Source organism: Prionailurus viverrinus, chromosome D2 (assembly GCF_022837055.1).
Source record: "Prionailurus viverrinus isolate Anna chromosome D2, UM_Priviv_1.0, whole genome shotgun sequence".
In the NCBI taxonomy this organism is placed as follows: domain Eukaryota; kingdom Metazoa; phylum Chordata; class Mammalia; order Carnivora; family Felidae; genus Prionailurus; species Prionailurus viverrinus.
The window spans coordinates 69,164,494-69,225,441 of NC_062571.1; the positions used below are offsets into that span (position 1 = coordinate 69,164,494).

The 60,948-nt window shown below is 43.0% G+C and overlaps 1 long non-coding RNA gene across 1 annotated transcript; it reads left to right on the plus strand.

Moving 5' to 3' along the window:
* Positions 1–32,861: 32,861 nt before the first annotated feature.
* LOC125148078 (uncharacterized) lies at positions 32,862–49,161 on the plus strand. The gene is made up of 3 exons (XR_007145411.1): positions 32,862–33,166; positions 46,949–47,024; positions 49,007–49,161. It is a non-coding gene; the product is annotated as an uncharacterized LOC125148078 (long non-coding RNA).
* Positions 49,162–60,948: the final 11,787 nt, after the last annotated feature.

Sequence of the window (60,948 nt, forward strand, 5' to 3'; positions counted from 1 at the left end):
TAACCTGTCATTTGAGGTAGGCAGCAGTAAGTGATGGAAAGGTAGGAGTTGGAGGTTTGGTGAAATCAGAGAGACCCAGTTCCTGTCTTGGATCCACCACACATAATTTTAGAACATCAGGCATGCTACTTGGTTTCTTTGGCCCTCGGTTTTACCATCTGTGAAATGGGGATTATGACACTGCGTTCATGGGACTATTTTAAAGAATGAAATTATGTATGTTGAGCACCTTGGACAGTGCTTGGCATCAGGGGTACTAAATTACTAAATGGTGGTTAATAATAATACCAGTTGTAAATAAACTTCCACTGCAAGAAAGCCAGAAGTTAAATAAAGCACACCAGCTTTGCGACCTGCTAAACTGTGATGTAGTCTTATCTGAGGGCAGAAAAACAGCTTGATAGAAGCTGGAATTTGGGGGATGTATTTGGGAAGCAGAAGCATGGGTGTTAACACTGAGTTGTCAATGGCTATCAGAAGCCAGGTCAGGGAAGAGAAAAATTTGTTCTTGAGAAGGCACCAGACAGAGAGTTGTCTTTAGTCTCTGTAGGGACTCACTAAATCTGATAACCTGGCCCAAACCTAGATGATTGTTGCCATAGAAACCAGCACGTGGGCACAGCAGGAGTTCCTTTCTCAAAGCTTTTAACCCATGCCAACAGAGCATGGCTCCAGAGGTGAGAGAACTGGTCTTCATCCCTGAGTAGAGGTCCTGGCACCTGGCAGAGAGTTGAATCAGCTCAATTTGTGAAGCCCCAGGAGCCCCATCCCAGAGGAGAGACTGGGCCAACCAATCCTGCCATGAGAGCATTCGCATCTTTATTTAAAAATTTTTTTTTCTTCAACGTTTTTTATTTATTTTTTGGGACAGAGAGAGACAGAGCATGAACGGGGGAGGGTCAGAGAGAGAGGGAGACACAGAATCGGAAACAGGCTTCAGGCTCCGAGCCATCAGCCCAGAGCCTGATGAGGGGCTCGAACTCACGGACCGCGAGATCATGACCTGGCTGAAGTCGGACGCTTAACCGACTGCGCCACCCAGGCGCCCCAACATTCGCATCTTTAAAATGGTCAACATGCAACTGAAAAAATAAGTCCACACATCACCATCTCAGATCAGTTGACAACCTATAAGACATAACTTTCCAAAGAAAGGAAGTGGCCTGCACTTTTCTACACCACGTTGTGCCTTGCTCTGAAACATTTTCTCTAGTCTCCTTTTTTCTGGGAAATGTCGATGCAGCTCTGGGAACACCCTGCTCTGTTCTTGGCTCTTTGGCTTCTGTCTTCTTCCTGGGGATCCAGGAGACCATCAGAGTTCCTCTTATAAATGGCAAGTGGCTTTTCACAGTAAGACATGATAAAAATTGTATGAAATTCAATATATTTTTTTGTCTTCCCCACAAATTAAAAAAAATGGCTAAATCTTCACTAAAGCAAGCTTCATTTCCCTGGGTGCTGGCTTATATGTCACATTTTTTTCAACTTGGGGAACATTTTAAAAGCCAAGCCTCAACGTCTCTCTGACAAAGGAAGAACGAGAAATGCTTTTGATCAAAGTGCTTCCTGACCAGTTTTGACATCACATGGGATAGTGGCAGGCTGGGACGGCAGGGAATGGAGACATTTACCAATGAGAAGATTGGGGCCTATGTAGAGAAATGAATTGTTTTAAACATTTTATTTTATATTTTGAGAGAGACAGAGTGTGAGCAGGGGAGGGGCAGAGAGAGAGGGAGACACAGAATCTGAAGCAGGCTCCAGGCTCCGAGCTTTCAGTACAGAGCCCAACGTGGAGCTTGAACCCACTGACTGCCAGATCATGACCTGAACGAAAGCCGGATGCTTAACTGACTGGGCACCCAGTCACCTGAGAAATGAATTTTTGAGTCAAAAAATGTCTTACGCTATTATTCCATGGTTTGCTGGAATTTCAGTTGTGCATCCATAGAAGATCTAATGAAAGGTTACTCTGTGCTGATGCATGGATGCTGGGACTCACTGAGAAACTTCCTTGGCAGAGGGTACCAGGCTGTAAATCCTTGAAACTTTGAGTAATAGTTCATGAATTGACACTTTTCCTTTTCCTTATTAGCTCCCCCACCACATAGCCAGCAGAATGAGTAGAGATGAGTTAGCCCTAAAAAATGCTATTTGTAAGATACTTCTAACTTAAGGCCAAATAATTTACTTTTCTGGACATTCTGATCTTCTTCTTCATGTGCCTGAAGCTGGCAGGTGCACATAGTCAGTGGTTCTGGCGTTGAGAAAACTTCAGCTCACCATTTCCCTGAAGAGAGAGGCCGAAAATGGTTGAGAGAAAGGCTCTCTGGGCCAATCACTCAAGAACCTCCTGTAGGACCTGGGAGAACATCCATAGAGCCAGGTGTGTGGTGTTCCCTGCACTTCTACTCTCCCCCAGTGCCTGCTATCTTTCCAGGCAGTGGACCTCGTACTTTGCCTCTAGGACAGAAGCTCTCAAACTTGAATATTGGAGTGGGGGTGGGAAAGGCACGTTACCATGCAGATTTCCAGGCCCCTAGAAGTTTTGATTCAGTATATCTGAGGTGGAACACCGGGATCTGCATTTTAACCAGCTCCCTTGGTGATTCATAGGTCACACCTAGTGTTCTTGGAAGATTTCTCCCACTGAAAAAATTGCATCGTTCCCCACATGGACTAACTGTGCCAGAATAGGGTCAATTTCCCAAGGTAATTACCTAGTTGTACTCTTGGTCACTTGCGCCTTGTCCTGTCGGTACTTTCACATACCCAGAAATGGCCTCCTCTTCATCACACACTCTACAAGATGAGCCTGGAATGTGGGCTACTTCAGTAGAGTCTAAGCGCTCACGTCTTAGGATTTGTGAGTCCCTGGCCTTAGTTTTCACACCTATACACAAAGGGTTGACAACACCCTGGCCTGTCTGGGGTTTACAGGAAATGGCGTGTGCCAACGTCTGTAGCACATCGAGGGGCTCACCTGACACGTTCTAGGTGTTCGGGCATCATCCCAGACTACCTCCTGTGGGATCTGTCCTGAGTGGCTGAGTTTCACCGAGGTGCCTGGGTTTCCTCTGAACGTTTTTCCCAGCCTCATCAAGTTGTGTGTGGAAATAGTAGATTAAGGAAGAAGAGGGAGTAGAGTGCTTCCTGGCAGAAATGCCTGAGGGGTGTAAATTAAAGCAGTCATTGTTTACTCCAATGCATCAAACTTAAATATTTGGAACTTGTGTGCTCAGAGGAGAGGAGGGGGAAAGAGAGGGAGAGACAGGAGAGGAAGCAAAGAACCTTAAAAAAGTAAAGGTGATTTTTGTGAATCTAATCTGTCTTGTTGCATGTCAACCCAACTCAATCCAACTCCCGTGTTGACCGAGAGTGATGAATTGAGTGTCTCCTAGAGCCAAAAGATAATTATGTCTCTGGACCAGGTTTTAGAATGCCTTTTCCTCTGGAGCAATGAGGCCTGACAGATAGGTGGGATGTTTCCTCAAATGGTTAATGCCATTGAATGAATGGCCCCATGTGTCAGGTCACAGAGTCCTCATTCATCCAGCTAACATGTTCCAATGGACACCTTCTCTGTGCTAGGCTTGTGCTGAACACTGAGTCCTCAGGGATGAGGAACAAGTGGGCCCCAGCCCTCAAGTGACTCCCAAACTAAAGGGAGAGACAGACAAATAGATGAGAACAGTGTGGTAATGGCTGTGATGTGACCAAGAGCCCTGATGTGACTGAGATCTTTGCCTGGCCCCTGAGAAATTGTGGGACGTGGGTAAATTACCGAACCTCTCTGAGCTTTAGGACTTAATTTATATATTTGGGATTATAATTATGATTATTTCATGGAGTTATTAAGATGATTAAAGAAAATGAGTATAATTTTTGGTACATTATAACCATAATAATAATAATAATAATAATAATAACAGTAGCTAAGACTTACTATTGTTATTATTACTAGCATTGGTAGTAGAAGTCCTATTAGTGGTGGTTGTAGTAGCAGATATGATTGCATTAGACAGATGTTGCCCCAAGTTCATAGAACGCCTCTCGGGGAACTAACAATATATATGTTAGGGAACGCAATTAACTGGTGTTTTTGTTGCTGCTCTTGCTGCTGGTGGAGGCAGCCCAAGGGAGTGCTTATTAGGGTGGAGGCATAGCCAAGGATGTCTGGAAAGCTCTCATGCAAAACTCAGAGCTTCAGCTTTTCTGGATGCTGGGCTAGGGCAAGGATACTAAAAAATGAAACATAAGTTAGGGTGTGTTCTATACCTGCAATGAAGTAAGAACTGCACTTACCCAGTGGGGCTGACAATGTCTGGCTAAGTATGGCAGCTGCTATATTAGGGAAGAAGCAGGAGATGAACAGGGGAAATTTCTACCAAACAGTATTCCCAAAAAGGAGGGACCTTAAGGGATAGAGTTCACCTGCACAGTGGGGGAGGGATAGTGATGTCTGTTGGCATCATTTTTTTGTTGTTGTTGTTCATTCAACAATCAAGAAACATTTTAGAATTCACACATTTCACCAGTATTAATTGAATATCTATGTGCAAGACACTTATCTTCCCCAAGGTCACATAGTTAATAAAAAGGTCTTGGGATTGAGAGATGTTCAGCTTTGGTCACCAGAGGGTCCTTGGTACAAATTGTTCCTCTGATAAAGATCATCAGCCCTGGAGAGGGGCTGTTTGTTGGAGCTTCTCTACATTTATTCACTAATTCAATTCATTGATTTATTGATTATGTGTTTATCCATTCAACAGACCATGTTAGAATGTATTCAATCCAGAAATGCTGAGTACCTACGAATGGCAAGGTGTCTGCTATGTGTGTCCTGGTGCAGTGATTACCCCACACGAGAGTAGGGGAACATTGGGGTATTTCAAGTACAAGGTGACTCATTCAACATGGCGCAGCTGGTAAGTGATAGTGCTGGGATTTGCACATCACTTGGATATAGCCTGGTGTTTTATATTTAGCTGGTGGTCACTTGAGATAGTTCAGGTCAAGAACATTATTACTTCTCTACTCCATCTAAGTGTCTAGCCTTGGGTTCTCCTCCTGCTAATGTAGGAATAGTGAGTGCTCTGGTGCATTGTTGTCAATGCAGTGGCCACCATTCCAGCCCTCCTTGGATGCACAAGCCACTCCTTACATAGAGGGATGGGACCTTTCTACTCCCTTTGTATTGGGACTGGCCTTGTGACTTGCTTTGACCAAGAGCATGCGATGGACTTCTGCAGTGCCCATTTCCAGCCTGGTCCATAAGAGACCTGGCAGCTTCTGCTTTTGTTTCCTTGAAAGCCGTACAAAGGAGTCTGAGTAGTCAGGAGGGTGAAACTATGAAGAAAGAGGGAGAGTCAAGTGGCCCCATGCCATTCCAGCCTTTCCCAGATTAGATGCCAGATGGGTGGGTGAAGCCGCCTTTGATTCTCTGGCACAAAAGAGCCATCCAGCTGACACTATGCAGAGGAAAGACAAGCCATCCATGCTGAGCCTTGCCCAAGTTGCAAAATCATGAGCAAATAAATGACTATTGTGTTAAGTCACTAACTTTTGGGGTGGTTTGTTACACAGTAACAGATTAATGAAGGCAATTATACTATGTATTACTGTATTTACTGCTCATGACAACCTTTGTAGGATCCAGCCCCCCTGGGTAAGTATGGTAAATTTACCCTTTTTTCCATAACCTGGCCCAACATCTAGAAAGCTAAGAGCTTTACAGGTGAGGAAAAAAATTCAGGGAGGCTGGGTGACTTACCTAAGGTCACATATCTATCAGGGGTGGAGGTGGGTTTCAAACCCAGGCAGTCTGGTTCCAGTGTCCATGCCTGAACTAACCACTATGCTCTACTACTCAGATTCTCCTATATCCTTTGGATGTGACTGCTTTTTCTGCCCTGACAGAGATTCCTAGAGCTTATAGTATCATGGTCCTGGGTTTGATTGGGTGTGGCCAGAACCAAGCCTATACTTTGCTCACCCTGGCCAGCCATCCCATAGGTGTTGTGTTTCAGGGCAGAGGAGAAACAGGTAGGAGTGAGTGTGTCTCATGTGAACAAACCCCACCACTGGGCAGACCATTCAGAAACCGTGCCTGGCAGGGTGTGGCCTTCTTACACCCGAAGGGCTGTGTGCTTCAGACCTTTTTCCAGGTGTGAGAGAAGCTGTATCTCATCCCCATACATGGAGGTCTCCTGAGACCCTACTTGACACTTCAGGGGAGTTGCAAGGTCACCAGGGCTTGTTTTTAATGTATTTGGATGTTGGGAGCTCAGAGCCCATACTGGCTACAGCCTGGTGTGGACCATGCATGAGGTATTGCCTTATATCCTTTGGTTCCTGCAAGGTGAGCTGGGAATCAGCAGTAGCATTTTGCTAATGAGGAAATGAACAAGGAAATGTTAAACATCCCCACATGCTCAACATCTACTGTACTCCAGCTGCTGCTCAAGAGAAGCCCCATGAAAGCCACCATCTGATGGGGGCTGTCAATGAGAAGGCGGTGGACGTCCTCCAGGGTTCTCAGTGTGCTTGTGTTTGTTCATTAATTCAGTCCTTCACCCCACAGATCAAGTGCCCATCTGTGCTGGGGACATGGTGGTGAATGAAGTAGAAAGACAAGGTTTCTATTCCTAAGGAGTTTACATTCTACTGGCAGAACATGTCTTCCCCAAATGAAGGGATGGAAGAAAGACACCCCCTTCACTGTTTACTGTGACCCTCAAAATAGGCAAGGCATCAGACTCCAGCTTTTACAGGAATCCACTGTTGACCTTTAATGAGCTATTTATTCAGTCGCCTGTCAGTGAAAGGGCTGCTTCCTTCACTTTGCATGTACATATATAAATACATGCCCTGGGCTGAAAACAGGTCTTCTTGCTGTCCCAGATCTGGGATAAAGAGGCTCGGTGAAAAAGCAACCATGTTTTTCTCCAGCAGGTGGAGTTCCAGAAAGTTAAAGGGAGAGTTCTGCATACAGGGAGCCTGTGGATATGAGCCAAAACAGCTGAGCTCAGTAGAGAGAAGCTAATTCATTGCTTTTGTTCATTTGTTCATTTCATATCTATTTGGTGCTCAGAACTTCCCAAGAGTGTGTTGGTGATACCAGAGTAGTAGTAATAATAAAGTTCAATTGTTCAAGGCCTCAGAGCATTCAGGATCCAGTTAAGTGGGACATGGCCGTTGAATGAAGCATTGAATGATGACACAAAGCGGTGGCAAAGCAGAACTCTGACAATCTGCACAGTGAGAGCCACAGCAGGTCCCAGCAGGGCCTGACGTCTGTGCAAGGTGGCATTTGGGGATTTTCGAGTTGGTGTGAACTTGCTAGCATTCAAAGGATGGGTTGTTCTCAAGGTGGGAGGGGCAAGTAGGGAAAGGTCATTTGAGTGAGTGGTAGTGTGATTTCGCGACAAGGAAGGAGAGCGAGAGCAGTGGAAGCTGGAGGAAGTGGAGGTCCGTGGGAAGTCACGTACCTTCTTGGAGTGTGGAGAGGAGGAGGTCAGTTGGCATAATCCTCTCACTAGACACTGGAGCAGGGTGAGGTTCCCAGGGACTGCCCCAGGCGGGGGGACCTGGACCAGGACTGGAGCCTCAGCATCCTCAGTGATGGGGTACTGGCTCAGGAGTTGGTGAACAGTTGGAGCCAACCTGGAGTGGGAAGGCCTTGGAGAGCAGGCTGAGGCTTTCTGTATCCTGGAAGCAACAGGAATCCACTGAGGGTTTCGGATCAGGGAGCCATGTTATAATATTGATATTTTATTCAAAATAATGGGCAAGGCGGTGTTGAAAATTCCCCATTAGACATTTTCTGTGTCCAGCCTACTCATGGTTACACTGTCACCTGGGGCTTCCTTTTTTTCCCTCCTTCCTTATTGCCAAGCAGCATCAACTATCTCTCCTCCCCACTTCTCCAGGATTTCTCCCAGAAAGTCAAGTTTCCCACTCCTTTCTTACACAGAGTAGTTTCTTCATCACCTCCTGTCTTGGGCTTGCTCTGGGAGTCTTACCTTGACCTGAAGCAGTTTCACAAGCAATGTCTTCAGAGTAAATGCAGTGTTGACTCCAAAGGGATTTTTTGGTGAATGGAATTTTCTCCATCTTTCTTTGTGTATCATATGCAGTAGCAAACATTATGCCTGAATTGTTTTATTATTTGTAAAATCTTTAATTGGAAAAAGACTCCTGCCCCAGGACTGGTTTTCCTTCATTATTTACCCAAGGGAAGACCCCAGTCTATAATTTTGCCCATGGCTTTTACACTTATAAATCTGTGCCCACAGAAATCAGAAATGACTTGATGGGGAATGGGAAATTGTCATGGATATAAATGCAGATCCTTATTGTGGGACTCCACAACACTTATTAAATGGTGGGTTGGATGTTGGTTAGGTTTGGGGTGCAAATTGTTGGATGGCATAAAAATATGGGATAGCATGTGGAGGAGGGGGCTGAGTGTGCCAGGTGTATATATGTGTTTGTGTGTGTGTGTACACGTTTTTGAATCGCTGTGTGTATGCGGCACAAATCTTCCAGGTTTTCCAGTCAGCAAGTGACTGCAAAAGCAAAAAGGAGCTTGAATCTTGCTTAGCAATCAGAAGACAAAAATCCTTACAGAGAAGTCTTGGCCTTGTCGCCTCTCTGTCTATATTGGAAAGAACATTGATTCTGGCAAAATTCTGCTCAATCTGCAGAAGTGTTAGTTCAATAACCTACCTCCAAGATTCCTGCCAAAGCCAAGAAGTTGAGTTTCACTGCTATTTAGTGGAGTTTCAAGATAGTATTTAAAAAAAAAAAAAGATTTGTCTGTATTGGTGGATGAGGAAGGCTTGCTTATTTTTCCTCTGCATTTATTTATTTTATTTTTTGCACATAGACACTGATTATAAAAGATAGCTCCAAGGTTGATAAAAACCAGCCTTCCTCAGCCTTCCTCGGCCCGCTCAGAGAGTTGCCCTTATTTCCAATTATCCAACTCACTGGCTGCTAAAGTATTGCTCTTTCAGTGCTACAGACAAGAGGAATTAGTTACGGAGGCAAATTGCTTCGTTGTGTTTCTCTCCTCACCCATAATTCATGTGGAGGGATGTCCAGCATCGCGCTCAGATCCTTATTCAAAATGCAAGTGTGCACGAAAGCTCTCTCCCGGCTCTGGTCCCGCTGGGTGAACTGCCCATCTATCACCCAAACTAGCGCCAGCAAAAACACTATTTCCATCATCCCTCTTTGGGCCAGGTGCCCTCACGTTTTGATGAACCACCACAGCATCTAATTATCTAATGTTCCAAATTACATAGTGCCCCAAATGCATTTAGAGCCAGGAGCGCCTTGGAGGATGCAATGCTCCATGGGATCGGAATATTTAAAACCGACAGTGAATATTTGCAAGAGAAGCGTTTTCGCTGTCACTCAGATCTGGGTTTGAGTCCTGCCTCTGCAACGTGTCAATTCTGTCGAATCTCTGTTTTCTCCTCTGCCAAAGGGGGATGATATTTACCCTATGGGTGATACAAAGGTTGGCTGAAATAACAAAAAAAAATCCCATCAGTTGGTCTGGTACCTAAAAGGCCCTCAACTGCTTTCCTTTCTTGATTTAGGTAGATTTTGCTCAATTCATGCCTGTTTATTGAGTGTCTACTACATGCCAGACACTGAGTGGGATCCTGGGAATACAGCAACAGGGAAGATGTGGCCCCTGCTCTCTGGAGACTTGCAGCACTGATAAAACAAACAAACAGTAGTGTATGCAGTAAAATTGTAGCCAAACTTCCACCTCTCCTGAGCAGTTCAGCCCTGTATGGAACCTGATTACTGGAGAAGCAAGGTACTGTTTCAGAGCCAATTTAGCTTCCTCTCTAGTCAGTGCCTTCTGGTCTTGATTTTGTCATTGTCTTTGCTGTGGGAACCAGAACAAGCAGTTTGCCCATATACGGCCTCTAGAGTCTTGGGGGCAGTTGGCTCAGAATTTTTTAAGGTATGAAAGACAATGGTCACAAGTGTCCAGTCACCCCAGAAACTTAATTGTTAATCTAAACTGATGATTTTTTCAAAAAAGAGTTTTAGATCTAGAATTTTCTGCAAATGTTGAACTTTTGGAATCTGTGAATACTTGGTGTCATACCTTCTCTTGCCTAATGCTATGTCAGGCTCTAGGTTATGCTGGTGCAAGACTTTTTATCTGGAGGATGCAAGAGAAGACAGGTCTAGGAGGGAACTTCTAGCTCTAGGAATCCAACATCCGAGACATTTCAAAAACTTCCATTTGCTCTTTTCATGTTGGATGGCCTGCTGAGGGTGGAGTGTATGAATGGGGATGGAAGGTTGTCTGGGACAGGTGTGGGCATGTGTGTGTGACTCAGTAAGAGGGAGAGTGGTCTGATTGGAAGTGGGAAGGGTGTTGGGTTCCAGGGATCTTGTCCCCACCCTGTGTCTGCAGAGCAAACTTAATCTTTTTTACTTGGACTTCAAGTTTATTTGGGGGCAGGGCATGCTGCTGCTGAAGATTATTCCTACACCAAATACTGAGTGAAGGTCTACGATGTGCCAGGAATTATTCTAGGTACCAGTGTGCAGTGGTGAATGAAAAGAGGTCCCAGATACAATGGAGATATCTTATGGGGGTGCTGAAGTCTCCCTACAATTCCTTTATCCTCTGGTTTGTTTTTACTCTCTAGATTCTTCCTGCCCATTAAAAACCATAACCATATTACCTGGGATTTCCCAAAGGGCGGATCAAAGTAACCAAAGCAGATACAGTGAATTCATGTTTTCGTAAATGAACTGAGATATTACAAAGGAAAGAAGGAAATGATCAATTTGTAAAGGATTTGACTGTTTAGCCACGTTAAGAGAGAAGAAAGAGATAAGCCCACGCAGGGGAACAGATGAGCAATGGCTTATAATACTGCATTATTACAGATATTCCTTAAAAATAAACAAGCACAAACATAATTTAGGCAAAGTTATCCTCAGCATTATACTGGCTTGATGTTGTTGCTTTTTAAACAGGCTATTAGGAATAGCTAAGAAAGGAGGCCAGGAATGATGTTAGTATCTAAGCTGCTAAGATGAAGCTTCTCTACGGTCAATGGTACTGATTTCTAGTGCCTTTTGACCTTGACTTCGGCACTAACTTGCTGTGGGAACTTGAACCTGTCCCCCTGGATGGCCCCTGGAGTCTGGGGGGCAGAAACCCCAGAGCTGGAGATGGTATGAAAGATGGAGCAGCTGACCATGCCGGGTGTTAACAGTAGACATGAGCTTCCCTTAACTGAAATATACAAGCATTTGTGTCTGTTGTGGGGAGTTTCTCTTTCAGAAGTGAGTATAGCCTCAAATGGCTGGAGCCCTGGATTTCCTAAAATGAGCGTTTGGTTTGGAATGGTCTCTAGGGTGTGTGTGCCCAGGGAGCCAGGAGGGTCCCCTTCTCCTCTTCCTCCTCTCTCCTTCTGTCTTCTTCCCCTTCCCTCTTTTCCTCCTTCTTTCCCCAACCACATCTTCTCCTTCCCCTCTCCTACTCTTAGAAACAAAACTTAAAGCTTTCTCCTGGCTGCTGACATGTGTTCACGTGTCTCCCAGAGGTCCCCACGAGGATCCAGTCTCTGCTGCCCAGACTGGAAACCTGTTCACAAACACACCCTTCATTAGCTTTATTCACTTCCCTCACTCATTTCTCCTCTCCTCTTATGGGGCTTCCTGGAATTTCTTTCCAAATAAACTCCTTGTTCTCAAATCCTGGCTTTGGGCTCTGCTCTTGGGGGAACCTAACTTAAACCTATAGATCCTTGACCTACAAAGAGCAATGCACTGTACCCACTCCTCTGTACCCTCCTTTTCCTCATTGACAAGATATCATGATGGTTGTTCAGTGTTGATATGTCTGTTTATCTAGAGTTTCAATGTAGGGTACCCACATGCTCAGTCTCTGCAGAAATTTACATTTCATTTTCTAATCCAGTCTTAAAAGGAATAGAACTTCCTTGTTGTTGTTTCTTGAATTACAAATACTTGTGGCACTGAGCTGGAGCGTGAAAAATACAGGCTCTGGGTGAGCCAGAGTTCAGCTGTCTCTTCCACCTGTGTGACCTCAGACAAGTTACTTAAGCTTTCTTAGCATCACTTTTTCTTCTCTGTAGAAAGCCTACCCACCTCAGAGCACATGAGACGCAAATAAGACAATGGCTGCAAACACCATGATAATTGTTTAGTAATGGTGGTCCCCGTCCCGACCTCCACCCCAGCCCTCATGGGGTTCCCAGCATGTTGTAGCTTCTGTCACCTTGCTCTCTAGCTGGTGGATCTATCTGGGCTGTTGTAGGACACAAAAGAGGGAGGGTGTCAGGGACTAAGTTCAATGGGAAGCATCGGGCAAGCTATCCCAGAGAAGATGACATAGGAGCTGGGTCTCAAAGAGTGATTAGGATTTCACTGAGACAAGGAAGAATGAAAACAGACACTGTGGGCATTGTCCTGGGTGATTATAGCTCACCTGGCCGGAGGTGAAAGGAGCTCACCTCTGGGATCGGCTGCAGGAGGCTGGGCATTAACTGCTTGAGCTCTAATCCCCCATGTCCACAAATGGCTCAAAACCAACACTGGCTTTGGTACTTCAGACAGGACAGAGTCCTTGGTCCTAGGATGGATCTTGAGGGAGTTGGACAGGGACAGTCCCTTGTTCCTTTAATCCCTAAGTTCTGCAGAGAACATGGGACCTACTGTTTCAGTCCCTAGTCTTTAGGGCAGATTGCAGGGGACACACTTATTTTATTTACAGTGTTTAAAAAATATAGTAAAGATGATAATTAAGAATTGGGAGAAGTCACTTGAAAATCTGAATACTTAACATCTTCTGCAATTTGGGAAGATCTGGCAAGGCCCAGTCCATATTCCTGTATGCCAATAGCCCACGGACATAGAGGGAGCTTCCCCCTTCCTAGTCAGGACCTGTACCCTCCTGCTAGCCCCAGGCCCCCACTGCTCCTCAGCACTGAGCCAAGGGCCCCTTACTCTTTGCTACTCTGCTTGCACTATTTATTTTTTTTTAATAATAGGGAAATATTTATCTATATCCATGTTTCTATCAAAAGACTAAGTAACTTGATTTCACTTGACTGCAGGGTGGAGTGGTCAGTTTTCTATACACGCAAATGGGCTTGTGGGGAAGTACTGCCATTTTAAAGACCTCTTTGATTCCCTTCCTCTTTAGGAGGACATTCTTAAAAGAAATGACTTATATAGTGAGACTTTGTCCTTATTGCTAATAACTGCCATACTGGCTCTTCTCTGTTCTCTCTATATACCTTCCCTACCTGCATCTACATCCCTGAGTCAAAAGGCATAGCCCTGAAGACTGAAGGCAACAGTAAGGGCCCCAAAGAATGCCTTCTAGAATGTGCAGTAAAATACTCTTCTGCAAGAACCAGTTGTTTTTTGCTCCCATGGTACCAAACCTGAGATTTTGGCAGCTACTCTTGAAAAATAGATCACTTGTCTGGGTCCACTTAGCCCCCTCTTGAGAAGGCACAGCCCTTGGGGTAGCTTTGTGGCCAGTCACCCCAGACTAGGTGTGGCTAGTCACCCCTAGCCCAAACCTAGGCTGTTTTCTAGGCCAGAAGGATAGGTCAGAAAGAAGAAGGCTGGGGGCTAGTGTATCCCTTGCCCTGCTCCAGCCTCCCCACCTCCCATGCAACCTCTGCATGCATCAGGCAGTCCACGATGTGGCCTCTGTCTTTGGAAAGGCTGGGAAGTGGCTCCTGGAGACAGAGAGGGATTCTCTAGAGGATAGTTGGTCATTTTTCTGGTCTCTTGGAGATTTGCTGGCTTTTTTTTTTTTTTTTTTTTACACCTTTAGTGTTTTCCGGGAAAGGAGAAGTTTTACTTGCAACCCTGGGAATAGGTTTGACCTCTTGGTGGAGGCCTCAGCAATACCCAGAAAAGGGAATCAAGTCAGGGTGGAAATCGGCCCTCAGGGGTCAGCTCAAATCTGGGCCCAGAAGGCAAAGCTGTCAGAAGAGTCACTTAGGGCCCTTAATGAAAATGAAGTTTTCTGGAGTGTCTGGGTGGCTCAGTCAGTTAAGCATCTGACTTCCGTTCAGGTCATGAGCTCATGGTTTGTGAGTTTGAGCCCCGTGTCTGGCTCTCTGCTCTCGGCGTGGAGCCCGCTTCGGATCCTGTCCTCCCTCTTTCTGCCCCTCCCCTGCTTGCACTCTTTCTCTGTCTCTCTCTCAAAAAAATAAATAAGCTTTAAAAAAATGAAGTTTTCTGGGCTTTACCTGCTAACATTTTAGTTTGCTCAGTCTGGGGTGGGATCCGGGAATCTGTATTTAACACGTGCAAGGTGATTCTGTTGCAGACATGCTCCAGATGCCACTGTTGCAGAACCCCAGCTCAGAGGTTCTCCAAAGCCACCTCATAAATTTTTTTCAGCTAGTTAGAAAAGTGCTCAAGGATTTATGAGTATGTCCTCAAAGTGTGGACTTCAGCACTGCTTCAACAGACAGGCTTATTATTTTGGATTTAACACAATGGGATTATAAATTATTCATTCCCAGTTGAAAAAAGGAACTCGACTCAACATCTGGGGGCTGAATGCAGCGTACTGTTCGCTTATGCTATTTCTATAAAAATGGAATTCACTTTCCATCGAGGTGCATATGCTGCTGTTTTCCCTTAACTTGAGGTTGCTCTGCCCTGCCGGCTGCCTGCAGAGAGGTTGTTAGGTGGGGCTCCGCTGGCAGCCAATATACCCATCTTCTTTTGGCTTTTCTTACCTTCCCTGTACATGGGTTCAGATCACTGGTTCCCAAATGTTGGTAGGCAGATAATCCCCTGGAGAGCTGATTAAAAATGTAGATTTCAGAAATTTGAGTTCACTGGTGTAGGGCAGGGCCTAAGAATATGCATTGTATCACTGATGGACCACTGCTGTACCATACTTCTGGGATCCTCTTGGGGACATGGAGTCATTTATCTATTGGGCATTCTAGACTCACTGTCTGGGGCCTAAAAGCTTTTCTGGGGCTGACAAATGTTTGAGATTGGAAAAAATTATGTTGGCTCCATATTAAGAGTAGACAATTGCAAAATCAAAGTTGTCTACCAAACATAACACGCCAGCTGTATTCATTATTAAGTTCAGTATTTATAAGATTTTCACTGCATTTGAGAATGATTTGTGGGCTAGATTTTTTTTCTTCTAAATATACATGGCAATTGTTAAAAAGCCATAGTCAATGATAAATGACTTGTAACTGGATTTCAAAGGCAAAATTGTAAAAATCTTCAAAATATTTTTATGGCAAATGATTATTTATATTCACATGTATATTTATGTTTATTATAGGATGTAACTGTAATTTACTAGTTTTGATGGCATGTTGGGGTGTGTCCTTTAGAAGTGAAGGTGCTTAGGTCTTATAAAGTGCTTGAAATGTCCCTAAGGGTACATCTAGGACTTTCTTGGTCTTTGGGCAACTGTGTTCATAGTACCCCATTTATTTGTGAAGTAGGGAGTGTTATAATACCCATTTTACAGAGAAGGAAGTCAACGAGTTCACTGATTTACCAAGGACCAATAGCCAGTAAATAACAGCATCAGAATTTAACCCCAAGTGTGTTAGGGCTCAAAATTTAGTATATCTTGTACTTCAGGGTCAGGGGCCATGCTACCAAAGATCCTACATACTGCTGATTTGGGAGATCCAGGTTGTTGAATCAGCTAGGAATCAGTCATAGTAGAGAGGCAGTTTGGAGACTTTTGACCAGAATAGAAATGAATTTCATATTTTGGGTCAGGCAACAACCTACTGACAATAATCTTCATGCGTTGGAGAAGTCAGTGAGCAGAGAGCTGGCTTTGGACTCATGATAGTACAGCTAGTTTGCTGAAGGTAAGGAGGGTGGGGAGTGGGGCTATTGCTTGATATATCTATAGATCTTGATCTCCTTGAGCACATTAAAATCCTGGCAATCTTGAAGTGTGATAGCGATAAAGCTGGAGAAAGATAGCACATGGGTCTTCTCACAAAAACAGCCTGGCTGGTGGGAGATCAAGCCGTCAAACCAGAAAAGACCTGGCAGACCATGTCTGGAGAGCTTTGTGCTTCTGCTCAGACTGCAGAGCCCCTTCCTGAGGGCCCGGGCTCCTAGTGTTTACCCCCAGTGGTCTCCTTGCTGCTGCTGCTTGTGTTGGTGCTAGCGCCATTCACTCTGGACTTTAAATACTTTTGAAAAAGGTGTTGAGGGAAGAGAGCTATTGATCAGGTTATTTTTCTCCATCTCTGAACAATAAGAACTACATGTTCATTGCAAAAAATAAGAAAAATATGAGTGAGGCAAAAGGGAGATAAAAAGATCTGAAATTCCCCCATCCAGAATATCTGCCATTAATAACTTTGTGCATCTCATTCTGGGATTCTTTTTCTGTATAAAGACATGCTTCCTGGTACTAAAATGGGACCACTTCTATTTCATAACCTGCTTTTTACCACATGACATATTGAGTGTTATGCCATATAAACAGGCACACATCTATGGTTACAGATAGTTTGATGCAAAGCCTTTATTACATGGCTGGACCACAATTTTACCAACATCTTGTTATTGGTAGGTTCATCTGTTTATTTTTTTTTTAAGGTTATTTATTTATTTTGAGAGAGAGAGTGAGTGAGTGAATGCATGAGCAAAGGGGTGGGCAGAGAGAGGGGAGGAAGAGAGACAATCCCGAGCAGGCTCTGCACTGTCGGCAGGGAGCCCGATGAGGGACTCGATCCCACAAACCATGAGATCATGACCTGAGCCGAAGTCAAGATTTGGACACTTAACCGAATGAGCCACCCAGGCACCCTAGGAAGCTCACCTATTTCTAAAATTTTAAATTTATAAACGGTGCTGCAGTGAACATCACTTTGCATGTGCCTCCTATCTTTCTTGAGGTGGAAGAATTGCTCAATACCTTTTCATAGCTAAGGCCCTAAACAGAAATATAGAGAATATTGATAAGGAAGTAGATGCTTTGGCACCGAATGTTCAGTGAAGAATTTTTCCTTGGCAGCAAGCTCTGTCACTGAGAATTCTGTGTTAAAGGCTGTGAAGGGTCTGAAATTTCACTGTTTTTGCAAGATAACAAGTAAGCCTGCTATAGTTTCATGGAGGCTGGCAGAAGATAGGAGACTCCTGGATCAGAAACAAAGAATAGTTTATTACTCACAGCAAAGACAGTAGTCTAAGTATTAGCATTTATGCCAGTTTTCTGAATCCCAGTTCCAACCATGCCATATGAAGAGGGTCAGATTCATAAGATGTTTAGAAATGTGAGAGACCCACAGACCCAGGGTGAATTATCTCCCAATATTCTGTCTGCTAATAGGAAAATTGCTAGCATTTTGGTTCAAAGTGTGAAATTAGCCATTATAGGTATATGTTATAGACTGAATGTTTGGGGCCCTCCAAAATTCATAGTTGAAACCCTAACCCCTAATGTGATGGTATTAGAAGGTGTGGCCTTTGAGAGGTGATTAGGTCATGAGGATGAAGCTGTCATGAATGAGATTAGTGGCCTTATAATAGAGACCTCAGAGGGTTCTCCTGCACCGTGAGAACACCGTCATCTATGAACCAGCAAGTAGGTCCTCACTAGATCAAGTCTGCCAGAGCCTTGATCATGGACTTCCCAGCCGACAGAACTATAAGAAATAAGTGTTTTAAAGCCACCTAGTCTATGGAATTTTTATTACAGAAGCCCGAATGGAGATTATACATGTGTATGGTTCTGAGATACAGGATAATGGGAGCTGACAATTAGAATTACTAAATAGGTAACTTTATCCAAAACAGATACCTAAAATCCTCCCCCAGCTCATCCAAGCCAGTCCCCTGCTTTCACCTAGAGTATCTTTTCTATCTGTTATTCTCTTGCTGGTGCCAGTTTATGAGATGCCATGCCAGGTCACGCTTCTGGAATAATAATAGAATCTCAGATCTACGGTATCAGTGCTGAGATCATTCTTAAGCTTGGCCCAGCAATGAAGTATCTGGAATTCATGGTGCTTTTTGGGACATCGTGCAATATATTATTTGTAATATACTGAGTCTAATAAATCAGATATCGCAAAGTAGTAAAATATACACCCATGGCTTAAGAGAAATTTATGGAATAAAGCTTTTAAATTGAGAAAATATCATACATTAACTAAATCTTATGTGACCAGGAAATCATTGTTTGATTTTAGTAGTGGAATGCTACTATATACTCAAGGAATATTGATTGTTCTTGGCCCTTAGTTTGAGAAATTTGATTCCTGGGATCACCTAAGGTGAATCACTTCTTTCCAGGCTCTAGTGTCCTCATGTATATCAGGATGCAGCCAGGATTAGGACCCAGGTTCTGAAACTCGAGGTGATGTATTATTAGTACATCACCACCCCTGCCTGACCTGAGAAGATGCCCCTACCTCTCTCCATCACTCTTCCTGATAGGAAGTTTCTTTCAAGGTCTCAATCTTAGCAAATATTTTCCTGCTTGTTCCTCTAGTAGTATAGGGTGAATCTTCCTTACATAGAACCACAAAATAAAACAAAAACCAACCAAACAAAAAAACCAAAACAGACTTTTTTTGTGTGTGATTTTTTTTCTCTTTAAAGATGTAGACTCACAGCATATGAATACTTGCACGACTTTCCTCCCCTTGTGCCCCCTACTCCCTTTCTCCATAATCTTCCCTTCCTTCTCTCTTTTGATGGCACGTCTTTTGACAAGAAGTAGTCTTAATTTTTTTTGAAAACCCATCTTTCTTTTGCGATTTTATTCCCTTTTAAGGTTTCTTTATGACTTCTGTCTCTGTGAGATGAAGATTTATTTCAACCCTTTCGATCCCTTGGATTTGGTCCCATATTTGTTCTTCAGATGGCCAATAATGAACTTTTTACTTATAAACTAAGTAGCCTCTTCATTCCAACACTTTCATCTTTTTTTAAAGTTTATTTATTTATTTTGAGAGAGTCAGAGACAGTGTGAGTGGGGGAGGGCCAGAGAGAGAGGGAGAGAGAATCCCAAACAGGCTCTGCACCCTGACATGGGGCTCAAACTCACAAGCTGTGAGATCATGACCTGAGCTGAAACCAAGAGGTGGATGATTAACCAACTGAGCCACCCAGGCGCCCCTCCAATTTTTTCATCTTTATTGCTGACTATACATTTGGCAATAAATGCTGTTGGAAGTTGTATTTATTTTATTTTATTTTATTTTAGTTTAGTTTAGTTTAGTTTAATTTTTTAATGTTTACTTTTGAGAGAGAGAGAAAGAGAGAGAAAGAGATAGAGAGAGAGACTGAGTGCAAGGGGGGGAAAGGCAGAGAAAGAGGGGGACACAGAATTCGAAGCAGTCTCCAGGCTTTGAGCTGTCAGCACAGAGCCCGATTCAGGGCTCGAACCCATGAACCATGAGATCATGACCTGAGCCAAACTCGGCTGCTTACCCAACGGAGCCACTCAGGCACCCGGGAAATTTTAAAATATGGCCCCAGGTTCTTTGACACTTCTGTCATTGAGAGATGTCCGTTTCTCCCCAGTCTGGGCACACTGTGCCTGCTTTGACAGTAATGTATACTGGAGGTGCAGCTATGTGGTTTCCAAGACTATGTCATGAAAAGCTTTAGGCTGTTGGGAATACTTGTTTTTGGAGTCATGGGGTGCTACGGAAAGAGTACAGTCCTGAGGTTGTCATGCTAGAGAGGCCACAACCAGCTTTTCTAGAACAATCCCAGCCTAACCTGCCTTCCTCCCACTATTCCAGCCCAAGCTCCAGTCATAGAAGTGAAGAGGCTCTTTTAGAATGAATCCTCCAAATCCAGCTATTCTAACCTCCAGCTGTTGAGTCTTACCTCGTCTTATGAGTCATCTCAGCTAAGACTCAGACACTGTGGACTAGAGAAGGGCCAACCCTTATGGTGCTGTTTCCAAACTTCTGATCCAGAACATTCTGAGCATAAAAAAGTAGTGTTGTATTATATCACTAATTTGGAGTAGTTTGTTACATAAAAATAGATAATTATAATGTTCTAATCTAATTATAATGTTCCTCTAGTAGTATAGAATGAAATCTTAGTTTAGTTTAATAGAACCACAAAATAAAACAAAAACCAACAAACAAAAAGCCAGAACAGACTTTTTGTGTGTGATTTTTTTTCTCCTTAAAGACGTAGACTCATAGCCTATCAATACTTGCATGACTTTCCTCCCCCTGGAAGTGAGGTGAGGTGCCACTGTAACAAAAACTTAAAAACAAGTAGCATTGGTTTGGAATTCCATGGTAGGTGGAAGCTGGAAGGGCCTTGCAGGAATGGTTAACAGAGGCTTGATAGACCTTGAGGAGGCTGTTGCAAGAGCTGGAAGGGAAATGAGGACAATGTTTGGAAGCTGGAGGAAAGGGGAGGCTTGTTTTGTAATGGTTGAAAGTTGGTCAGCACTGAGACCTGGGGTGATGTAGAGATCAAGAATATACTTGATAATACAACTAGGGAGAATTCCAGGCAGAGTGTTGGAATGGCCACTTGGCTTCCTTGTTACAGCTCTGATCAAATGTGTGTGGAGACAGATGAATTAAAGACTAACCATTCAGATTTTGAATGGAATTCAGAGCAAACATAAAAGCTCCTGGACAGTCTTTCCACCCAGGAGAATGTTCTCAAACTAACAAAGAACCCCAGGAGAAAAATTAAATCCAGGGCACAGTCAGGAAAACGTGGTCTTAGGGTAAAGATGAAGCTAAGAATCTCTCCCCCCCCCCCACTTTTTTCCCCTGAAATACTTCAGAATGGTTTAAAATGGATGCCTCATAGACATTTTGAAATAGACAAAAATCTCCTAAGGATATTAATGACACACTTCATAGGCCCTAAGAATCTTAGTGGTTCCGTGTCACAGTGGCCTCATAGGGAACCCAGGGAGCCCAGGAGGGTTTATCTGGAACAGATATTTAGATACAGCTTCTTTCTAATGGAGTAGATTTTAAATTGATCATAAGAGACTCACCAAGTTTTTAAAGGATCTGATTGAAAGGGAAAGAGAAAACACAAAATGAAAAGAGTCCTTTGGACCACTTCCCCTCCCCCTCCCCCAAAGTTTATGGCAGGAGGCAGGTGAGAAACTACTCAGCTACAGAGAAGAGTGGCTTTAATGGATGAGAAAGATGGCTCAGAGGGAGCCATGAGCTTGGGAAGATCACTCCTCAAGAGGAGAATTGAGCCTTAGAAAGGGAACTGGCAATACATGCTCAGATGGATTGTAGAATTGCCAAAAACCAGTGACTGTGTTGTGCCTCTAGTTGTCTCCCTCTTTGAACAAGAGTGTCTATATTCGTTATCTCATGCCTGTTCCACCATTATGGTGTGTTGGGGGGCAAGAGTGCAGATAAACAATTGATAGGATTTCAGATCAAGAGAAACTATAGCCAAGGCACTGAACTTGAAGAACCTCATTTGCATGTGGCCCTTATTTAGAAGATGATACTCTGAACCTTGAACCTGAGCCTGATGCTGTGATATGATGAAGCTCTTAGGGGCCTTGGAAGGGTGCAAGTATGTTCCCAAGAATATATGTGATTTGTGGTTGGAGTTAAGGACTGCATTGATTTTTAAAACATGGCTGCATATTCTTTGTAATTTCTCCCATCAAGAGGTGATATCTTTGTCTCCTCCTCTGACTTGCAATGGGCTTGTGACAACTTTGAAAAATAGAGTATAGTGGAAGTGATGGCTTCAGAGGAGACCAGATCGTAAACATCCATGCAATTTCCTCCTTGTGCTGCGGGGAACATTTGCTCTTGGGGCCTTCAGCTTCCATGTAAAACTTCCAACTGCCCTGGGATATCTGGCCATGCTGGGAAGGCTCCATGTAGGTGCTCTTGGTCCTTCTACCATCCCAGCCTAGGTTCCAGACATGTGATTGAAAAAGCCAACATGGAGGGGACCCCTACTGTTCCGACTGTTCTAGCCTTACCTGTTCCAGACTCCTTTGGCTAGTGGAGTTATCCATGGTGAAAGCCCAAATATCATGGACCTGAGAGGAGTTTGCCCTCTGAGTCCTTTTCAGATTCTGGACTCATAGGGTCTGTGAGCATTGTACAGTTGTTATTATTATTGTATGTCAGTTGGTGTGGTTTATTATGTAGCAACAGATAACTGGAAAATGCTGTATCGTTTAATTTCCTGCTCCTCATTTCCAAAACATGTCAGATGGTATAAGTACCCAAGAGTTTTACCTGGGGAGAAGTCTGGACCAAAGGGATTCCTTGTAAGAAGTTATGGCATAGCCCTTTGCTTAGCATATGGATGGATTGAAAGACTTGGCCATCTAGAGTTATTTGCCAAGTACCAAAGCAGAGTGGAGTCTCTCTGTTGTGGGGAAAGAACCGGAATGGCCCAATGCTGTCTTCCACTCCAGATTTAGTAGGATACTGAGGAAGAGGAGTATGGGTCTTTGGGTGAATGGTGGCCTTTGCAGAAAATCCTTTGCTATGTGGATGAGAGAGAGTTTGTGGTAGGAAGCATGGCACTAAGATTTTGTGGAGCATTAAGTGGTGTGGGAAAAGGCTTTGATTCAGAACAGAAAGGAGTTCATGGAGACAGTAACCCAGATCTTCCTTATCAGAAACCTGGAACATTTGTATGACCCTTCACTTTGTATATCCTTAATGTTTTTTCCACTGTGGCTTCAATATCCTTCTTAAGTGTAATGACTTTTAGCACCACTGTTGGCTAAGCTTCTCACATGTGAAATTCTTCTTTTTTTGAATTCCTTGATACATGAAATGGGGGCATCTCAGCATATTAGAAGTGGAAACAAACAACTGTTCCTACAAGAGATCTCGGTGTGCTAGGCTTTTCCCTACTGGCGAAAGTTCTACTTTGTGAAATCCTTTGTGAAAAATATATTCTTTTTGCCCTTGAGAGCAGGAATTAGCCCTTGAGTTATCTGATGCGATAGTTTGTCTTTGAGCAGATATTTGATTTGACAAAGGCACATAGTGAGATTGGTGCTATTACATTGATTTGACCAATATTAACTGATAGTTACTCTGTGCCAAGCATTGTGCCAAGCTCTGCCTTAAAGAAGAAAGAAATGGTCTGAACTCTAGTTAAACTATTTTATGCATGATAGGAAAAATGCTATAAGCTTGGTTTGCTGTTTTTTAAAATCTTTTTTATTATTTTTAATTTTTAAATTTTATTTATTTATTTACTTATTTATTTATTAATGTTTATTTACTTTTGAGACAGAGAGAGTGAGAGCATGAGCAGGTAGGGGCAGAGAGAGGGAGATGCAGAATCCGAAGCAGGCTTCAGGCTCCAAGTTGTCAGCACAGAGTCCGATGTGGGGTCTGAACCCACGAATTGCAAGATCATGACCTGGGCCGAAGTTGGACGCTTAACCGACTGAGCCACCCAGACGTCCCAGTTTGCTCTTTTGTTTGTAATAATGACCTTTTATTTTTATTACTTAAAACATTTTTTTAATGTTTATTTTTGAGAGAGAGACAGAGAGAGAGAGAGAGAGAGAGAGAGAGAGAGTGAGCATGGGGGAAGAGCAGAGAGAGAGGGGAGACACAGAATCTAAAGCAGGCTCCAGGCTCTGAGCTGTCAGCGCAGAGTCCGATGTGGGGCCTGAACTCATGGACTGCGAGATCATGACCTGAGACAAAGTAGGAGGCTTAACCAACTGAACCACCCAGGTGCCCAATAATGCCCTTTTAAAGATTTGTGGTAAAGATCAATTGAAATCAAAGGAGAATACATAGAGTAAGATTTAGAAAACACTTCCACATTCCTTAACTCACCAGGAGAGGATGGTGTTTCATTCAGTCATTTACTAATTCAAGAAGCTTTTACTGTGTGCCTGCCTGGTATATAGCATAGAGCAGAAGCTCAATCAACATTTGCTAATGTCAGATGACTGGGGCCGTAGTTCCTTCCATGGGATGAGTTCCCCTGGCCCCTACCCCAGCATGGAGGAAAGGCGAGTACAGGTGTTGAGTTGAAGATGTCCATTTAGGGAGGTTCTACTATTCTTAAGCCAGTGGGTGGGCCTCTGGGGATGAGAGTAACCAATGGTCCTCCCTGCTGTACCAGCCTTGTGGGTCCTCTGGTTGTCATTCTCTGGGGCCAGGACTGTGTAGACTTCCAGGAAAATGGAGATTGGCCAGATTCTCTTACTGAGCTGACCAATGGACCCATTCCCTACCAGCCCCAGATTCACTGGATTTAAGGGTAGTTGGTAGGAAAAGGGAGAAAAGAACAGAAAGTAGAGAAGATGGAGAGAAGGGGAACACATGTTATTAAAGGAAGACGGAATGTGTGATTCAGAGAATCTAGATGTTGGGTAATGCTCTCTGCCCCTCAGAGATCTGGATAAATGTACTCTGAACCCCAATGTGATTGAAACCTTTCCTCTGGATATCTGAGAGCCCCACACCCTTATGCAGGCTTTGCTATGCTGTGAAATGTCCATGTCCAAAAACCCAGACTCTGCCTGGTGCACAGTTGCCAATGAAAAATTCTGCCACACATAAATTCCTACACCTCCAGTGAAGCTGTTGGCCACATGGTGTGTCAGATTGCACTGAGGAATGTCACACAGTGCTGTGTGCTAATGCCCTGTGGCTTCCTGGCTGTGTGATCACCCTTCTCACTGGTGCTTCTTCCAAAGCCCACACTCTGGCCTCATCAACCTCCTCTCTGCTCACCACCTCTGCACGGAGAAGTCAGGGGCCTAACCTAAATGCATCTCTTGTAGAAAACAGCACTGCAGCCTGCCTTCCCCTGACTCCTCTTGGAAATCTGGGATATCCAGTGACCTCCATAACTGGGAGGAGTGAGGAGTCAAATCAAGTGAGATTCAGTGTTGGGGCGCAGTTCCATGCAGCAATAGCAACTCCTGTCTTTTCCCTTTAGTCCCTGGAGCCTGGTTTGCCCCCAGGAGACGCAGAGGCACCCTACCTCTGTGGTTTTGTTGAGCACTTCCTGTGGGGCCTGGCTCCAGGCAAAAAAGAAGTCAAGACATCTGACCGAGGAGATGGACACCTGTCTCAAGTGAATTAACAGTGCAGGCTCCAGAGAGCCGCATTTGGACGTGGCCAGACGAATCTCCAGATGGGGTCAGGAGGGCTTCACATTCATCAAGGCTTCAAGCTGAGAGTCCGATGTTGTTGCCACATGTTTCTACATGCGGTCCTTGAGTTCCTCTGACCAGACTGAAAGAGGGTGTTCGTCGTGTGATATTAAAACTGTGTCCCTTTATTGGATGACAATTTGTGAAATGTAAGCATTTAAGATATGTTATAGTTTTGTAGCTATGGTACAACATCCCTTTATTTTCAACATTCTGAGAGCTGCAAGCAAAACGAAAAACTAAGCAGTTATGGCTTGGCCCTCTCTGGTCTGAAATACCCGGACAAGTGGCAATCTCTGTGTGTTCAGAAACTTAAGAGGAGCTTAAGAAGTCCTTGGGGCAAGTATTTGTTTTATGTTCTGCTCAGTGGCTGTGTCTGTGGCAGACGCACTAACGAAGACAAACCTGGTGTCTCTAAAACGAGGTTTGTAAGGATCATAGAGAAATCACAAAAGCTGAAATGGCAGGCAAGTGGATGCTCCCATATTATTTTTGGCTCTCACCATGGCAGTTGTGTTAGAAATTGCTGGAAGTACACGCTGAGTTGGGAGAATGTGGGGAGAAGGGATCAGCTCATGTTGCCAGGATCTGGCTCGGGAACTGAGAAATGATTACCCTTTAATGGTCATTCCACCCAGGCTGTCGTGTTCTTGCTGTCTTGGCCGATGGTCCCCTTGTTGCTGTAATTTCTGCTTTAAATGGCCACTCTGCAACCTTGTTTCTTTGTTCCCTCTCCAAGTTTTGCAAACTGCATGAACCCACCATTACATAACCAGTTATATACTTTGCCTTATAACTGCAAATAAAAAAAAATGCCTGATGGTAGAAGCAGGATAATAAGCGATCTGGCCCTTTCAATGTGACTAGAAGAAGAATAAACAAAACCCTACAGTTTCCACATTGACAGAGTCACAGCTGTAATGAATACTGTGGAGCAGAGGCAGCCTGTGCTTCCCCATTATTAATGCTCCCCTGGAAAAGAAGGGCTTCCTATCCACAGTGTGTTGCTTTCTGTGATTCCAAGAGAGAAAAGTAGCAAAGGAAATCATGCCCACATTTCCTTAAAGGAGAGAATATCAAGGTTTTTACTAAAATTGTTCTTCCTACCTGGTACGTGTCTACTAGGACTTGAATGAACATATGGCACCCAAGCCCTCCCACAGGAGTTGGCATTGATGATGCTTCTTCCTTTGGAGCCATGGCTGTGTCTAATTCTTCATGTCCTCCGTGCCTAGCACAGTACCTGGAGCTTGGGAAGCAGTCCCTCCATGTTTGTGCAATGGGTGAATGATTGAATAGAAGGAAGAAATGAATGGGTGCCATTTAGCACTGAAGAAAGAATGGCCTCCTAAGAACTATCAGCTCTCTCCTTCCCCCAAAGGAGTCATTTAAGCTGAACAGTCACCAGATGCCCCTCGATCAAGTTTTTGTGCTTGTTGAGCAGATGTCGAGCTGTGACCAATGGTGTCAGTCAGCCTTCATGGGAGATAACAGCAAACAACGAGCGTTTGTAGTTCCTTCAAAGTGTATGATCAATTGGCTTCATTAGTCATGGGCATTTGAAGTTTACCCGGAACAATCTCAGAAGTTAATTTGTTTCTGTAGAACATTTGAGAATTGACTGTGTGCCAGGCACTTTTCTGAGCATTTTTGTCACCATTGTCTATTTAATCTTTCTCCCCATCTGATGAGGTATGATTTAATGTTACTCTCAGTTCTACACATGAGGCCGAGGGATTTGTCTCAGATGACAGGTGTTATAAATGGCTTCACTGAGGCTTGAACCAATACACTTATGGTATCTTGGAACTTCAGGCCGAGCGGGAAAGAGCTATTACATCGTGAAGACCACTAGGGCATTCCCGTGTATCCAAGATGGCAAGTGGTTAAAACAGAGAGAGATTTGTTGCACTGTCTGTGGTCCTGGGAGTCCTGAGGTTCTGGAGGGACTTCATTCAGTAGTAGTACTTAGTAAAGTATCAATCATCCTGAACCTTAGGAGATTAACCACTTGGTTAAAAAATGGAAATGCTTTAGTGAAGCAGATGACTGCAAGTGCAGGTTTGAGAGGACTTACCAAATAAATCATCCAACTGCAGGAAGAACATAATATAATATTAGGTCTGGAAGGGAGCAGGGAGATCAACCAGTTCAGTGGCTCCCAGATGCTTTGATTTCCCAGGCTAGTTAAAAAAGTATTTGGGACTGATTGAGTTGATAACTTTTAGTTTTGTTAGTAAAGGTATTTTTTTTTACGTGTACTGTCACTGGCATTTCTTAAATGGAACGGTACTTTAACATTAAAAAGTTTAGAGAAGATAGAGATTAAGAGCAGAGAATAGTTTCTGTTAGCAAAAGAGAGTTGGCAACTTTCTGTTGGCATTTAAATAACTTTTTTATTAAGTTTATTTATGTATTTTGAGAGAGAGAGAGCACTTGCATGAGTGGGGGAGGGGGAGAGAGTGAAAGAGCGAGAAAGAGAGAGAGAGAGAGAGAGAGAGAGAGAACCCCAAGCAGGCTCCGCATTGTGAGTGCAGACCCCCGACGTGGGACTCCGTCCCACAACTGTGAGATCATGACCTGAGTCAAAATCAAGAGCTGGATGCTCAACAGACTGAGCCACCAAGTATCCCTCTATTGGCATTTTAAGAGAAATGCCATTCTCTTCACCATTTCTTCAATTCTGAGGTGCTCGCAGTTATAAAGCATGCCATCAATTAATTTAAACACAACTGAGGATGTATCCCAATTTTAGAGATTTTAAAGTAAAATGAGTTTTGTTTTTCCTGCATCTGAAAAGAGACCAATGCTGCATTTCCTTAATTATTTGATATCACGGGACACGTATTTGTTTTCTTGATACAGGGGTGTGCTTTGGGGTGGGGGGAAGTCTATATCCAATGGTGCACTGGGAAAGTAGCTCTCAAATTTGGGTAGTTTGTTGAAATTCTGTTTCGCGAAGTTATCTTCACTCCGTTTGTAGTGTTCTGGGCAATCTGAACTAAATGTTAGAGAAGTAGCCCACTGTCTCTCTGTCCTTCCTTTGCAGGTGTGTGGAGAGATGGTGTCTGTGCAGGCCTCTGGGCCTGGAGGAAATGACTGCAGATGTAGGACTGTCCTCACAGGCCCTGCCGGCCTAGCATGACCCTGTCAGAAATTTGCCTGAGAAGTGACTGACCGTGGAATTTATTTCACTTTTTATTTTATCTTCATTGACTAATTAAGTGTATTTATATCCAGGATGGGCATTGGGAACCATAAATTGTCTCTAATCGCCTGGTGTCAATACAAAAACCAGATTCAGAGAGACTCTGTGGATTAAGTTTACCCAGAAAATGGTTGACAGAATCTAGAATAGAAGCCAGGGTGTTAATCTGTCATCCTGGTTCTATACTTGGAAAATTGCCTTCCAGGCCCATGAGGCAACTTTCTATAAGTGTAGCTAGACACAGCCACACTTTCTACCCAGACAAATCCACAACCAAAAACGTACTCAAATGCCCCTGGGGCCCCGGCAGGTGAAGGACTTAGGTGACCAAATCATATGTGTCCATTGAAGTCACCACCTTCTCCTCAACTCTGGCCTATTGCTGTCGAGTGTAAATGTAGGCTCAGACCTTCTGATTGTGTTAGAGAACTAGAAAGTCTAGATTTTATTTGGTTAATTTTTTGTTTTCCCAAGGAAGATATGAGTCCTGGAAGCTTGACTTCCCTGATACTCCTATAAATGCACCTTGAGAACTTGTTTGGAGGTTCTAGCAGAAAAGTGTAGCTGTTTGTATACCCTTGGCCCCAAGAGCATCCTCTTTTATTGGGGAAGGTCATCCTCTTTGATGGAGCATGCAGCTTCTGGAGGGACACACATGGAACGGTGAGGGAGGAAGCGGGCACCTGTCTACATAGCCAGATCAGCTGAATCAGCCCCGGTGATCAGTGGGGTGACAGAGGTCCCAGACAGATCACCCTCAGATCCATAAGTCTACATTTTGTTTATTTATTTTTAAATTTTTTTTAATGTTTATTTATTTTTGAGACAGAGAGAGACAGAGCATGAACGGGGGAGGGTCAGAGAGAGAGGGAGACACAGAATTGGAAGCAGTCTCCAGGCTCCGGGCTCCGGGCCATCAGCCCAGAGCCCGACGTGGGGCTCAAACTCACGGACCGTGAGATTGTGACCTGAGCTGAAGTCGGATGCTTAACCGACTGAGCCACCCAGGCGCCCCCATAAGTCTACATTTTATTTTTTTTATTTTTATTTTTTTTTCAACGTTTATTTATTTTTGGGACAGAGAGAGACAAAGCATGAACGGGGGAGGGGCAGAGAGAGAGGGAGACACAGAATCGGAAACAGGCTCCAGGCTCTGAGCCATCAGCCCAGAGCCCGACGCGGGGCTCGAACTCCCGGACCGCGAGATTGTGACCTGGCTGAAGTCGGACGCTTAACCAACTGCACCACCCAGGCGCCCCGATAAGTCTACATTTTAAATGGAATTGCTCACATTTTAAGTTTTGGTAATTCAGAAAATTAAAAAAAAAAAAGCAACCCCAAAGTAAAACATGGTACAAGCCAAACAAAACATGTCCCTGGGCCACCTTTGGTAACTTGCTTCCAATTTGCAATCTCGTATAAAGAATCATTGACAGTTTTGGTTTTTGACCTTTCTGAGGTTTGGCCTGAAGAAGTTTTTGTGCCTTGCATCATGATGACCCATATGATGGAATATTGTGATGCCATTATTGAAGAACCATCCGTGGTGATGGGAAAACAGTTATGGTATAATTAGTGAATACAGCAGGATACAACATTTAAAAAAATTTTTTTTATTTTTTGAGGGGGGGGCGCAAGGGCATGAGTGGGGGAGGGGCAGAGAGAGGAAGACACAGAATCCGAAGCAGGCTCCAGGCTCTGAGCTGTCTGCACAGAGCATGATGCGGGGCTCCCGAGATCGTGCCCTGAGCTGAAGTCGGAAGCTTAACCGACTGAGCCACCCAGGCGCCACATTGAGATGCCATGATCCCCAGCTATACAGAAGTGTGCCTGAAAGACACATGATAAGCAGTGAGCAGATGGTGTATCTGGTTGAAACTATCCCTTCTTCTTCTCCTCCATACTTCTTTAAACTTGCCAAGTTGTCCTTTTAAAGCAAGTAATAAACAAAAATGCTCATTTATAGTTATACCACTCTTGGGAACGTGCCCTAAAGATTATTACATAAATTAGAAAGAGCTTTATGCACAAAGTTCCTCTGTTCTATTTAAAACAGTGGGATATTGGTAAAGTGTTCAACAATTGGGCAATGTTTGAGTAAAATGTGGACTATTTATACAATGGGATATTTTTCAATCCTTGTTTTCAAGGACATTACTAACCAATAAGACAAAGTGATGATCGTAATATAAAATGGAAAAATAGGGGCACCTGGGTGGCTCTCGGTTAAACATCCAACTTCGGCTCAGGTCATGATCTCACGATTTGTGAGTTCAAGCTCCGCGTCGGGCTCTGTGCTGACAGCTGGGAGCCTGGAGCCTGCTTCTGATTCTGTGTCTCCCTCTCTCTCTGCCCCTCCCCTGCTCACACTCTGTCTCTCTCTCTCTCAAAAATAAACATTAAAAAAAATTAAAAAATAAAATGAAAAAATTGAACGTATTATTGCATAAGCACTTGGATTAAACTTAATCTTAAAAATACCTCATGTGTAGGAAAAAGGCTGAAGAAAATTGCCTAAGTATAAGCTAATAGCTCTTTTGGTTGGCTAATAGGTTATGGGCAATTTTTTCCCCCTATTTTTACTTTTTTTTTTGTCTTTTCCAGATTTTCCATAGTAAGTTTGCAATATCCCTCCTTTCTTAAGTCTGTTATTAACTTACCTTAGATATGTATTAGTATTTATACAAAAGGCCCTCCTTTAAGTACAGTTATTTTTTCCCCTAATTCAGTGATATGGTTTATTCCTTAGAAATATACTTCCTATTCTTCTTACCTTTTTTGCTTGGCTAATGGGAAGCTCAGAAATTAAGGCAACTGTATTAGCCTTGTTTTTTGATTATTTTTCCCCTCCTCTCTTACAATTTTAAAATACGTGTCTAAGGTTCTTATTTTTCTATTTACTATTTTAGAACTGTTTTATTTGAAACTACCTCAAATTCTCTTGGGTACTAGGTAGAGTGCCTGTTAATAAAGAATAATTTTACAATCTTTTCTGCACAATTTTAGAGCAATAGGGAAGTGTTAAATAACACTCTGGATGTCTCTACACATATACATATACGTGTGTGTGTATGTGTGTGTGTGTGTGTATATATATTTGAATAACACTCTGAATATATATATTTAAATAACACTCTGAATGTCTCTACACATATACATGTGTGTGTGTGTGTATATATATATATATATATTTGAATATTTATGAATACTTGACAATCAAAAAGTGTTGATTGTTTTTGTTTTTACTACTTTTCTTACTTCTTTTTGATAGTTTGGACGCTTATACATCACAGAAGGTATTAATGAAAGTCCTTAAACTGTTTTCAATATTTAGAGGAAATTTCGGAGAAATAGCCTATGAAATCTGTGGATAAATATGCGAACTAAAAATTTTCTTTCCTTTTGTCTGAAATTATAGCAACTCAGTGTGGTAACCCTTTACCTCACGCTGATTAGATTGTTTAATTTGCAGTTAGACCTGTCTTTGATGCAGAAAAAAACCAGAAAATAAATTGTTAATTAATCATTTCAGTGTATTTGGAAGTCCAAACTTTCAAAGCCCAGTGTTATTGGAGGGAAAAAATGGAAGGAGCTTGTTGTTGTGAAGATATTTGGGCACGTGGGTATTTGCTCTGCCGCTGGTCATCTTGGAGCACCAGGTGATATCACAGAATGGATCCTTCCTTGGTGGCTCCCGCTGAAGGGGCTTCGATTTTCAGTGTAAATTGAAATAATTTTTCTTTTCAATGCAGCAGCAGTTTCGTACCTTAATATAATGGAGCTCCCTATTTCTGTGACTTATTATTCTGCCTTTCTGCTGTTTGCTTAGTCCTCAGAATGGCCACTGGTGATGGATCTATTAACACACTATGCCAATAAATCCCATCCATTAACCTGGAGGCCCTGGGAGGAAAGTATGATAATGGCCACATGCATTGGCCATTGGCTAAGAGGCTGGATTGGCCACTGGTCTCCCACTTTGGATAGAATAACTGTTATGGGACTGAATAGCTCCTTCCTCATGCTAGGTATCTCTCTAAGAGGAAGGGGCTGGAAGTGGTTTGTTGAGAGCCCTTCGAGACCAAGTTTGGTTTACGTGCTGCCATAAGAAGCTAATCCAAAATGGTAACAAGACTGTAGATTCTGCCATAATGTTGACACAGATGCTACCAGAGCTTTTCCAAGTCCAAAATTGAAAATCATTGTTGAGAAGAGACGAAGGAACCTCCTTTCTCATGCTCTTCTGATGGTGCCATTCACAACCTGGTCTTTCACCAAGATGCTGCTTGCAGGGAGCTCACAGTCAGTTTTTGTTCTCAGAAGTTAAGAGGGAATATTGGCAGTAAGAGTGTTACCAAACTATTCCGTTTTGAGCTGGCAGACGTATAGAAAGAGAGGGCTGCTGCGCCTGTGTACATAATTAATTGAAGATCCACAGATCTCCACTTTCAACCCTTTCTTCCATCCTCTAGGGGAGGAAAGCAAAGGGAAAGGCAGTAAGTATGTGTCCAGCTGGTCTCCTGGAGAGCACATGACAGAAACCCACCTGAAACGAGATTAGGAGAGAGGCGAAGAGGACTAACCTGCTCATGTAACCCAAACTGCAAGGAGAACAGACTCAGAGTGGCTGGAACAAACAGAGCTCTCCAGCTCTTTTTTCTGTTTCTCTCCAGAAGTCAGTTCCATTCTTGTCCACAGCACCCTAGTTCCTTCCACAAGGCTGCTGGAACAACGGCTGCTACTGGACCTTGGCCCCAAATGTTTCCAGCTTCAGGAATAGGGTAGGTTATTTACAAGTTTAGTGCAATGATTCTTTCCATATGTATATACAAGGCCTTTTCTAATATGCTTCTGCAGTCCCTTTCATTAAGAGGCGGCATATATTTCCCTTTGTCTGAAATTGGGGCTAGCCCTGTGACTTACTTTGACCAAAATGCAGTAGAAGTAAAGTTGTTTGATGTCCAACCTTTGGCATCAAGAGGGCTTAAGCTTCCAGTTTTGAACGGCTACTGCCATGCAAGGAAACCCAGGATGGACTTACATGGAGACAGAGGCCCAGACGGCTGCCAATGCCAAGTTATCATGGACCCTCCAGCCCCACTCAAGCTATCAACTGACATCAGCAACATGAGGGAATGTGTATGAGATCAGCACAAGAACCACCGAGGTAATCCACAGAATAGTGAAAACAATATCATTGCTATATCAAATCACTAAGTTTTGGTGAGATTTCTTATGCAGTAATAGGTAACGGATACAGACAAAATGCCTATATTTAGACTAAAGAGACACGATTATCTTTCAATACGTCAGGTCCTACTGGACCACATGTCAGAGTGAGAGACAAAGAAAAGCAATTTCTCCAAAAGAAGGGTAATGCTAATCCAAACGCAGAGCCCAACGTGGGGCTCAGTCTCACAACTGTGAGATCATGGCCTAAGCTGAAATCAAGAGTTGGACACTTGACTGACTGAGCCACCCAGACACCCCAAGGGGACAGGATTTTTAATGTAATTCATAAATTGTAAGGCAGTCTCTACTTTTCCAAAGTGAACAGTAATATGACTTTCAGAAATCCTTTTATTAACAGGCTATATACATTGACAAACTGTAGACAATTGTCCTAATGTTGGACTTGAAACATAGAGAAAAGTGTGTCTACATTTTGTCAAGAGGATATAGCAGTTGAGAAAGGCCCAGCCATTTCCTACCTTAAGGCAAAATAGAGAGGGATATTTATAGGTGCTTGGATAAATATTGAGAGTCATCCGAAATGGTCATAATGCTGGATAAATGTCATATTTTTAACATGACTATTTGGGGGCAAATAAAACTTCTCTATCTTCTGCGGTATAAGTGCATAACAGGTCTTTATGGGGAGGGTAGCTTGTGCCCAATTAGGTTCGCTCCTAATTGTTGAGACTATGTCTTGAAATTGTGCTGAACCCAATTGCATTAATCCAAAGTTAATGCACTATCACACCTCCTAGAGCAAGATGAGCCTCTAGCTCACTTTTCACAGAATAGCTCTAATAAACACAATTATCCCAACATCATTGTCTATGGCACTGCATTTCACTAGTAAAAGTGCTGGTTTCAGTAACAAATTATATGGTCACCCTGTCTAAAACCTCATGGTATATCACCTTTTAAAATGTTTTAAATATTTACTTTTAATGGAACAAATTATTATCATATTCACATTCTCAGCTCTTAAAGGTGGGAAAATGTTTGTCATGATGAAGTGGGATTTGTCCTTTTATGACACAAAAGAAATATGTCAGCCATTGTGTTTCCCTCTTTGCCTTGGCTGCCAGGAAGCTCGGAGCTAATTTGGAGCTCAATTGCAAGATGTTCCATACCCTAGGATTTTTAAAGCAATTATTCCTTTACTTGCCGTTATTACTTAGTTCTTGTTTTAATTTTTATTGTATTTGAGGTTTTTTTCTAAATGGAGGTTTTCAAACCGGTTTTAGAAATAAGTAGAATATATAAATAGAAAAGGTCATGAATGTTTTATTCTTGGCATTTAAGTCTTATGTAAATTAATATTAATACTCAGGCCTGGGTTGACTCAGTGTAAGGAATTCCATATATAGATATCTAGAACTCCTTCTTCTACATGGTCACACATGATGTGTGATGGTTTGCTCTGGAGCTGTGGTGAACTGAAGCACTTGGTCCTAATCTTTTACCCTTTCCTGGATTCATGACTTTTGCCAGGTAACTGTGCTGTGTCCCAAACTGGGTGTAGGCTAATTGTCTTGGCTCAGTCCTGACTCCAGTTTGGGCTGTTCCAGGCTCTCTGTGGGAATTGACAAAACCAGACAGTATGAGCTGCAAGCATGGGGGTCCAAGCATGAGAACCTTGGCCAGGGTTAGCAGGGAGGGAGGGCTTTCTCCTCCCTCGAAGAACCACAGCAGCCCGTGTGGGAATGTCTACCCCAGCGAGGAATTTTAGAGGCCCTGGACCAGCACAGGACTGCATGGGTCTGGTTTCCAACAGCGACACCCGGTGGCAAGAAGAAGTTATAACAACGGTGGCTCGTCGCTGTTTAGAAACTCTAGAGAGATCATCCTTGAATTATGTAAACCCAAAGCGGGTATGATTTGCAGGAGGAAGACACACATACTGCATCTCCTGCTGATAAAACAGGTGGGAGACCGAATTATGAATTGTAAAACCGGGAGATGTGTGACCACATCTGCCTGGTTGGGAAACAATCCATTGTGGTTTTCCCATCACCCTCAATGTGTATGGGATGGGGGGAGGGGGGGCGGGGATGAGGAAGAAAGTATGGACCCCAGTGTGTGATGTGGCTTGGGGATGAGGTGGGGTTAATACGGAAGTGCTTTGGGGAGGAGGTGACCCCATATTCTGGGTGAAGGCCTGCTAAATTCGCAGGGAGTGTAGTCTAGACCCAGGTAGCATTTTTTTTTTTTTTTGTGGAGTCTGGGCCTGCTGTGCTGATTTGCACCCTGAGTGGCAGAGACAGGAGCTGCCTAATGAGACATGAGATGAATGTAACGCAAAGGGGGAGCCGGTGACAAGTCAGTCACGTGGGAGGCTTTGAAAGGTGAAGTGAAGCCTTATAAACTTGCAACCCCAATCTCAGGCCAGAAGCATTGTGTTACAGAGCCATTTTACGCAGATGCCTTTTGTGATTTTTTTAAAAAAACGAAACAGAGATATCCCCTAGAGGGCATTTCAGACTCTTGCTTCTTGTTTCACTTGCCAGAAAATAGAGATACAGAGGAAAAATTCCCTGGGAGGAAAATATAATTTGTTGGGGGTGGGGAGGTGTTCCTTGTTTATTTGCTTCATTTAAGATTCAGTAAAACCAGGATTGACCCAGCTCTTCCCTGCCCTCCAGCAAATTTGCTTTCCTCCTTTGGCTGCATCAATTTCCCTTTATTTTTATTTTTTTGGAGCTGGAGGAAGCACTAGCCTTCCTTTGTTTTGCTGTCTTATACTTTGCACTGACTTCAATCACTTGCTCGGCAGAACATTTATTTTACCTCAGTTCTTCTCTGAGTTGAGCATCCTTTTTTCCCCTTTTAGTAGCATCTCAAAGCCCTTCTGAATTTATCTACTCAGACATAAACTGAATTGAACATGGAAAAAGCCATTCTTCAGTAATCTGTGAAGAATAGCAGACATTTATGCCCAATATCTAGTTTCTTAAAGAAACATTTCTCTGTAGTTTGAACCCAAATATCAATTCCAAGCCACTTGAAAAGCATTCCGGCCATGCAGTCATTAATGAAGAAACAAATTGGCATGCAAAGAAAATGCTGGAGCCCGCCCGAAAGCACACGCTGTTCCAAGTTTGCCCTTAGTGCTGGACAAACTAGTAGCAACAAATGTAGCTTTTGTGCAGTGTCAGTTTTGTTAAGCATGGCAAAGACACTCCGAGTAGGGGTTAATTTCAATCCCTGCCCTGCTATTTACTAGCCGAGTGACCTAGGGCAAATTCTTTAGCCTTCCTTGTGCCTGATACATAACCCGGAGCTACTAACCGTGGCTTACATTTATGGGGCACTTTACCGAGTGTCAGACTCTGCTTCAGGCTCTTTATATTTATTAACTTAATGATTCTACCAACAATACTTGAGGTGGGTGTTATTGTGTCCACTCCCATTTTATCAAAGGGAAAACCAAGGCACAAAGAAGCTCACTGACTTACCTGATGTTGCAGAGCTGGAAAGTAGTGGGGCCACGATCTGAGGCTAGGAGGTCTGACCCCAGGGCCACCATACTGCTTTGTGATAATTGTAATAATAACACTCCTCACTGGGTTGTTGAGAAGATGAAAGGAGTCTTGAGTTTGTAAAGCATATACGACGGTGCCTGGCACAGGATGAGTTCAGTGAATGTTCACGGGTGTTATTAAAGCTAGAGCATTCAAACTCCTAGAAGATCAGCAGTTGCCTAAGTTTGAACTTGAACTTTTGAACTTGAGATTCAGTTCAAATGGTTCTAGTTATGCCAGTGATTTCTATCATTTTGGAAAGAAATTCTGGAACAAGGCCAGAGTTGCCTACTATAATCTCAACACCAAGGTAACTGGTATAAATGAGAATAGTATGATTATCAAGAAATTAGCTAGTGAGTGATGGCCAGTTTCTGGTCCACTTAGTGACTTTGAGAAAATGGACTTGAAGGTACTGTCCCCGACCTTTGACCTGCCCATCCCTCTTTGTTTACCTTGTCTTGATGCCCTCCCTTCTTTATTCTTGGAGTCAACTTCATGTGGATAGAGTTCTGGGAATCACATTTTATTTCATTTTGTCCTCTGGTGCTCTAATTTCAGTGAAGCACTGAGACCCCAAACGAGAGAGAGAGAGAGAGAGAGAGAGAGAGAGAGAATCATCTGTTTTTATTAACATAGTCAAATCATATGTAAATGAATTTGCCTTAGAGCTGTTTAATTAGGACAGATTTGCTCCCCCTACCTTTAGGTGATTCCCAGATGGAAGAAAACCCCAGAAATGTGTCACTCCTTTAGCAAAAGCCCCAAATGTCAAATTTTAGAAGGTGTTCATTTTGGAATGAAAATGGTAACCTGGATCTGGCCTTATTCCCCATGGGTGAGATTTTGTGAAAGCGACAGAAGGCTAGATACGAAGGGGCCTCTGGAGTCAATTTTGTTGGCCGAAGTTGGCAGAAATGGAAACTGAGGCCGTGTCTTCTGAGAAGATTCCTGAGTAAAGTTGTTCTCTGGCCTTATTAGTCTCAAGGAAATGATCAAAAGTTTAGTAATTTATGACTTGATGCAATTTACCGCCTTCGTTTTCTGTGTGTCTCCGTGTGTTTGTGGGTATTTCAGCTATGGGCATTGCATGAATTTGCTATTTACTGAACTTGTACCTAACATGTTATTGCAGAGGCCCTATTAGGACACTGGGACACTGGGGCCTGCCAGCGCTCCTGGCCCTCACTTCCTCTGAGTATTGTTCCTCTCACCTTCCACCCCCCATCATTCTGCCGTCGAATCGGCATCATCCCCCCAGGACTTGTCATCTTCTTAGCTGGCTGCATCTAAGTTTATTGATCCATTGGTGGACATGACCCAAGTTGGGCCAATAAGGTATTTCCTTGTGATTTTTGGTGTTAAGACCAGAAAGATCAACCAAGCAGTGTTTCTGGTAGTTCAAATCATATGGTAGAAAGTCTGGATGCTGTTGGCTGCCATGTGTTCCATCACGTGCAAGGAGCTGGTCTGGTCTGAGGGACAGAGCAAGTTGACACAGAGAGAAGCAGAAAAGACAGGTGTCATGAGGAGTCTGAAACCAACTTTGGACTGCTGTAGGTCCTGGCTGCATCCCTGTCCTTCCCTCTCCTAGTTCACTCTGTCCTTGGACCCCCTGAGGCCACCAATCCCCTTTTCTGCTAATTAAATTGAATTGATGTCACTTGTAACCAAAATAATCATAATATACTCAGAGAAATAGGACGAGTGTCTTTCCATCCCAGGTACCCAACTAGGCCTGATCTGGAGGAGAAAGATTGAGAGGACAGGAAAAATCTTCCAGAAGGAATGGTTCTGAATACTGTAGAAGAAATGTTCATGCAGCTCTGCATGGAAAGTATCCTAACACTTGCTCAAATGGGTGAGTGATAGACCCACAAGCCCCACTGGTACAGAGCAGAGGACCTTCATTCAAAGGCATCTCAGAGGCACTGATGGCTCTGAAGGTGTGGGCGCAGTTCTTTACAACAAATCCTTATTTCTTCTTATAAAGTCCCAAAGGAGACCCTCCAGGTGTTCATGGGAGTTGTCCATACTGGATGCACCATCACCTGTCATTTTCAGTCACTCTCTGGATGTCTGCATAAGGTCAACTGCATGAGAGTGCATTCATTCCAAAATATTGTGGCTGAATAAGGCTAGTGGGTGTCTGAAAAAGCGCTACAACCTAGCTCTGTACCACGTAAAAACTGATTTTAAGACCAACATACTCATGTGCAGGTCTTCAAGACCTATATAGCTAGGTCTGAGAACTGTGGTATTTATGTTTTTTCCTCTGAAGCAGCTTCACTGCAACTCTCTCGCTGAATTCTCCCCTCTACCCAAGCTGGCTATGGACACCTTCTCGTTATTTCAGTTCCTGACTTTGGATGCATATGAATCTAGGAAATAAGAGAGGAGCCTCTGATCTTGGTCAGTTCATGATTTCCTTAATGCCCCAGCTTGCCTGGTTCCTTGAGCATGAAGCTTTCCACTTCCAGGCCAGGCCAAGGGCACAGGAAGCCGTGCTAATGCTGACTGCTTAGGCACCTGACAGCAATGTCCTTGGACAGGTCACACAACCATCCCCCTCAGAGGGCTTACCAAGCCCACTGGGGAGCAGCATGAGGGGCCCTGCTGCTCTTGGGACCCCTGTCCTCTGCGCACTTCTTAGTCTGGAAAAAACATGTCTCTTCCCCTTCATGCACCCACCTTCTTCAGTGGATTTTTACAAAAGATAGGAATACCTGACTCCCAGCATCTTACACCCTTTTCCCAAGTTGGGGGGGGGGAGGGACAAAGACTTCCAGAAAAACTGGAAAAGAACTAAAGGACAGGCTTAAAAAGTAGGGTAGGGGATATCAGGGGGACAAACAGTAATTCATGTCTTAAATAAACTTTTCAACCATACATGTTTGTCACATAAATGAGTGTCTGAGAGATAGCATGTCAACTCTAAATTAAAAGCTACTGAGTGTTAGAATTTACTCTAGTAAGTTGATACGTTACTTGGTGAGTTACTTGTGGATCAGTGTGGTGTTAACAAGGTTTGCTTTTAAGCTTTCTTTTTTTTTTTTAATGTATGAAATTTATTGTCAAATTGGTTTCCGTACAACACCCAGTGCTCATCCCAAAAGGTGCCCTCCTCAATACCCATCACCCACCCTCCCCTCCCTCCCACCCCCCATCAACCCTCAGTTTGTTCTCAGTTTTTAACAGTCTCTTATGCTTTGGCTCTCTCCCACTCTAACCTCTTTTTTTTTTTTTTCCTTCCCCTCCCCCATGGGTTCCTGTTAAGTTTCTCAGGATCCAAATAAGAGTGAAAGCATATGGTATCTGCCTTTCTCTGTATGGCTTATTTCACTTAGCATCACACTCTCCAGTTCCATCCACGTCGCTACAAAGGGCCATACTTCGTTCTTTCTCATTGCCCCGTAGTACTCCATTGTGTATATAAATCACAATTTCTTTATCCATTCATCAGTTGATGGACATTTAGGCTTTTTCCACAATTTGGTTAAGCTTTCTTGAGGTAGGTCCTGAGCAGCCTTTAGGGTAATTTAACCTCACTACTAAGGTGTAATAAAGGATGTCTGGTCTGTGACGTCACACTTAATGGTTAAAGGCTGAATACATCCTCTCTGAATTTGGGAGTTAAAAGAGTGTCCTCTCTCTCCATATCTATTCAGCATCATTCTAGAGGTCCTAGTCAGTAACACACATCAAGGCAAAAGACTGAAGTCCTACATATTGGAAAGGAAAAAGTAAAACTGCTTTTTCCTTCCAAGATTGTCAGTGTAGAAAATGCAGTTTGCCACCCCCCACCCCTGGGAAAAAAATAAATAAGTAAACAAACAAATAAATAAGAAACACTATTAGAACTAGTGAGTTTAGCAAGGTCACAAAATCAGCATATAAAATCAACTATATATATATTCTAACAATGAACGACTGGGTATTGCAATTTAAAAAACGGCAACATTTGCAAATCGTCAAAAACATGAGATACGTAGAGAAAAAATTTGTAACAATGTGTAAAAGTTGTTTGCTGACAAGTATAAACTATTACTGACAAAAATTAAAGGTGACCTAAAAAAATAGGGAGATACCCCATATTTGTGTGCTGGAAATGTCAATGTTGTTAAGATGTCATCCTTACTAAATTGATACACAGATTTGACATAATCACAATCCAAATATCAGCAGAATTTTTTTCTATGTAGAAATTTAACAGGCTGATTCTGAAATAAATGGAAACTCAAAGGACTTAGAATAGAGAACATAATTTTTAAAATCAACAAAGTTGCAAGATGTATATTACCTGATTGTAAGACTTACGTAAAGCTACCGTAATGAGGTTAGTGTGGAATTAACAGATAAGTAGACATACAGATCATGGAACAGAGAGGAGAATCCAGTTATTGACCCCCAATAATAAATCAAAAGTGCCAAGGTTTATTCAGTAAGAGAAATAACAGTCTCTCAACAAATCGTGTTGAAATAATTGGATATTCATATGGAAAAAAAGAGCATCAACCCTTATCTCACATCATATACAAAGTTGAGTACAAACTGTATTATAAATCTAGTAGTCAAAGCTAAAAATCAGAACATTTTAATTTTTTTAAGGTTTATTTTTGAGAGAGAGAGGAAGAGAGAGAGAGAGAAACAGAGAGACAGAGAGAGACAGAGATCGTGACTGGGAGAGGGGCAGAGAGAGAGGGAGACACAGAATCCGAAGCAGGCTCCAGGCTCTGAGCTGTCAGCACAGAGCCCGACATGGAGCTTGAACCCGAGAGCTGTGAGATCATGATCCGAGCAGAAGTTGGACACGCAACCAACTGAGCCACGCAGGCACCCCTAAAAATCAGATTTAAGAAGAAAATCTTTATTGCTTTGGATTAGGCAAAGATTTCTTACATATGATATGAGAACCAAGGGTACAATGATAAATTTTATTTCATCAAAACTAAAAGCTCATGATTTTTGAGAAAATTGTTTATAAAATGAAAATCCAAGTCACAGACTGGGAGAAAGTATTTACAAAACATCTAAGAAAGTGCTTGTACACAGAATATATAAAGAACTTTTCCAACTCACTAATAAAAAGAAAAACATCTCTATCACAATAGGAAAAATATTTGAACAGACTTTTCCTGCAAAGAGTATATATGAACGTCCAATAAGCAGGTGGAAAGATACTCAACACCATTAGTCATTGAAGAGAAAGGCAAGTTATATCCTTGCTGAAGTACTCGTACGCAGTCACCAGGAAGGCTACAATTTAAAAAGACTGACAATACAAAATGTTGGCTGTAATTTGGAACAAATGAACTTCCATATATTGCTGGTGCTTTTGCAAAATGGTACAGCCACCTTGGGAAAGAGTTTGGTAGTTTTTTATATAGTTAAACATACCCATTTATCATATGGTCTGACAATCCCATGCCTATGTATTTACCCAAGAAATAACAACGCATGTTCACACAAAAACTCAGATGCTCATAGCAGCCTTGTTCATAATCACAAAAATCTAGAAAAACAACATATCCATCAATAGGTGAACAGACATATAGATTGTGGTATATCCAGCATAGTAAAATAATATTTAGCTTTAAAGTAGAACAAACTATTTATATATTCAACAACAGAAATGTTTTGTAGACGTATAATTCTAAGTGAAAAAATCCAGACAAAAATACTACATGTTTCATGATTATGTGAATGTCTATAAAAGGCAAAGCTATGGCAATAAAAAGCCGATGAGTGGTTACCTAGGGCCATGGGTTGACAGAGAGAATTGGCTGTAGATGGTTATGAAAGCTTCTTGTGGTGAAGGAATTGTTTTTGAACTCGATCATGGTGCTGGTTTCACAACTCTAGTCAACTGTCAAAACTATACATTTATAATTGTGAATTTTAAGTAAAATACTTAAGCAAAGCCGATTAACAATAATCACTGAAGTTGCCTAAGTGCTGTCTGGCTTGCGTCCTTTCTTCGCAGTATTATCTCTTGGCCCTTCCTCATCTCAGTTCCTTTAAAGAAATGTTATAGTTTTGTTCCAAGTCTCAGGCTTACATTCATGGAGACCTCATAGAACGAGTTATTTAAGAGCATATGATTCTGGAGAAAGGGGGGCGAGGAGAGGGTTGGGAACTGTGAGAACAAAGCCTGGAGTGAATTTAAGAATATTCTCATACATTTTTTGAAAAGTTTATTTATTTTGAGAGAGAGAGAAAGTGGGGAAGGAGCAGAGAGAGAGAGAGAGAGAGAGAGAATCCCAAGCAGGCTGTCTGCACCACCAATGCTGCAGAGCCCGATGCGGGGCTCAAACTCATGAATGGTGAGACCATGACCTGAACTGAAGTCAGACACTCAACCGACTGAGCCACCCAGGCGCCCCTCATACATTTTTTTTTAATGAAATTTATTGACAAATTGGTTTCCATACAAAACCCAGTGCTCATCCCAAAAGGTGCCCTCCTCAATACCCATCACCCACCCTCTCCTCCCTCCCACCCCCCATCAACCCTCAGTTTGTTCTCAGTTTTTAAGAGTCTCTTATGCTTTGGCTCTCTCGCACTCTAACCTCTTTTTTTTTTTTTCCTTCCCCTCCCCCATGGGTTCCTGTTAAGTTTCTCAGGATCCATATAAGAGTGAAACCATATGGTATCTGTCTTTCTCTGTACCCTCATACATTTTTTAATGTGTGTTAAAATCAAATGATAGTAACTGCACACTACAGAGCATATCAACGAAATTTTACATATCCTGAATGGATAATTACTTTCTCTTTTTTATCACTTGCCTATTAGGAATGTTTCAAAATTTTCTTGTCTTACAATTTTGACAAGATATTTATATATTTATTTTGCTCTGTTACAGAAACATCCATGTGATGCAATTTTTAGGAGTCTGGTTCTCCCTGTGAAAGTCCAATGCTTTTGGTTTTTATGATTTGGGCTCACTAATTCCTACCTGTGAGAAGCTCCTCCTGGGGTTCACCAAGGGTCCATGCAGGACTGAGTGATGTGGATTCTTGAGACAAAAAATTTTGGTTGTCTTGACTATATTTTTTTTAGTTGTTCCCTAAACTCAAGGTTGTTTTACCTTAGTTTATCCCATTCATTTATTCACCCATCCATTCATTCTTCCAAAAAATTTCAAGTACCTCTCATATGTGAGGCATTGAGCTAGGAGTATCATGGAGACCGAACCAATGAGGACCCTGCCTTCATGGAGGTCACGTTGTGAGAGGGAAAGGAGACCTTAAACAGCTCCTTTTGCAATTTATGAAATGTGGCAAGAAGAACAAAACAGAAGCACAAGGTGATGTGAGATCACACCACAAGAAGCAGATCAAGTCTGGGGGTGCCACGGGAGTCAGAGACGGGACATGGGAGTTGGGATACAAAATGGAAGAAAGGACATTTAGGAGGATTCCAGGCAGAAGGAACAGAGTGTTCAAGGGCCCGGAGGCTGGTGGGAACCTGGTAGATGGGAAAGGCTGAGAGAAGGCTAGCGGAGGGGAGCTGACAGCTGGGGGGAGGGGCGGCAGAGGCTGTATTGCGTGGTCCAGCCGCGTAGACTGTATCACGGCACCCTGCTTTTGCACCAAAGCAGCGGAAGTCCTTGAAGGATTTTATTCTGGAGCGGTTGTGGGTTCACGTTTGCCCTTTAGAGATATACATTGTTTACTATTTGGGAAAAAGGCCAGAGAGGAACGGATGGAAACAGGGAGCTAGTCATTAGGCAGTTCACTTAATCAACCAAACCTCAGTATTTTGTTTGCTCGTTGGTTTTATTTTCAGAGTGAAAATGCATCTGGTGAGCTATTCATCTGCTCAGACTCCCTTGCAGATAAGGATGGCATGTGACCCAGACCTGACCAACAAGACATATGCTGAAATCTGCTGAGGATTTCTGGTCAGGTTTTGGCTCTCCCGGGGTGGACACCACCTGTTCCTTCTTTTGCCGCTCTTCTTTCTGCATGGAATGTGGACCCAGGACTTTGAGAGTACTTGGGCCGTTGATGACTTTGTAGGTGCTGTCCCCGCTACATAGCTAACCTCTAGAGTCTCTGGTGACTGAGAAATAGAGACTCTTGTTTGGTTAAGCCCCACCGTTGGGTCTGTGTGGCAAGCAGCCCAATGTAGGTTAAGTGTAAGTTAAAGTAGTTTAGGTGAGACAAAATGGTAGCTCAGAGCAAGCAGTGTGGCAGCCATAGAAATGGGGACAAGCAGAGACACTCGAGAGCTGTGTAGGAGGCAGAATTCCTGGGACAGCTGCACGGGAAGAGCTTTGCCAGGCACCTTCCTTCAGAGAGACTGCTGATTGACGGCCTGGCCTCACTCTCCCCACCCTGGTTCATTTCTCTCCGGGCCTGATTGCCCAAACCTCCACATCTGCTGCATTTCATTGGCTTTGGCTTTCCCCAGACCCAAAGTCCCTCTTTTTCTAAATATTGCCATAGTGGATCAGTATCTAAATAGCTCCACAGTGGTAAATATTTGGGGGGTCAGACAGGCTCAGGTTCGAATCACTTTCACGTTACTCACATAGTAGGTGAATAACTTTGGACACATCTCATAACCTCTAAGATACTGGTTTCTCCTTGTAGAAAGGAGCTCAGGGTATTTAACTTGCAGGGTTATATGCACTGAAGGAGATGGTGACATTTGTTGTGATGCCCAGGCACACCCAGATTTATTAAATCACGTTCTCTGGTGGTGGGATCCAGGCATCGGTATTTTGTGTGTGTGTGTGTGTGTGTGTGTGTGTGTGTTTTAATGTTTATTTTTGAGAGAAAAAGCACAAGTAGAGGGGGGCAGAGAGAGAGAGGGACAGAAGATCTGAAGGGGCTCTGTGCAGACAGCAAGTCTGAAGTGGGGCTCAAACCCACGAACCGTGAGATCATGATGTGAACTGAAGTCAGATGCTCAACCTACTCAGCCACCCAGGTGTCCCTGGGCGTTGGTGTTCTTGCCCCCAGGTAATTCCCACGTGCAGCCCAGATTGAGACCTACTAATTGATGGGGGTTTACTCCATGACAGATTGTGTTAAGCATTATTATACATATTATTATTACTTATTAAATCTTTTTAGAGAGAGAGTGAGCAAGCAAAAGCAGGGGCAGAGAGACGGTGGGAGAGAGTGCAGAGCCCGATGTGGGGCTTGAACCCGTGAACTGAGAGATCATGACCTGAGCCAAAACCAAGAGTTGGATGCTTCACCGACTGAACTACCCAGGCACCCCATGAGAGAGAAAATCTTAAATTTTTTTTTAATGTTTTATTTTTGAGAGAGAGAGACAGAATGTGAGCAGGGGAGGGGCAAAGAGAGGGAGACCCAGAATCTGAAGCAGGCTCCAGGCTCTGAGCTGTCAGCATAGAGCCTGACATAGAACTCAAACTCATGGACTGTGAGATCATGACCTGAGCTGAAGTTGGATGGTCAACTGACTGAGCTCCCCGGGAACTGAAAGAGAGAGAAAGAGAGAGAGAGAGAGAGAATCTTAAGCAGCCTCAATGCTCATCATGGGGCCTGATGCAGGGCTCGATCCCACGACCCTGGGAGCATGACCTGAGCTGAAATCAAGGGTTGGATGCTCAACCGACTGAGCCACCCTGGTGCCCCTATCATTACTAATTTTTGACCGGCCATTCATATAGCCTGAAACCAAAATGCTGCAAAAATATTCACAAGTGAACCATCATGTGTTCGATCTTCCTTTGCCCAGACAGAAACCAGCAGATTGCCACTCTTCTTTTGGTTTCAACCATCACAGGGATTTTTGCCTTCATTTGTCCCTTCTTCTGTTTGTATGCAGATCTGTTGGAGCAACTCTCACAGAGAAGCCGTCTTTCTGCCAGTTCTCTTGAGTTAGTTGCCAGGGAAACCTCAAGGTGAGCGAGGAAGCTGTGAGATCCACGGAGTTGGCCCGGGCTGAGGACACGGCTGCCGGTGTCCTTGGGAGCTGTTCTGGCATCCCTCTAACCTCCTTCGCCTCTCCCAGAGCCTGTGGAGAGCTTCCACGGTGGTTCCCACAATTATATGGGCCTCCTGGGGACTTTCCTCACTCAAAGCCAAAACTCAAGGCACGCTCCACCCAGAAGCAAACCAACAGTGGCATCAACTAACCGCAGCCCTGACCTTTGGGGTTCCTGTGTGGCCTCCCTCTTAGCCATCATGTTCCTAGTGCAAATATTTTCTTAGCTGCAGGCCCAGAGACTGACCTTTCCCATATCACAGGACATCTTCATCAAAGAGATGAGACCAGAGATTTGGATGTTTGAAATTGATGGAAATGAGAAAGGAGGGGGTGTTGACTTGTTTCCTTTTTGCCAGGTCCTGTTTTGTTTTATGTTTTTTCATAAGAGAAAGACTTCTGACTTACCCGAATGATGCTCAGCCTCTTCACGTGGCTTTCCTGAACGTTCTTGGCAGTGGTCCTCTTGTTTGCAGAAACACTAGTCAGTGGAGGCCACAGATGTGTGGTCTGGGGCCATTAGCATCAGAATTACCGGACCTGGGGGGAGGCTTATTAAAAATGCAGACTCTTGAGGACCCCTCTAGACTTATAGACACAGAACTTCTGTAGTGGTGCTCAAAGTCTGAATTTTTAACAGCACCCTGAGTGAGGCTGAAGTGCAATAAAGCTGGAGAACCATTGGTTTTAAACTCAATATTCTTACCTGAATGTGAATTTTTAGCACTTGGGTTTATATCGTCTCCCATCATTTGCCCTTTGGAGAAAAGTTTTCCATGCACGAAGGCAATATGTACATAAGGTACGTATTGAGGACTTGTAACCCCCACTGCACCCAGGTCAGCACCAACCCACGGAAGATGCTTACTTGGTGTAAGCATTGATTATAGTTGCAGCCCAGAAAAAGAACACGATCAGTGCCAATTTCCGTTTGATGGCCTAGTGCTTGGAAAGTGCTGGGCTGAGGCCAGGTCAAGAGAATGGCACACTCTAATGATGCCAGGAACAAAGTTTCCTTTTTAAAGGAGATTTTTTAAAAAAACAGATTAAGGACAGCAGGTATATTGGACCTGGGGCCACAGCCAAGATTTATCTTTAGCCTTGTTTTAGCTGAAATGCTTGAATTACTTCTCATAATTTCTGATACGTTTGAAAAAATGGATTGTGATAAGGGTCTCTCTTTCTTTGTCCATTTTTTTTTATGGTTGCCTTTGAATTCAAATTACTCCGAATAAAAATAGCTTCAGTCACCCTGTGATGGAAAATGAAATCTCGTTGCTCAGCAGATTTTCTTAGTATTAGTTACTACTGACCATGATAAGTTGCAGTGAATCATCAAGGCTAAGTTCTAGTTCTGGACTTGTCAGCTAGATCAATATGGGTTGAGTTAATGCAGCAGAGAATGGCGTCGCATAGCTATTGTGAACGGCTGCCTGCTTCATTCACCTGATTCTGCTCCGGGATTGCCTGGGGTGAAAGGGGCTGAGGGCTTTGTTTTCCCTGAATCTTCACCTGGGTTTTGCATGTTGCCCTTCCTTGCCAGCTGTAAGCCCTGTAGCCGGGCCCCTTGAAGGTTGAGCCCTGCCTCTGGAAAGACTGTTTATTCTCTCCGAGCCTCTGTTTTTCCAGATGGAGCCCATCTCAGAAGATTTCCATACGGTCTTCCTGAGTGTGGCTTCTTTCATTAGCATAAATATGCATCTGAAATTCATCTGTGTCGTATGTAAAAAGTTTGTCCCTTTTTACTGCCGAGTAGTATTCTACAGTAAGGATGTAATAAATTTTGTTTTTCCACCTACCGGTTGAGAATACTGGATTGTTTCCATTTTGTTGTTGTTAAATATTTGCCATAAATATTCTTGTGTTTATTTTTATGTGAACTTCATTTTCACTGGACAGCAGGATTCTCAAGGAACATTTGTGAAGATGATTTCATGATGGAGAGGGTCTATGTTGACTGGTTCTCCCATCAGCCTAAGTCTAAGAGTGGGGCGGCAGCAGGACCACTGGGAGAGCTCGATATGTGGCGTTTCTACAGTTCTAGGAATATACCGATCGGCATCTGGTGTGAGTACTTGGCTAAGAAAGGCCGTGATGGGGTTCCTTGCTCAGTAGTGTTTTTGAGCATGCCACTACCCTCTCTCTCTGTGTTTAGAGGGAGTTCTGGTTCACATGGAAAGTGAGGTCAGTGCCCTGCTGACTCTTTCTTAGGTGTAATGTGCTTACCTTATATTCCCTTTGAGTCTCGTTAAACTCCTGCATCCTGGGTCCACTTGAATTCTGTGCCCACAGGGCACTGAGATACTATATGCAGATGGCAAGGAAGGACGGGCATGCAGGTTGTGTGCAGATCATTCTCATGCTCCCTGGTCCCCATGGATGGAAGAAACTGCATATTTCCAACTGTAGAGATCGTAAATGCGGAGATGTGGCTTCTGTGGCTGTTTGCCGTCTCTGCAAAGGCACTGTGCTGGGAGACCTGCTTCTGCTCTGTCTTTGCACTTCTTTATGTGTTCTTGTTCTTTGAGCAAGTCATTTGCCTCTTTGAACTTCAGTTTCCTTATCTGTAAAATGTGGGGAAAGAGTGTACATTCTACCCACTTCCCATATTAGAAGCTATAATATGTTGTATAAATATAAAACATTATTACTTCTGTTATTTAACATTTTGTATATTAGTTTAGTGGTTTTTTTGCTTTTTTGTTTTGCTTTTGTTTTGTTTTTGTTTGTTTGTTTGTTTGTTTGAGAGGCAGAGGGAGAGAGAGAGAGGGAGAATCTTAAGCAGACTCCATGCGCAGCCCAGAGCCTGACATGGGGCTCAATCTTAAGATCACAAGATCATGATCTGAGAGATTAAGAGTCAGACACCTGACTGAGCCATGCAGGTGCCCCAGTTTAGTGTTTTATTTGCTCAAGAACGATAGCTTCTCCCTGGCTCTGCCATTTTTAAGAAATGGACTAGAGAAAATATATCCAAAGGAGTGAATTTCTAATTGTGAAACTTCTAGTGCTTTGGTCCTAGGACAGTCTGGCTATCTGAGATTAAGAAGAACTTCTTGGAATCTCTAAAAGAGCATAATTTAGGCAGTTGAGTATTTTGCTTGCATCTCAGGCTGCCTCTGAATCACACGCCTGGAGGCTCACTTCAGGCCTGTGGGTGGCTTAGAGATTTGTTTTAGAAACAAGGTTTATGTGTCGATTGCACTTCCTCTGTGGTTCTCTCATTGTCTATTTCTGACAATATTTGCATGAGACCAGAGATTTGACTTCAAGAACATCTGTTCTCACAATTCATTTCCCACCTGAATCAATGTTCTTCTCCTGGACTGAAAAGGCTTCTCTGCTCAGCAATATTTGGGGTACAGGTGACAGGGAAAGGGCAGAGGCATGGTGGGGACATTTATGAATCCAAACAACTTCGTAGGGCACCCAGCCTCAGAGGAAAATGAGTGTGGAAGCCTTGGGGGATTAGTGTGGTTTAGCCCGATTTTTCAAATGGGCACTTCACTCTTTCAAATGTCAGGACTTAAAATAATTGAGCCTCTTTGGTTAGAAATCTTTCTGAAATGTGAAGCTCTTCCTAACTGCCCAGATTAGAGGGTGTGGAATTTATTGACCATCCGTTGCACACCAGGTTTTGTTTTTCCTTCTCCAACTGGAAAACACAGAGGCTGATACTAAACATTAACGCTTGTACTCTAGTATACTATCATGATATCTTTGGGTTCATAAAGGCCCAGGAGCTCTAGTCTTGTACTAAATGTCCTCAAGGTCCATTGCTAGAGGAATAGGTCATGGAGAAGTGGCTGGAAAAGGAACGCCGTGGCTGGGCTAGTGAGCCAAGGTGTGTGTGATGCGGGCTGGGTTACAGACAGGTGGGCTCCCTGTCCTGGACTGAAAGCCTCCCAGTCATAGGAAATCACTGTGGTTTTTAAGTGCCAGCATGAGTGATCAGATTTACACTTTGAAAGGCCTCTCCGACTGCAGGTGAGGAATGAGATAGAAGACTACAGAGGAGGGTCCCATGTGTGGTGGTCCAGGAGGGATGCCTGGACACCCTTGTGACCTTGCATCTGCCCTGTCTGGATTTCCGAATTGGCTCCTGACTGGTGCCAGTGTCCTGCCGTGCTGAGTTCTCAGATCTTTAAGTCAGACTCTGTTCCTCCTCTACTTCCCCACAGAAACTCTTCTATCTTTATTGGGCTCCTTCCCTCGTCTGCCTTGAGTCCGGCTCAGGAGTTGACAACCCTGCCTTCTTAGTGGATTATCATTTCCTTGAGGGCCAGGCACGGTCTCACTCATCTTTGCTTTTCCCGCAGAAGCCAGCTCGCATGTGTAGGCGTGTTAGATTATACATTGTTCTACAAATTTCAAGTTGCATTTGCAAATACAGGAGTTGGGGCACCTGGGTGGCTCCATCAGTGAAGTGTTGAACTCTTGATTTCAGCTCAGGTCATGATCTTGCTGGTCGTGAGATCGAGCCCCACGTCCAGCCCTGTATGGATCGTGCGAAGCCTTCTTGGGATTCTCTTCCCTCACCCCTGCCCCTCCCCATTCACATGCTCGCTCTCTCTCTCTCTCTCTCTCTCAAAATAAATAAATAAACATTAAAAAAAAATACAGGAGTCACTGGGTAAATGTGTTGCTGACTGAATGCAAGACTGATAAATGAAAGGGTGGACTTTGTGAGGGAATTTGTAGGGGCTGGTTCTTGGTAAAATAAGCCAGATCCTCAAGTTAGAATTGTGTGTGAACGCGTAGTAAATTGTCTAGATGTAAATTCCTTGTGCTCAGGTATTTGGGGTTTGTAATTTCCATTTTTTTGGCTGCCCTGAAGCATTTTTGGTTTACTTCTTGGTTCTTAGCTATGTGCTTGGTGGAGGAAACAGTTCGAGAACTGAATGTATCTATTTTGAAGGTAGCCTGGTGAGATTTTGAAAGACACCTATTATTAGGTTATTCCCAGGACTGTTCTTGCATGCTGAGTTAACAAAGGCAGTCACCTGCATGAGGTAGTTTCAGGGACATCTGGAAGGACCCCTGTGTTTTCCCTAAAATAATCCTTCCATCTATTTCATTAATGCCTTTTTTAGTGGGGTCTAAAGTTTCAAAGGCATGGCCTCGTGTTGTTCCTGGAAGAGGTCAAACTGCACCTCAAATGTTTCCCACCGAGGTGCGAATGATAGACAGCAAATCCTTTCTCGAGAGAATCATGTCCCACCTGTGGATGGGAGAACCTAAGGGAAGGAAGAGGACGTTGGGGAGTGGGGACAAGCTCCTCAGGTGGTTCGTCCTTCTCGGCTCCCCAGTTTGAAGAGTCTAGGTCAGGGGTCAGTGTACGTTTTCTATAAAGGGCAAAACAGTGAATATTTTAGGCTGTGTGGACCATACGGTGTCTGTCACAACTACTTGGTGTGTGAAAGCAGCCATAGACAATACATAAGTGAATGGGCGTGGATGTGTTCCAATAGAACTATCTACAACAACAGGTTGTAGGCTAAGTTTGGCCTGCCAGCCATAGTTTGTTGACCCCGGTTGAGATTATTCTTGATATGAACAAACAAACAAACAAAACCCCCACACTGACATCATATCTCACGCGTTAACACACAAAAGGTTTATACTGCATGTCTAGTGTAGGTCAAAAGAATGGCTCTGCTCTCATGGTCACTCAGGGACTCGGGCTGATGGTGGCTTCCTCTCAACAGAGTTTCTACAATCCATCACTTTGGCAATGAGAAGAGAGATGGTTGAACTGCACATGGCCCTTGAGGTTGCCACCTGGAAGAGACACGTGTCACTTCTACTCACTGTTCCCTGGGCAATGCAAGACACATGGTCACAGGTAATTCCAAAGGGATAGGGAAGTGTAATCTTATTCGCACAGAGGGAGGACTAGAATTCTGGGGTGTGTGCTTTGCACTAACGAGCACACAGATGGGGAGGCCAGAGTTAAAAAGATGCCCTATCTCTTCTTGCTTCCTGCCTTTCATTCCACATTCTCAAGTCAGCCCATCTCCAATAGGCCTGGCCTATGTAACATTCCCGGTGCCTTTAGGACACTTGGGATGGAGCCTCGACTTGGACCCTACCTCCTTCCTGCTGCAAGAACCCGTTGGAATTAGAGGGTGAGTTACCCCACAGATGAATGGGACCACCTGTTTAAATCTTCACTTTCCAGTTTCATATTTCAAGTTTTCAAATTCCAGACTCCCAGGAAGGACTAGGGCCAAAGGATTTTCTTGGTTGAGTAGATGGGTGGGCTGGCCTTTTTGTAGTCCTCCAAGGATTTAATTGTGTGTGTGTGTGTGTGTGTGTGTGTGTGTGTGTTTATATAATTATATATAATATACATGTAGGGCCCACCTGCTATATACATAGCAATGTTTAGGCAAACTTTCATTACCTGGGACCAAATCTCCTCCTGCTTCCCACACTTCACTGTGCACTTCAAGCAAGCCGTGCTCTGAATGGAACAGTCAGTTACGTGTCTTTATGTTACTGTCTTCACACTTGCTGTTCCCGCTGCTTAGAGAGTCAAGCCTCTGTTGATCACCAGACCTAAGTCAGTTTTCTTAATAATGCTCCAGTTCTTAGGTGGGTGATGGCTTCACTAGTGTTCATTATATTATTAAAATCTATCAATGATTCAAATAAAATAAACCTATCAGCAACCAATGGTGACAGTGTGTCATGAATTAGGGATTATGATTAATCCAATTCTGGAAACCTGGTGTTATATAGATATGTAGATAGATAGATGATAGATAGATAGATAGATAGATAGAAAAGAAAGAAAGAAAGAAAGAAAGAAAGAAAGAAAGAAAGAAAGAAAAGAATCCTATATAGGGGGGGTTGGCAAACTATGGCTCAAGGGCCAAATTTGACTCACCACCTGCTCTCTAAATAAAGTTTTATTGGAACGCAACTACACTCATTTGTGTATTATCCATGGCATTTTTGCACTAGTATGGCGGGATTGAATAGCTGCGATAGAGACCAAATGGCCCAGATAGCCTAAAATATTTACTCTCTGGACCTTGGCAGAAAAAGTTTGCCAACTTGTGCTATAGTGGGTGAGTATGGCAAGCACTGGAGCCTAGTCATGGGATCAACACAAGAAAATGTTGACACCTGAGTGTATTGGGGTTGAAGAGATATTTCTAGCGGGAAGGGATTACTCAAAAGTTTTCCTAAGACAGGTCACCTTGAATTCTGTTTCTGTGGCTGGTGTTTTATTTACTAGCAACAGAATCCCAAATCACACTAGCTCAAGCAAATAAAGCCGGGAGGTGTGGGGAGAGTTCTTGGCAAATATAACCAAATTTCAGGGAAGACGGGGGTGGAAATGGAGTGAGATTGGTTTGCTTCCTGGTGTTGGATGCTCCCAGCCTCTAGCTTGCTAGTTTTCATGTCTGTGCCTCTTTATGGATTGTTTCATTTTCTGTTGCAAATGGACTTGCACTGTGAATCAGGGAAAATGGCACCAGGTAGTTTTGAACTCACATCTTCTAGCTTTGGGCTGAGAGGAAAATGGGATGCTTGCAGGTTCCAATTTAAAAACTCTTAGGAAAGATTCTAACTGGCTGGGTTTGGATTCTATGCTCACTCCTTGGACAGCTCCCTGGAGTCCAGCCTGAGAGATGCTATGATTGGCTTAACATTGCTTATGTGTCCACCCTGATGGTGTCAGGAACTAGTTTTTTACCAGAAGATGTGATCACTGGGGAAACAGTTGTAAACTGCTTCTGCAACATGTCTTTACCACCTCCAGAGATTCGTGGATCGATGGGCAGGCCCTAGTGGAACAAAGCATGCCCAGATGTAGTGTTTGCAAACTAGCAGATGGAGGAGTCAGAGACTTGAAACAATAGTTGTTGGTTCTGAGACTTTTCAAAGCAAGCAATTAATTGATTTTTACTTATGCAACCATCACCGTGGTTCAATTCTTAAACATTTCCGCCACCTCAGAAGATCCCCTTTACCCATTTGTTCCCAGCCTTAGGCAACCACAATTCTACTTTCTTTCTCTATGGATTTGCCTTTTCTGGACATTTCATATGAATGGAACCATATATCATGTGGTCTTTTCAGTCTGGCTTCTTTAATTTAGTATAATGTGTTTGAGTTTCATACACGTTGTAGCATATATCAGTATTTTGTTTCTGCTCATTGCTGAATAATAGTTCATCATACTGACATATTACATTTTTTTTATACCTTCATCAGGTGGTAGACATTTGAATTGTTTCCAGTTCTTGGCTATTCTGGACACTTCTGCTGTAAACCCTTGCCCGCAAATAGTTGTGTGGACAGTTGTTTTTATTTCTTTGGGGTAGATACCCCTGAGACTTTTTAAATTCGCCCTTTTTATTTTCCATGTGAGTAGGTTTTTTCCATTTAGTAGTTTTGGAAAAAATATAGGTTCGGTTTAAATTTGAGCTGGTTCACTTGTTTTTAAAAACTTTCAATTCAATTAGAAAGTTAATATTTGGATTCACTGTGGGATTTCGCAAATGAGTATATTCATTCCAGCTTCTGGTTCATGTTCCACTTTAGTTCCTGTCCCTGATGGCAATTTAAAAGTCTGTAGCAGGTTCTGTGCTAGAAATGAAGACAGATTAGTGTACATGAAGTGATAGGCTCATGGAGGAAGAAAACTCATCTCTATATAAAACCCAAGCCTTGCAGTTAAATTATCATCTTCTGTTCGGCCTGCACTCCACATGCCACACATCCTTGGGTATAGGATTTTATTCATTTCATAACACCTCCTGCAGCCATCTCTGTTAGAGGGTCAAAGATTATTGCTCTGGAGGCCACCAGGGGTGGCCGACGTGTGAGACAGTGAACCTAGCTTCAGGAGAGTATCACTGTCTGGCTGTAAGGGCAGGGGGATCTCCTCTAGGAGTGCCATCGTACTACTGGGAAAAAAGAGCTAGCAAGGTCAGGACTGGTCCTTTCCTCTCTTTGACCTGCTGCCTTTCAGTCGTCAATCTTATTTTGGTGGAAGCTCCAGCGTGTGAGGGTAGTTTCCTACACTGGTGAAAATGTGTGTGCAGGTAAAGGAAATACGATTGTAAAAATCCCACCTATGCCTGGTATGTTTTGGTTTTTAGCTTCAGAGATACCCGCTAGGTATGACCTGTCTTTCAAGTATCGCAACTCTTTCTGGGCTCTGGGATAACGTAAGATAGAGTTGGCAAGTGATCTAAGAAGTGATAGTTGTGTCAACTACGAGGTGTACTGGTGCACTGGCTCAAGCTTGACCTGCAAAACATTGGAAGTCACTCTCTCAGCTGAACTTCCCCATTGTCCTCCTACATTGATGAGAGATGGGAAGTCAGAGAGAGAATTAATGGGAGAGGTGGATCTTTGCATTTGCTGCAATGACCTTGACATTTGACCTGGGAGTTCCCTGCCCACCTTCTCCTGTGAACTTCTGGCACCTTCAGTATCTGAGCATAAACACCAAAGAATTTGGGTTCACAAGACATCTTTGCTTGTGGGCTTCTGCTTCTTCTCCAGAATTAATATTTCAGCAGGCAGATAGGTCCAAGGTTACCCGACAATCTGACTATCAGCTAGGGGAGAGGTGTAGAATAAATCAGTAACAACTCAGTGGCTGTGTTTATTAAATAGAGAAATGCAAGCTACCGTGTTACAGGATTGCTTAGTCCAGAGTGGCAGAGGGAGGGGACGATCCCTGATCCTAAAGCCCAGAGCCCTTCCCACTTCCCCTAAAGCCACCCTCACTACATTGTCTTCCTCTTCTAAACCTCCCATGATGAGACAGGACTCAGGGCACTTTCCAGATTTTAAGATGGTGAAACTGAGGTTGAGTCATGTGAAAGTGACTGAAACCCATGTGAACTGACTCTTGGTTCAATATTCTTTCCTCTTTTTTGAAGATTGCTTATACATTATCCCAAACGATGTTTTTTGTTTTTGTTTCTAGAGTTTTGGGGGTATGTGGTAGAGGGATGGACAAAGAGAGCATTTGAATCAATTCCAGTCTGCCTCTTGAGATTTTCTCTTAGGTAAATGCCTAGACCCCGGATCATACAGTAAGCCTATGTCAGACTTTGTTAGATAGCACGTTTTCCAGAGTGGTAGTACCAATTTCCAGCAGGAGGGTAGGAGAGAGTTCCAATTCCATATTCTCCTAATACTTGGGATTTCAGTCTTTTTAATTTGAATCATTTGACAGGGTATATATCGGCAGTCTCATTGTAGTTTAAATCTTTCCTTGATGTTGAGCACCATCTCACAAGTCTATCTGCTATTTGGGTGTATCTCCTTTGCGAAGGGGATATACCTTCAGCCTATTTTATGTGGGTTGCTTGTCTCTCTCTCTCTCTCTCTTTTAATTTTTTTAATGTTTATTTATTTTTGAGAGAGAGAGAGAGCACGAGCAGGGAAGGGGCACAGAGAGAAGGACACACAGAATCTGAAGTAGGCTCCAGGCTTCAAGCTGTCAGCACAGAGCGTGATGTGGGGCTCGAACCCACAAGCCATTAGATCATGACCTGAGCCAAAGTTGGGTGCTTAACCGACAGCCACCCACACACCCTTTTATCCTTTTAGATTGTCAGATACATGTATTAAGAATATCTTCTTCCAATCTAAGATTTGCTTTTAATTCTCTTGAGGATTACTTTTGATAAAATGCTTTAATTTGTTGAAGTCCAGTTTTGTCCTATTGTTTAAGAAATCTTTGCCTACTCTAAGGCAATAAGGATTTCTCCTATGTCTTTTCTAGAAGTTCTATCCATTTTGCCTTTCCATTTAGGCCTAGTTTTGAATTGATATTTACATAGGACATGAATAGAGATTAAGGTCAAATTTTTTTCCCGTATGGATATCTAATTTCGAGCACTATCCATTCAGTATAAAATATCCATTCCCCCATTAAACTGCAATTAGGGCTTTATTGTAAATCAAGTGATTATACATGTGTGATCTGTTTCTGGATTCTCTGTTCTATTCCGTTGGTCTATATATCCATCCATGTGATAGTAGCACATTAATAGAATAGCATTTTTACGAAGTCTTACAGTTAGGTAGTGTAAGTCCCCCAAATTTCTTTTTCTTCAAAATTTGTTTAGGTTATTTTAGATTTATGCATTTTTATATAAACTTTATAATAAGCTTGTCAATTTCCACAAAAAAAACTTGGAGATTTTGTTGGGAACTGTATTTGGGAAGAATTAACATCTCAATAATATTTACTCTTGCAATTCATAAGAACAGTATATTTCTCTATTTAGCTCTTTAATTTTTTGGCAATATTTTGCTGCTTTCGTTGTAGAGAGCTATACATATTTCTTTATTCTTAGATATTTGGCATTTTTAAATGCTACAGTAGATGGTATTTTTTTTTAAAGATTTCATTTCCCAAATATTTCTTGTTAGTGTGTACCAATACAACTGATTTTGGTATATTGACTTCAGTCATGCAGAATTGTTAAATTTACTTATTAATTCTAATGACATGTTTGTAGATTCTGTGCGGAATTTTACATATTCAATCATGTCATTTGCACAAAATGGTATTTGTACTTCTTTAATTCCAATCCTTGTCCCTTTCATGTCACTTTTTTTTTTACTGTACTAGCTAGGACTTTTAGTACAATCCTGAATACACAGGGCAATAGAGTATGTCCTTATCTTGCTTCTACTATTTGGGGGAATGTTTTCCACATTTCATCCTTCAATATGATATTAGGTAAGAAACTTATAAACTTTAACTGAGATATAATTTACCCACAATAAACTGTATCCATTTGAAGTGTAAATTCAGTGAGTCTGACCATTGTATCCAGCTGTGAAACCACCTCTAACGTCAAGATAATGACCATTTCCGTCACATCCAAAAATTGGTTGGTGGGTAGAATTCTAAGAATAATCCCTAATGGAGCTCATCCTTATAACACCCTCCTCTTTGAGTGTGTGTGGAACCTGCCGATATTGAGATGTCATTCTAACGGTTACATATGTTATACAGCAAAAGGGAGACCATTCAGCTCGACCATTCAGCTTAATCACATGAACCCTTTAAAAGCAGAGAGAATAAATCAGAGATTTAAAACATGAGAAGGACTCCACCTGCCTTTGCTTGTTTGAAGATGGGGGAGGCCACGTGAGAAGGAACTACAGGTGGCCTTATGAAACTGAGGGTGACCTCTGACTGACAACCAGCAAGGAATCAGGTACCTCAGTTCTGCAAACACAAGGACGTCCAACAATCTAAAGGAGCTTGGAAGCAGATTCTTCCACAAGGTTTCCAGAGAAAAGCCCAACTTGACCTTGATTTTGGTCTTGGGAAACCCTCAGCAGAGAACCCAGTTGAGCTTACTTGGGCTTCTGACCTAAAAAACTCGGAGGTATTGAAAGAGTGTTTTAACACTATTTTAAGCTGCTATGCTTGTGGAAATTTTTCAGATACAATAAAAAACGAATAGACATTTTGATACCTGGAAGTGGGTTCTGCCATAACAAATACCTAAAACGTGGGAACGGCTTTGGAATCAGGGAGGTGTTGGAAGACTTCCAAAGAACAAAATAGAAAACGTCCCAGTCACTTTGAAAAGACTTTCTGAAATATTACCGAGTAGTAGACATTGAGAAGGCCAAGTGCTTGGAACAAAGTGATGAGCATAATTTTGGAAACTAGAGGAAGATAGACCCTGTTACATGGCGGCAGAAGTTTTGCAGAATTTTCTTCTACAGCTATGTGGAAAGAAAAATATGTAAATGACTATTTTTAATTTTTAAAAAATGTTTATTTATTTATTCTGAGAGAGAGAGTGAGTGGGAGAGGGGCAGATAGATAGATAGAGAACCCCAAGCAGGCTCTGCTCTGACAGTGTGGAGCCTAGTGGAGTGTGAGGTTTCAACTCCCAAACCATGAGATCATGACCTGAGCCAAAATTGAGTTGGATGCTTAGCCGACTGAGCCACCCAGGTGCTCCTTAATTTTTAATTTGTTAACACATTGAATTCTATCAATTGATTTTTGAACGTTAAATCAATGTTGCATTCATGAGATAAATTCCACCTGGTTATGATATATTATTCTATTGATATATTGCCAGATTCGAAGTGCTTAAATTTCAGTGAAGATTTTTGTGTCTGTGTTTATGAGGGATATTGGTCTATAGTTCTATTTTCATGTACTATTTTCATCTGGTTTGGTATCAGAAAGTCACGCATGATCTAGTGCTGAATTATGTTCATAATGATGTCATAAGGGATTTGTTTTTCTTGTAGCATTGGCATTGTGTTCCAGAAAGCGTCAGAGTCTGGGTCTCTGCTTGGAATTGCAGCAGAATAGTATTCTTCGAAAAGAGTCCTATGGAAAGACAAGTCCTACGTACTTTCTTCAGCTAAATGGTGATCAGGGTCCACAAGTGGAGAATACTCTGGTGATTGCCTTCCTGACTGTTGTATGCAACATTCTACTTCCAGAATTTAGCACAGTCCTTTTTAGAGCACAAGCTCAAATGCACTACACCTGTAATTCTCAACCAGGAACAGTTGTGCTCTCCAGAGGACATTGGCTTATCACAAATGGGAAAAGGGAGAGGGGAGAGTGCTACTGCCATGTAGCAGGGAGGATCAGGATGCTGCTAGACCTCTTACAATGTCCTTGGCAAGTTGGGTGTGCTGCACATACTTTTCAGAGTGGTGTATGTCCCTCAAATGCCTTTGGTGGTCGCTGTTACAAAATGGACGTGCCAATTTCTAAGGTGCACAGGGCTGGATATATCAGGGAGTCAAACCTGCCCCCAACAAAGGTCTGGCCACCTGGAAAAGGCCTCCTGGGGACAGTGGTGCAG